We start from the raw sequence: 72,089 nt of genomic DNA, 5'->3' as shown, positions 1-72,089 counted from the left end.
CTTTTTTATTTTTTAACTTGCCATGGTTTCTCATGCCTCTCTCCCACTCCCCAAATGGGTGGTCTAGTCAGTGATGAGTAACGATTCCCTGGTTTGGGAACTGGCGAAGTCAAAACATAACTCTCTTTTAGAGTTTTGAGGGTTCGGTCCAAGTTCGGTCCTCACGTTTTCTTTGATATTTTCGGTGCAATGCTCACACCACAGGACTGGAACGCTCGCTGACTAAAGACATTTTGGGAATGATATGACTGCATGATTTCATTCTAATTTGGAGCATTGATTTAGAGTTTCAACAGCTGTTATTGGCTCTCCTTGGAAGCATTAAAGCATTTTGGGTTTCAGTGGCTCTGCATCGCTGGATGGGACTCTGCCTCTTCACTCCCAGCCTAAAGCGTAAGTGTCAGCAAGTGCAGAATGGGCTGGGTGCTGCCATCCATAGCCTGAGGGCTAAAATGCCCGTTTTCTCGTGAGATGCTTCACCAGCGATGCAAGCAACTGGAATAACCTCCCGCCACTTTTGCGTGCCTCTAAAGCACTGTGGGTTGGTGATGGAAAATAAGATTCTTTTTTCACTCCACTGTCAGAAATTAAACTTCTCATGAAACCTACTCTAGGTAAAGAATCTGGTTGCCAGGGTAGGGGATGGATGAGTGAGGAAGAAGGGACTATGGCTTCTTTGACCTTGAGAGAGACTGTGTTATATTAGGCACAAAGGAAGTCATGCCCTTCTCAGTGATCTTTCTGTATAACTAAACATACGCTCATTAGGGCTTTTTTTGGTGGTGGTTGTTCACCTTCTCACTGTCTCTCATTAAACCCAGATCTTTAATATCCCAGCTGAGCAGCGCAGGGAAGGCTGAGAAATGACAGGAAGGCATTTTTCTTTTGTTCATATATTTTGTTTTGCTTTCCATCACCAAGCAGAGGATCGGTAATGAGGAGATGGATCATCCTTTCATTTTAAACCGTATGAGGAGCATGTGCTAACAGATAATAAACAAGCACATCATGCAAACAGGAGGAACAACAAGGCAGGTTAATAAAGCTTTTGTTCCCCTCTTGATTAACCTCTTACAAACTGGTCACCAAAACTTTATCATTAAAAATGCTGCAAACACTGTATGTCTAAATATTTCATTTTTAAAAATAGAGTAAGCCATAGTATTATAATGCTAAAATACAGCAAATGGTAGAAAAAATATACTTTAAGATATGTACTTTGTCACTTGGCCGTCCTTATGAGTCAACTCTCAGTGTTTTTCATGGTTTACTTCAACTTCTGGTGGAAACTTTAAAAAGAAACGATTGTCCATCTTGGTCTATGAGGACTTAATGAAATAATATTCCCAAAGCCACCAGCTTGGCACTTGGAATTTAGGCTCTCAGTACTAGATGGTTGTTTTCATGTCTCCCCAGACTTCTGTTACACGAAAAAGCTGCATCTGTATGAAGTATATGGAGAGGGCCACAGCATGGCTGAAGGCTCCTTAATTCTCAAACCAGAGGGTGGACAGCTGATTCATAAACACAGTGCTCACATTGTGAGGGCTTCTTGGGGCTCAGCTGTGACTTCTTTGCTCTCTCTCCCATTCTAAACAGATGCTGGAGATTATCTGCTTTGCACCATGTCTGGACTTACTGACACCTTGAGAAGCACCCATTATCTGCTCCCTGCAGTTCACCAGCTTTTCCTTGAAATGCAGCTGCCAGTAAAAATGAGAATTGGCAAAACCCAATGGCGTGTATGATTGGGTTGTGAGTTCATTGTCCTGTCTGTTGTATCTAAAACATTACTAAAGAAACAGGTACAGCTCAGGCCTTACTGAAGAGTTGAAAGTATCAGATTTTTGTTGTTGTTGTTGTTTAAAGAAGTATTGATTTAGACAGGATGTGGGTGAGACTTGAGAACATCTGGGGCTATAGATTTCACCTCCAGGTCTGGCGCTGATGGGCCAGGCCATCACATCCCATTTCTAGACTTCCCTTCTCTAGTCTGTGAGATGAGAGTAACATTAATCTGTCTAACTTCCTTTATACAGTCTTTAAGAGTGTCTAAATAAGATAATAAAGGTAGAAATACTTTGGGAAAAGCTTCTAGAAAAATTCAAAGGAAAGGTATTATTACCATTCATAATTTATTTGATTTAATGTTCCACTGATTTCTCAGTTGTATCAAATTTCATAGACTATTTTAATTATTCTGCTCACTTCAAGAAAGAAGAATACAGAAATTGTGAATCTCAGCACTCGCACAGCATTGATTTTGTATATTGAAGGCCCAAAGAAGAGTCTGTAATGTGCTAATAACCAAATTGAAAACTCTCACTCTACACCTTTAAAATTAAAAAGAAAAAGAAAAAACAAAGAAAAGTCTCAAGCAAGAGTAACTGAGTATATGTAATGGATGATTATATATATATTCAAAGGAATTTTAGTTCGTGGAATTATGGTATGTCTCTTTAAGCTGATAGACTGATGTTTCTCCAAAATTCATATGTTGAGACTTAACCCTCAATGTGATGGTATTAAGAGGTGCCAGCCGGGCATAGTGGCTCAGTCTGTAATCCCTCGCTTTGGGAGGCTGAGGTGAGTGGATTGCCTGAGCCTGCGGGTTTGAGACCCACCTGGGTAACTTGGCGAGACCTCATCTCTACAATAAATAAAAAAATTAGCTTGGTGTGGTAGTGCGGGCCTGTAGTTCCAGCTACTTGGAAGGCTGAGGCTGAAGGATCGCCTGAGCCCGGCCACTGCACTCCAGTCTGGGTGACAGAGTGAGACTCCAACTCAAAAAATAAAAAATAAAAAAAAAAGAGGTGCCCTCATGAATGGAATTAGTCTCACAAAAGGAGTTGAAGCCAGGCATGGTGGTTCATGCCTGTAATCCCAGCACTTTGGGAGGCAGAGGCAAGAGGATTGCCAGAGTTCAGGGGTTCAAGACCAGCCTGGGCAACTTGGCGAGACCCTGTCTCCATAACAGATCAAAAAATTAGCTGGGTGTGGTGGCACACTCCTGTAGTTCCAACTACTTGGAAGGCTGAGGCAGAAGGAACGCTTGAGCCCAGCAGTCGAGGATGCTGTGGTCATGAGCGTGCCACTGCAACAGAGTGAGACTCTGACTCAAAAAAAAAGTGAGTTGAAGGGAGTTATCTTGCCCCTTTCACCATGTAAGGAAACAGCATTCAACCCTCCTGTCACACTTTGATCTTCCAAGCCTTCACAATGGTGAAAAAATAAATTTGTATTATTTATAGATTACCCAATCTACAGTATTTTGTTATAGTATCCCCAATGGATAAAGATACCTCTGAATATTGCTATCACATGCTACAAACTGTTGCCCACTGAGGGTAACTTTTTCAGCTCAAGGGAGCACAGTTTTATTATACATAAAAATCTAGAAAATATGTGATTTATTATCCTCTAAAAATATAATTTTGCTCAAAACTAATAAGTGAGAATTAAGGCTGCATAACTCATGTTCTTCCTAGAGTGGGCATTGAGTATAATAATAGTAACTTCATCTCTGTGTTGTGTGTGGTCTCAGGCATCAGAACAACAAGTATGAGTGTAGAAATTCTGTGCATGAAGTTAATTTAGGAGCTATTAATAATTTCTTAGATATGATCTCATATATCAACTCTGTGCAACATTCCAGAAAAAAAATGATGTGACAATTTTGTAGTGCTAAAGTTATTAAAGAACATATAAGGGGAAATGAACCGTTGGTAAATGTCATTTTTTAAAAAATCTTTAGTCCTGAGCTTTCTATTGTGATGTTATGTGGAGAATCCTAATGTAAGGCTGCTCCTACAGGTCTCTGAAATCTTCTCTCCTCTGTCACCTTCTAGAAGAAGGCTTCCCTCACCTCTTTATCCAGTTCTTTCTTCCTTTAAAAGCTGTTTTTTTGTTTTTGTTAATAAGGAGGCTGTGAGGACAGGATGGAGAGTTAGGAAGGAAAAAAGAAACAGGAGGAAAAGAGAAAATAAGAGAGATTTTTTTCCCCCCAGAAATATTGATATCTCTTAGAGTCCCTTAAATACTAAGAATGAGAAACTTGAGATGGTATGTGAAATTTGTGACCTGACACTTTGCCTAATGTGAAGCAATAATGGTGCTCAGCTTTCACAGGGCAGCCCCAAGAGTCTGACGTTGGAGCATTCCTCACATATTCTGCAAGGGCAGACCGCTGACTCATTTATTTCTGCTCTAAAATGAGACCTCAGAAAAATGGACTGGTCTAGGAATGCTTCCTCTGAAAGTTACAGTATGATTGAGACAAAGAGTGGATGTTTAATTTTATTTGACTAAAAAATTATTTAAAGATAATATGATGTCAAGACAACACCATTCAGCGACATGGCCATAATATGTTGGTTCAATAGTCAAGTTGATCATCTTATTTGTAGCCCTTTATTATTATTTTAAAGTAAAAATAGTATTTAAAACTACTGTTTTACTAAACAGTGAGATGTGTTTCATTATAAAGAAAAACTATGTAATAGAAAATTCAAGTCCACATCTCCACCCAGTACCCCCATCTCTCAACTCTTTTTTTTTTTTTAAAGACGTGGGGCACAATTCAGGAATAGGTATCTAAGTGATCATCATGCAGGTAAAGTTTGGGCCTCTTTTTGGTCCTCACTTCGCCAGTTTTGAGATCAGGTACAGTTATTGATGTTATGTGGCCTCCCGTCCACTACCCCCTGGCAGTTTCTGGCTACTGCCAATCCCTTTCTTATAGTGTTATGATAAGTTTTCAGGGTCCACTTATGAGTGAGAATATGTGGTACTCACCTCTTTGTTTCTGTGATAAATCAATGAGTATTATAGACTCTAAATCCATCCAAGTTGCTATGAAGTTCAAATTTTGTTCTTTTTTATGGCCATGTAATATTCCATCGTGTATATGTACCACATTTTTCTTATCCAGTCCAGTTTCAATGAGCAGCATGGTTGGTTCCATGTTTTTGCTATTGTAAACAGTGCTACAATAAACATGCATGTGCAGGTATCTTTTTTATAGAGTGACTAAAGTTTCTCTGGGTATATTACCCAAAGGGGGAATGCTGGGTCATATGGAAGGTCAATTTCTAGCTCTTTTAGGAATTGCCACACTGTTTTTCATAGGGGTTGAACTAGTTTGCATTCCCACCAACAGTGTAGAAGCATTTTCTTTCCTGCACACCCTCTCCAGCATCTGTTGGTTTTTGTTTTATTAATGATGGCCATTCTAACTGGAGTTAGGTGGTATCTTAATGTGGTTTTGATTTGCATTTCTCTGATGATTAGCGAGGCTGAGGGGTTTTTTGTGTGTCTATTGGTTGCTCATATGTCTTATTTTGAGAAGCATCTATTCATGTCTTTTACCCACTTTTTAATGGGGCTGTTTGTTTTTTCCTTTGGACATGATGAGTTCCTTGTGGATCCTGGATGTTAGGCCTTTGTCAGATATATAGTTGACCAGTATTTTTTCCCAGTCTGTGGGCTGTCTCCCCACTTTCTTGATAGTTTCTTTTGCTTTGCAGAAGCTTTTCAGTTTGATAAGGTCCCACTTGTCTATCTTATCTCTTATGGCATGGGTTTTGGGGCTTTGATCAGGAATTGGTTACCTATTCTGATTTCCATAAGAGTATCTCCTACATTTTCTAAGATTCTTAAAGTTTGAGGTTTCACATTTAGGTCTTTGATCTATTCGGACTTAATTCTCATGTATGGTGATAAGCAGGGGTCTTGTTTCATTCTTCTGCACATGGTCAGCCAGTTTTCCCAACACCATTTACTGCATAGGTTCTCCTCTCCCCAGTGGTTGTTATTGGAGGTTCTGTTGAAGATAAGTTGGTTGAAAAGTTGAGGTTTTGCTTCTGGAATCTGTATTCTGACCCATCTCTCAACCCTTTACCCAGATAAATTTACTGTTAAGTTTGATGTATATCCTTTTAGACATTGTATATGTAATTGGTTGAATGAGCTAGAGAAAAAATTCCTAGAAGGAGAATTTTCAGGTTAACGTTTTGTGCATATCAAATGTTGAAAATAAATGCCAATTGCACACCAAGCCTTTTCAATGGATTTGATCAACTCATGTAAACTCATGGCTGTATACAATTGAAACCCCCACCTGGCCCCATCTCTAGGACAGTATTGGGCTAGCTCAAAGATGGTAGACCAGGGGGCAATACCACCCTGTCTCCTCCAGGGGCTTTCAAAGTTTGTAGAAGAGGCATTCTGCTGTTGTCATGATTGGGATTGGGACGGAAGAATAAAGACTGGGATATTAGATATGATGCATTGCTCAAGGCAGTTCTATACAATTAAAAACCGTCCTGTGTCCCATGCAACTTACAATGTTTTGGTGGGTTCTCATGTGGGTGAAGAACCTGCTTATTATTCTGGGTCCAGAACCCAACGACATTTTACATATAAATCCAAAGTTGGTGGGAGTGAGGAGTTGGCCATGGTTTAAATATGCATTGAATTTTCCAGTAATACAACCATCACATAAATTGAGAGTTAAACATTTTGGAAAATTGCCTCACTTGGCATTTACGTCCTAAACAAGCATCTTTTTATCAGTCTATATTTATAACTAGTGCATTCACAGGATTCTAAGTATAATCTGACTATGCGACCACTATGCCTAAGCTTATACATAATAATATAGGTATTACATAAATAACTTTCCTTTGGGGTTCATTTTGTATTATTTTTAGAGCATTATGTCAAATTTTTTTTTAAAGTGTGTGGAGCAAATTATGTTATCTATGAATTTTATTTCACTTAAGTTAGGGTTACATTATAAGTTACTTGTTATTAAAAGAACATGTCTGACAAAGTTGAAACCCACTGCTCCAGAGTGTATTTGCATTTCTCTGTGCTGGCTTAATTTGGTCTCCGGTTCTCTGACTCCTCTTGGCTTACACCTGAGACTTTCTCTTCCTCCATGCCCAGAACCTTCAGGTAAAGAGTTATTCCAATCTTATACAGCAGCCTCAGGGAACTCAGCCCAGGCAGGTCTATTCTGCCTGGTGCCCTCCAAAGGAACAGGCAACTTGTTGGCAGAAAAACTTCTCTCTGCTCCCAGGAAAAAGCAAGTTGTCCAACCTAGTGACCTGAAGCACATCAAAGAAGAGCAAAGACAAAAAGATACTTGGGGTTCATTTTGTATTATTTTTAGAGCATGATGTCAAATTTTTTTAAAAGTGTGTGGAGCAAATTATGTTATCTATGAATTTTATTTCACTTAAGTTAGGATTACGTTATAAGTTACTTGTTATTAAAAGAACCATGTCTGACAAAGTTGAAACCCACTGCTCCAGAGAGTATTTGCATTTCTCTGTGCTGGTGCCTTTTGCAGTTTTAGATGTAGCTGAGAGTGCAAGTTCTAGGTGCTATACAATGTGCTAACAATAGTCCCAAACTCCCATATTTCCAGGACAAGCTTAATTGTTGTGTTGAATTACATAATTAAAATATTTAGTAGCAAGTCAGGATTTTTCTCGGTCTTCCTTTCTTTCTCCTAAGATGATTTATTACTGTTTTTTTCTTACTTTCATTGTACACGATGTGAAAATCCTTTCTCCAAACCATAGACTACCTATGATACTACCACAAGACTCTGAAACCTAAAAAAGAATAAACCTGAAATCATCACTAAGATGTCAGGTCCATCCACCAGAAAACAAGTTCTATGAGTGCAAGGCACTGTATGTTTTGTTCTTCATCATTCTAGTCCCAGCACCTAGAACGTGCCTAATCAATTCTTAATAATATTGATTAAAATAATGAATCCAGACATTCTATAATGAACCCCTTCCATTTTTTTGAGGTTGCAGAGATGTGACAGATATTCCTCTTATTTTACCACACAACTGTGCTTACGTTTCAAAGGCCGGAAACCCTTCTGTACAACCTTGTTTAACACTCATCTACTAATCTACTCCCGTGTCATGAAGATCTAGTATTGGGCAACTTGGTGATCTAGTATTGGGCAACCTGTGGGCTCAGGCATTCCACTCGCCTTGGCCTCCCAAAGTCCTGGGATTACAGGCTGAGCCACCAACCCCAGGCTAAAGGGCATTATTTATTGGGCTAAGAGATTTGAACTTAAGGCTGTATCAGATCCATCATATGGAGGATGGAGTAGACAGAAGACAGTCTGAAGATATAATGACCATTGGAATGCTTTCAGGAAAGTTTAGGAGGAGAGCTAACAAGGGCATTGGTCTTCAGTAGAAATGAAAACCTTGAAGGCTTTTAGGGCTTTGCAAGTAGATTGAATGATTAAAGGGCTGGGTATAAGATGACAGGAAGTCATGGGAACTACAGGGACAGAAAGACTAGGTACCCAAAGACACTCAAAATTCAATTTAAAACATAACAACAGTAACATCTTCATTGGTCAAATAATGCTGATCTAGGAAGCTTATTTGGTCCACAGGTGTCAATTTGGCACACTTTGGTCAATAAACAATAACATATTTATTGTCTTTCTGGTGCCCTTTTGGAAGAGAGAACCTCCTTGATCTCGGATGAACCAGACTGGTGTTTAGTCACTCTGAAAGTCAAAGACTTTGGCTCTCTAAATTTCTGCTTCTTTAGTTTAAACTCACTTCCTTTTGTTTTACCTTCAGCACAAACAGAAATCACTTTTTTCCTTCATTCTTAGATTCTTTCCTATTCTTTACCTTCTAATTCAAATAACATTTCATTTAAAATCAGTATAATACATGAGGTTATAGTAATAACCATGGCTAAGATTTGCATAGCACTTCATGGTCAAAATGCACTGTCATCCCCTTCTTTTGAGGTACCTAAGCCTGATTTTTTTCAGATAAGAAAATGAGACTTCCAATTAGATGACATTTGCAAGTCACACAGTGAGAATAAAGGAAATCGAATTTGGGTGTCCTCTCACTAAATCAGCGTGCTTTTCTTGACCCCAGCGTACCTCCCGTGGCCTATTTGCAAGTTGGATGACTCATCTGCATATTTGTTCTATCTAAGTACCTAGGAAAAAAATATTTATTCAGAACTTAGAAAACAATGACATTTTAATAAAAAGGATACTTTTGAACTTAAAAACATTGAATTAACCTTTTCTTTAAGCTCACAATTTTGTTGAGTTGATGGTGTGCTGAAATAATGAATATTTAAAAGTTTGATTTTATTTGTAATATGAAAAATTTCTTTCAGGGACTACTTTAAAACTCTTGGTCTTTTAACTCATTCATTCATTCATCCATCAAACCTTTGTTATCAGATATTTTGCTAGGAATGCCAAAAAGAAAAAAACACAATTTCAGGCAGGAACTCAGGTTCTGGGTCATTTTTGACTCCCTCCCTGCTGAATCCAAGTACTGGTATTTTCTAACACCTTTTTCCATTTATTTATTTAATCCAGACCCTAATGTTCCTCTGAAAGAAGAATTTGTGCAACTACACCAGCCTTTGATAGAACCAACTCGTTTTACTTGATTATAAGCAAATATTGGGAAGCATATAGCATCATTTGAATGATGGGTAAACAGAAAACTCATGTTGCCTACAAATGTATTTTGAAACCAAAAAAAATGTGGATGATCCAATTCAGAGGACAGTAATTTTCAGTAGACTCTTTTGAAAAATAACTGATTTATCATCTTATTAAGATTGAAGAGAGAATTACATTTGTATAACTTAAACAAATGATTATTAAAATTTGAAGTAATGAATGATTACTTAAAATTGAAAAACATGACTGCCAAATTTAAACAGAGATGGACGCAGTTTGTAGAAGGGGGCATATTGAAGAAAATCAATTAGTAAAGTACAAAAGAATTTGCAAAATTCTCCCAGAACACAGAAGAAATGGATAAAAGATGGAAGTAATGAAGGCTGAATGTGATGGCTCATCCCTATAATCCCAGTAATTTGGAAAGCCGAAGTGAGAGGATTGCTTGAGCCCAGGAGTTCGAGATCAGCCTGGGCAACATGGTGAGACCTAGAACCCATTTGTTTTAAGAAGCCCAGGTGGTCAGGACCAGTGTAATTAACATAATGAGACGTCATCTGTACTAAAACAAGTTATCTGGGTGTGGGGGCTCTGTTGTCCCAGCTACTCAGGAGGCTGAGGCAGAAGGATCGCCTGAGCCCAGGAAGCTGATGCTGCAGTGAGCCCTGATTGTACTACTGCCCTTTAGCCTGGGCAACAGAGTGAGACCCTGACTCACAAAAAAAATTAATGTGGGAGATAATACAAAATATGGGGTAAAGATCATGGAGTTTCAAGTTTTAACCAAGAACTATAGAATTCCCAAGAGAGAGAGAGAACTGAATAGATGGGCCAGAAACAGATCAAAGTGTTAATGTAAGATAACTTGGCTGATCCAAAGAAACTCAATCTAAATGTCTAAACCTTAAAAGTATGAAAATGATTCCCAGGCAAATGTTATAACAAAACAATAACAATACTCAACCATTAAGAGAATGTAAAAATCCTAGACATTTTCAGTGTCCTCCCCTCGTGCGCGTACACACACACACACACACACACACACACACACACACACACACACGCAAATAAAACCAACAACAATCCACCAAGTTTTCTACTGCAAAAGTTAGTAACCCTGTAGGAAGCAGGACCACCTCTGAAGGTTTAAGGAAGGCACTTGAATAAAGGCACTACTTTCAGAGATTAGCAATAATGGGAAGTTGTTGATGTCTTTTAAGATGAAGAAACAAGGAGAGAAAGTGGAGTTAGCAGAGCAGGGGCCCTGTGTGTTGTAAAATCACAAAGGGACACAGCTACTGCCAGAGCTTTTACAAGGAACCAGGGGACTGGGGGAAAAGATAACTCTGACCTCTCTTTCCCTTCCTGCCTTCTGATCTCCTGCTGATAACTTCCATCGCCTGACCCCAACCAGGAACCAGGCGGCAAAGGTACCAATAGAGGCAGAAAACAGCTGTGGGTCTTCTCATAGTCAGAGGAGCAGGGTAGCGAAATACGGGATGGATCTGGAGGGTGGGATGGGGACTTGGTTAAGGAAAATCAGCAGCATACCCATCAAAGAGCAAATAAGTAGTTCATTTGAAAGACATCCTATAAAAAATACTATAGTACATGGATTCTATACCCAATTTGTTGTCCATATGTGAATGAAGTAAAAAGAAAATAGTCCAGGATAAACATGGGCTTAGGGAACTTTCTAGAGGACTCAGCGAATACAAGACAAACTGTCTCTGCTCTCTCAGCTTATTGTCATATTAAAATCAATTTGTACCTAACAGTTCCATGTGCTAGTAGGAAAATCCTTTCTGTCAACTTAGGTCCTACTGGTTGGGGACCTGAGAATTAACTGACAATAAACAGATTAATAGAATAAAAATGTATTATGCATGTGTATTTTTTATGTACCTATAAAGGTTTATATGCCAGCCTAATAAGAGGGGCAGAGGTTAGCGTTTCAAAGGATGAAAGGTTCTGATGAAGGTTATTTACACGTTTTAAAAAAATTATCCTGGTGTCCAAGGTCGGTGTCTTCCTGACTGGAGACCTCCCCAAAAGGGGGTTTAGTGGTATCTGACTCTCAGAAAGATCTGTTCTAGTCAGATTAGGGGGAAGTTCAGAGATTTCTTTCTTCACCTTCTGCAGCACAGATGTTTTTACTTTGAAGCATCTCTATACCAGTTGGGTGGGCTGTTGGCCCCTTCACATGGCTATGAAAGTGGAAGTGTGGGGTGCTGTGGGCACACCTTTGAGGGGAACAGCCTGGTCCAGCATGATCAGGAAGATTTCAGAAGGAAGTGAGGTCTTAGTTGGGACTGAAGGATGAATAGATGTTAATCAGGCAAAGTACTCCAAAGAAATCCAGGACAAAGGGATCAGTAGTAGGTACTGGTACTCGATAGATACCGAGCTTCCCTGATGCAAGGGTCAATTGAAATAACCTCACAAAAAGTCTTAAGAACACTTTCATCAGGAACTGACGTCAGAGCTACATTTAAGAAGCATCTTTCTGGAGCTGGCACCGGGGACACCAAAACAAGTCAAAGTTATTCAGTTCCTCCATTCTTTTGAGTGAACCATCCCGGGGAAGTGGGTAGAGAATTAGAGAAGCCCTTGATGAGAGCTGTGTGTTCATGTTCAAAGCGCAGCAGGAGAGTGTGGATGCTGGGAGGCAGCCGTCTTCTCACTGAGCTACTGACAAGAGCTTTGATTTGTTCTACTGCACTTGACCTCTGGATCATCTTGCCCTCAGAACTTTACTCTGATGTTTGAAGGAACTCTCAGTAAAGCACTAATAAATTTCATAGTAATACCTGTTTGATTCTTATCAATAAGAATTGCAGAGGAGAAAAGCTATTTCCTTTCTCATGGATCCATTGCTAGGCTCATGACTGAGGCCCCTGCAACAAAAGACAGGTTAACAAGAGAAAAGCATAGAAGCGTATTCAGTATAAATTTTGCTTGAGATAAGACCCTTCAGAAGTGAAGACAGGACAACTTGAGTGTTGTTTTTTTTGCTAAGTTTGATAAAGTGGTTAGTTGTAGAGAAGTATGATTGGACAAAAGAGGTAGGATCTAATGGTAATAAACCAAGAGGAACTTAGCAAAGCTTAGTCATTCAGATTCTGCTCTGTGTTACTGAGTCTTCAGAGTTCACATGAGGTTCTTATGATCTATTCAGAGGATAGTCAGAAACTTCTTTTCTAGGTTTTATAGCCTGCTTCAGGAGAGAAGGGTGGGGAAGGACAGAGAGAGACATTCCTTCTTCTGTGGTTTTCTCCAGTGCCAACAGTCATATTTTGGGATAGTGTGTCTGTTAGGGTCCGAGTAACATTCGGCTGTTCTCCCTTAATAACAGTAAATCAAAAGGGCAGGGAACTGGTAGAAAGAAGTTTATTTCTTGAGTTTAAATCCAGGAAGCACAGCTGGATGTGAGGTCTTTCTAAAATGGTCCTACTCACCCTCTAGGCTTTTAGAGTTCACCTTTATAAGTCCAGAGTTGTTAATACCTATACATGAGCCACATGACCAGCAGAGCATTATATAGAGTGACATTTTTTGTTCCAGACTTCCTGGTGCCAGGTATCAGAGACATCTCATAGCTAGGGCCCAGCAGAAGTGTTAATCAAGCTTGCCATAGAGTAAAGGGAGTTTACAAGTCCTAAGACATCATGTATTGTGCAAAAGTTATACAAATCACAAGGCTTACAATTACATTGATACTATATTATTTAAACTTATGACTACTCAGAAAAAGGGGGCAAGTGGGGATTTGCATTTTTCAGTTGATTAGGCATAGTCTACAGGGAAGTCAAGGACCCCCTGAAGCTACTTATTGGGAATGCATAGGAGATAAGGGGACTCTTAGGATTGTTGTTCAGGAATACTGGAGCACTTGAACCCTTGTCATGTCCTTGTCTGGAGGATATGACAATATGGATAGACATTAGTGGGTCCCTGCATCATGCCCTGAACCCCATCAGCATCATATTCCAAAAGTATGTCAGCAACTTGGCAATACTAACTCTGCCTTCATTTTTTCATTTCTTTTTGCTGCTAAGTTTTATCACAGTAAGAGAAATAGTGTAGTTAACACTGCTCAGTTTCCCAGAAAGTTGAATAAAGTTACTGAGGGAACAGCTTGTCAAAAATATCTTTTTAAATTGCTTATTTAAATAAAGAACAAATAACTCTGTATTAAAAGTATATCTTGTATTGAATGACAAAGATTTTCTCCTTGGCCAAGTTCCCCTGAGCCCTCTGCTTGAATAGACCCACTCCGCTTCTGTCTCCATCCTCAAAGAGTCTGATTTTAGCAAGAAGTCTGTCGAGTTGGTTTAGCCAGAATCCCTCACCCTCCAAATCTGGTTTAATTATCTTTCCTCATCTTCCACAATCTCCCAGGTGATGTATCCAATCACGGCCTGTCTTCAGCAAGAATCCTGTTAAGTCAGTTTAGTGAAGAATACCCCACCTTCTTAGGAATTTCCCCTCCATTGACTTCTCAACTCTGTTCCTCAGCTATAAATTCCTGCTTTTTAAAATTAATTGATTAAGTAGTTAGTATTTGAAGTGAACCCAATCTCTCTCCTCTACTGCAAAACCCCAATGAAGTCATCCCTACACCAATCACGATAGTCCTGAATAAAATCTGCCTTACTGTTTTAACAAGTGTCAGAATAATATTTATATTTAACATGTCACACATTTCAGTAGACATTATCTTTAACAATTCTTTAAGGGACATAAAAAGAAAGTAAATAATCACAAAAATGTACTTGGTAACAAACTACAAGCAGCCTGAAATTCAGATTTTTAATTAGTTAGACTTGTTCAAAGTTACCTCACCTCTGGAAAAACAAAACTTTTATTATATTTACAGTCAAATTTGTAACTAAGTACCCGATGCATGTTATGTATAAAGGTATGCTTATACAATGTAATTTTAGCCAACTTTCTATAATTTCTCAATAAAAATAAGAAAAATGCAAGAGGGCTTTGGAGCTTAATATGTGAAATCTTAACTCTCACATATTGTCACTATTGTGGGAAAATGTAAACCGGTTGGGTAAGAGATATGCTCATTTGACTTATTTTTAAATTATGAAAATGTGATTTTGTTGGTAGTTAAGAAACTAGAGTATTCTCTAATGAGATACATGCATGAAGGCAGCCATTAAGTCATACTTTATTTGTTTTCCCCCTCTGGGCTTTTGATAAAATGTTTCCCACTGTTAAAAAAAATTGTTGTGAATTGAAGAGCTAAACTCTGTCCACCAAGGGACTAGTGATTCTCCTGTGAAAATGTGAGTGCAGGGGCCTTGAGTGCTTGAGGAAAGACTGTGGAATGGTCACCAACCTGTCATTGCCGTGGCTCCCCCTAGGAGCGATAACAGAGGTGGAGAGGGGTTGACCGAACCTCTGAGTACCAGGGACACTTTCCTGCAGTGGTGACACTGGTAAGATCGCCGCAGATTCTGGAGATGGAAAATGAGGAAGCAAGAGTAGGAAAGCATTTTACAAGGTGAATTTAGAGAGGAAAGTCCTGAGTAGGCACAGAGGCCACAGCCACAGGCTAAGTGAGTGAGGACAGGACTGAAACAATCACCATTTTTTTGGAAGCCAAAATGAATCAGTCTGGGCCTGGGTTCAATCTGGACTTTGTTCTTCCAGAAGCAGAAAAGGGCTCAAAGGCAAAGAATTGTCCTTGGACTAGGAAGCAGAAATAGAGTGAAATGGGGGAGAGGTTTATGCACCTCTGAAATTGTGTGTAAAAATGTATGTGTCTCAGTGCTTTTTCTGGGGGAGAAGATCAGACCTTCTTCAGGCATCAGACCCTCAAAGGGGTCAATGACTTTTATTCTCCTTCTCCTTCCTCCTCCCAAAGAGCCACTGAACTAAAAATGAAACTTTACATTTAGAGAGTTCTTATCATCTGAAAGTGAAATGTCAAAGGGGACCACTGGAAGGAATTCTTCGTTTTAGACTTGTGCCAAGAGAATTGGTTAACTCAAGCTTCTATTTGTATTTTTTCCCTAGACTATATGTTGTTTATTTCTAGATTCCTTTACATTGTAGCAAAATTTAAGTGCACATTTGAAGTGAATCTGTAAACTAAAGGATAAGATGAGATGAAGGTATGTCTTCTAAAAAGAAATAAGCTCCAGAATTCAAATACTAGATCAGAGACTGGGTGCTGTGGCTCATGTCTGTAATCCCAGCACTTTGGGAAGCAGAGGTGAGAAGATTGACCTGAGCCCATGGGTTTGAGCAGGTCTAGGCTGTGGTGCCATGAGTGTACCACTGCCTCCAGGCTTGGCATCAGAGTGAGATTCCAACTTAAAACAAAAAGCAAAAAAAGCCAGACTGGATCAGGGATGTCCAACCTGCAAGCTGTAGCCCACATGCAGTCAAGGACAGCTAGTAATGCAGCCCCCCAAAATATTTTCACATCATGTGTTTTTTAGTGTTTATTTTCTTCGTGACCCCATGTGTAGTTCCATTTTTGAAGTTCACAATCATGCCTTATTGATGACATCACTTTTGGCAGCACATACATTTGTGAGCAGCTGTTTTCAATTATGAAGCACACGAAGAACAAAATTCAAACAAACATTTCTGCTGAGCACCTTGAGAACTAAGAACTGCAACTACTTCCATCAAACCAGACAGTGACAGGTTAGTTTTATAAAAACAAGGTCAAATTACCCACTAGTTTTATATTGTTCACATTTTTCTAACATTTATAATAAAAGTATATAAAAAATGAAGTCTTATTATGCATATGCACTAACTATATTATATAATTTATGTGCGACCTAAGACAATTTCTTTTTACTCGATATGACCCAGGGAAACTAAAAGTTTGGAACCCCTGGACTTGACCTTGAATCTATCATTCCTGTGTGCCCCCGCCCTTCCCACCTTCAAGCCCCAGCCCAGGTGTTGAAACCACTTATATAAAATTAATACAGAGCCACAGAGTAAAATTTGTAGAAGATGGTTAGAAAGTAGCAAATCTGTTGTTTCCAAATTTGCTCTCCTCCTTCCATGATTGTTCACACAGACACTTCAATAGAGAGCAATTGATTATCTTCAAGTCCTGACCCCTGGAGATGGAGGAAGCAGTCCATAAGGTTGATAAACATATGATAAACCTGAAAAGTGTGTGAGCAGTTCTAATCTCCAGCAGTCCTCACCTAAAACTGAATACATCCTCCTAAAACTACATCTGTAATGGCTCACTGCTGAGGTCTCAGTAGCTGATGGTCAGGACTTGCTTTATAGATAGCATCTATTGGAAAACCTAAGAATAGTATTTGAGATGTTTTCCAGACTTTATGCTCTGAGGGACGCCAGGCCTCACCCAGACCAGGGTCACATACCAAGGAACTGGCTCTACTGGGTCTGCAACCTATTCCCAGTAACTGGCTCTGCACACTAAGACAGTTTCAACATCTCCCATGCCTTTACCCTCAACCAATCGGCAGTTACTGTTCCCTAGCCCCCTTCCTACCAAATTATTCTTTTAAAAACCCTCTTTGGGAGACAAGTTTGAGAAATAACTCACACCCTCCTTGCTCAGTTGCTTTGTAATAGTGAACTCTTTCTCTACTGTAATAGCTGCTGTTAGTTTGGTTTTTCTAGGCAACAAGCATGGCACCAACAAAAACCTGTATTTTCATACCAGACTGAACTACCCACATATCTTTAAACTTTGCTTGAAAGATTCAGTTTCCATGTATATATATATTTGACCCTTTCTCCCTCTGTCCACATCCTATTTAATATGGAATGACAAGAGGCCAGGATCCCACACACAAGTAAGGTGTCGTTATCAGTGTGGCATTTCCTGTCTATTTCAGATTGGGTTTGCTAGGCAGCCTGCAGTCCAGGCATCTGGCACCTACTCATTGTGTAAGGTTAGATCCATCACAGTTCTAAGCACCTTTCTCAGGAGGCAGGTAGCATCAGAGGCACATAGAAGTGGAAATGGTTGACACTGAACTTGGTGACTGGGCTCCTTTTATGTTAGTTAAGGATTTTTTCATTATCTAGCTGGAGGGGAAAGATGTGCATGTTCTCAATAGTTGTAAATTTAATGCCAAAATATAGCACACATTGCTGGCAGCCCTTTTAATGATAGGATAAAAGGCTTTCAGAGCTGGAGAGGTAATGGTGGGGAGCAAGAGAATGTGACAAAAATAGGGACATCATAACTTGCTTCTCCTCCACACTCCTGAATTAGAATGTATGGGAAATTGACTCTGGGGTAAAGCTATTTCTGCTCTTCTCTGCTCTCATCCATTTAGTGCAGTTGAAAATGTGGAAAAATTATGAACCCAGAAATCTTGACATACATGGTGTAACAGAATATTAAATAAATGAACAGGAATACCTTAAAATATTTTAGTTTATACAAATCTGATATAAATAGGAAGTTTGATAAGATTGGAAATTAATTTACTTATTATTCTAGAAGCAAAACTAGTTAGGCTAAGGATGTGATCTATAATATGGAAAAGAAGGCTTTTTCCTTATCTGGAAATACTATTTTTCAAGATAGGTATTCAAATTTTAAAGATGAAAACTGATACTAGAATTTTATCTATATATATCTTTAGTGTGATAACACTTTTAAAGCAAAAATCTTAATTAAAAACTCCCTGAATTTTATGTTTCTTATAAAGGATATTGCATTAAGTATTCAAAGAGCACTTTAAGTATATTTATTTTCTATGTCATTATGCTTAGCCAAAATCATTTTGTGGTGTATGCACCTTCTCTTTTATTTTGTTTTTTTACACGATATAATTTTGTACTTGTTTTCATCTTAAAGATGAATTTTCAATACTTTCATATTATGGAAAATTCTACACTTCACAGACTCATTTGTAAAATTTTAAATATGCCTTTCATCTGAGTAGTTGGCTTAAAAGAGGTATCTCATATGAGAAGAATAATTGTTCAAGAGGACTATTTTCTCAAGTATTATCTTCTACTATTGCAGTTTGGAGTTTAGAAGTCTTTAATAATGTCACTCCAATAGTATGTGTGAAAATAATCTGTTCTATAAAGTAAATAGCTTGAGTAAAAACAGAGGAAAAGCATTTGTCATTAAATTTATTTATATTCTTAAAACAAACATTTTATACACTAGCTGTAGCTACTAAAAAAGGTCTAGAAACAGTGACCAACCCAATAGCAATGAACACCTCTACCAACCAGATCATAGTCTTTAAATAACTATTCTCCACTAAAACAAACCAGGGCTTATTGGGAAAATGGCCAATTTTAGGTCAAGGGCAAGACAAACCTGGCATATCACATATAAGAGTCACAGAGCTAAAGTCTATTGGAGTCATGTAAAAAACAAAAACAAAAAACAATAACAACAAAAAACTTTGGAGCCAAATTGGAGAGGCGTTCACTCACCCCAAGGTGAAATCAATGGATTATTAAATATATTTGATGTTCAAGTTGACTCACATTAGGCATATTTGAACTCCTAAGTTCATAATGACACAGAAGGGAAAAAGCTCATTGGGAAAAAAGATACTCGTTGATCAACTTTGGAGGAAGCTAGGGAATCAATCCATTACTTTGAACATTAATAAATAAAGCAAAGAATCAAGCATTTATTCTGGTCTTCCAATATGAACTGTACCACAGGATAACCAAATGTTGAAGGGGGGAGTTTCTTTCAACAGAATTCCAGCCAATAGTTGTAGAAGAACTTTCCAGTCTCTAATGAACTCATGGATCTAGGCGATGATTATCATGAACCTGGAACGTCACACAAAAGAGAAAACTAGACACTGTGTGCCTCCTGAGGGAAGTAGACACCACTAGCCAGGAAATATTCCTGTCAAAAACAGAACCTGATTTCATCAGCCTCTTCAGCCAGCTACCAGATTATAGGAAATACATAGGATAGAGGAACATGTTAAACAACTACTCCACAGGAATGGAATCAGCAAAATCTAGAAACTCCACAGGACAAACAACAAACCAAAGTTGTTTGCAATAAACAAATTGCAAGAGAAACAGAAAAGGGAAGCGGCACCTATAAAATAAACAAGGTATGAGGCGTGTCAACCAATTGCAATGCACAAACTTTATTTGATGCTGATTCAAACTATTGATATTAGCAGGCTATTTAAGTAGCTGTTAATTTGTTTACTTGTGATAATAGTGTTGTGGCTAAATTTTTTTAAAGAGTGGTTTTAGAGTTATATACAGAAATGTTTTTGTACTTTATTTTAAAGATGTGGGGTACAAGCCAGTATTAGGTGCATAAATAATCTACGTGCAGGTGAAGTTTGGGTCTCCAATTGGTCCTCACTTCCCGGTTGAGGATCAGGTACCCTTTATATTGTTACATGTCCCCCCTTTCTCCCTCCCTGGCAGTGTCCCACGACTGCCAATCCCTTCCTTGTGCTATTGTGAGTAATGTTCAGGTCCCGCCTATGAGTGAGAGCGTGTGGTGTTTAGCTCTTTGTTTCTTTGATAAATAGCTAAGAATGATTGTCTCTAATTCCAAATCCAATTTGCTGAGAAGTCCGTGATTGTGTCCTTTTTTATGGCTGCATTGTATTCCATTGTGTATACATACGTACCACATTTTCTTTATCCGGTCTACTTTCAACGGGCAGTAGGATTGGGTCCATGTTTTTGCTATTGTGAATAGTGCAGCAATGAACATGCATGTGTAGGTATCTTTTTTGTAGAATGATTTATACTTCTCTGGGTATATTCCCAGGAGGGGGATTGCTGAATTGTATGGAAGGTTAATTTCTAGTCCCCTTAGGTATCGCCACACTATTTTCCAAAGAAATTGGATTAGCCTGCACTCTCACCAACAGTATAGAAGCATCCCCTTTTCTCCCCAACTAAACCAACATCTATTGTTTTGTTAAGTTATTAATGGTGACCTTCCTTACTGGGGTAAGGTGGTATCTCAGCGTGGTTTTGATTTTCATTTCTCTGATGACTAGTGAGGCTGAACATTTTTTCATGTATCTATTGGCTACTCGTAAATTTTTTTTTTTTTAGAGTTGGAGTCTCACTCAGTCGCCCAGACTGGAGTGCAGTGGCCGCTTCTGGCCACCGCAGCCTCAACCTGCTGGGCTCCGGCAATCCTTACGCCTCAGCCTTCCGAGTAGCCAGAATTACAGGCGTGCACTACCACGCCCGGCTCATTTTTTGATTTATTGTAGAGATGAGGTCTCGCCTGCCCAGGCGGGTCTTGAACCCACAGGCTCAGGCAATCCACTCACCTCAGCCTCCCAAAGGCGCGGGATTACAGGCTGAGCCACCAAGCCTGGCTCTACTCGTAAATTTTTTGAGAAATGTCTATTCATGTCTTCTGCCTATTTTTTAATAGAGTTGTCTGTATTTTTCCTTTCGGCTCATTTGAGTTGTAAATCCTGGATGCTGTCAGATATACAGTTAGGATATGTTTTTTTTCCAATTCTGTGGGTTGTCTCCCCACTCTTGATGATTTCTTTTGCTGTACAAAAGCTTTTCAGAGTGATGAGGTCCCATTGGTCTATCTTATCTTTTATGACTTATGCTGTTTTTGGAGTTATGATCAAGAATTGGTTGCCTGCGCCAATGTGCATAATGGTGTCTTATTCAGCAAATTGTGCTGGGAAAATTGACTGACCACGTGCAGAAGAACAAAACAGAATCCTCACATGTCTCTATATACAAAAATCAACTTTAAATGGATCAAAGACCTAAATGTAAAACCTCAAACTATAAGAATCCTAGAAGAAAATGCAGGATACACTCATATACTAAAATGTTTACAGATAAAATTGACTTCAAAATAATACAGGTGGTCAGCAAAGAGCGGAGATATGGATAGGGATATAGACAAAACAAATTTGGCCATGAGTTGATCATTGAAACTGAATGTTTGTTCATGAAGATTCACTATTTTGCTTTCTCAACTCTTGTATATGTTTGACATTTTAATAATTAAAAGTTTAATAAGAATGTTGAAGATTTCTCTTAAAATTGTTTTGATCCCTTTTCTTACATATTCATACTAAAGTTAAAACAAAAAAAGTTAGGAAGATCTCAAATAGAAATAACTCAGAAACTTTAGGTCTTTTAATTGGTAAACTCAAAACTAACCTCTGTTTCTGAAGTTCTATTTCTTCTTCCAAGACTTTTGGCAGTCACTTTTAACTCTAGAAGTGAGAGAAAGTATGCACTTTCTGGGATTCCCAATGGAGACAAACCTGACTGCAATAGCAAGCTCTGCGCTGTGACTTGAAACATACATACTCTTTCACTCTTGAGTTGGAACCAGGAGCTACTGAATAGCAAGGACGATGACTGAATGGTGCATGTACATTTTTTTAAATGCCCATTTATTAGCTGGGCTCGGTGGCTCAGCCTGTAATCTCCCGCTTTGGGAAGCTGAGGTGAGTGGATTGCCTGAGCCCACGGGTTCAAGGGCAACTTGGCAAGACCTCATCTCTACAATAAACCAAAAAATTAGCCAGGTGTGGTAGCGTGCACCTGTAGTTCCAGCTACTTAGAAGGCTGAGGTGGAAGGATCGCTGGAGCCCAGCAGGTTGAGGCTGCAGTGGCCGGGAGCGGCCACTGCACTCCAGTCCAACAGAGTGAGACTCCAACTCAAAAAAAAAAATGCCCATTTATTTAAAAGTCTCTTCAGAGCAACATTTTCAGGAAAATTTTATTGATTTATCTATCTAACCATAAGCGTTCTTTCCTTCTTTCTTTCTTTCTTTCTTTCTTTCTTTCTTTCTTTCTTTCTTTCTTTCTTTCTTTCTTTCTTTCTTTTTCTTTTTTGAAAGCAGGATTTATTGAGAGGACAGAAAAGCTTCTACTGTGGGAGAGGACCCGAAGGGGTTACCCACTTTATTTCAGTACCTATCATTGGTAAACAAGATAATGTCTCTATCCTCAAAGAATTCCAAAATCTTAAATTAAAAACAGTCAGTGTTCACAACTTACTTTTTTTTTTGAGTTGGAGTCTCACTCTGACACCCAGGCTTGAATTTGAATGCAGTGTCATGCTCACGGCCACCGCAGCCTCGACCTGCTGGACTCAGGCGATCCTTCTGCTTCAGCCTTCTAAGAAGCTGGAACTATAGGCACATGCCACCACATCCAACTAATTTTTTAACTTATTGTAGAGATGAGGTGTCGCCAAGTTGCCCAGGTTCCCAAAGTGCTAGGACTAAAGGCATGAGCCATCACTCCCGGCCCCACAACTTACTTTTATAAATATTGTAATGGTGTCTGTCTTTTCACTATTTTGCCTTAGCACCTAGCAATGTCCGGCATCTAAATAAATATTCACAAATAGTTGGGTGTATGAATGGTGTTAGGGAAGGATTGATGGGAAATAAAACAGGAGAGCTAGAGGAAGGTCAGAACAAGCAGAGTGAGGCCATGCTAGGAAAATAATCTTTATCTGGAAGGCTGGGAGCATTTGTTGTTGTTGTTTTAAGTAGACTTTATTTTTAGAACAGTTTTTGGCTCGCAGCAAAATTGAGCAAAAGGTACAGAGATTTTTCACTTATTTCCTACCTCCACACATGCACAGCCTTCCTGACTATCAATACCCCTCACAGATGATACATTTGTTACAATTGATGAACTCACATTGGCACATTATAGTCACCCTAAGTTCATAGTTGGCATTAGAGTTCACTTTTGGTGTTGTGCGTTATGGGTTTGGACTAATCTGTAATGACTCGTATCCACCATTATAGTATCATACAGAATAAATTCACTGCCCCCACAAATCCTCTGTGCTCTGCATATTCATCTCTCCTTCCTCATTAACCCCTGGAAACCACTGATTCATCTACTGTCTCTGTAGTTTTTGTCTTTTCCAGAATGCTAGATTGTTGGAAAATGTAGCATGTAGTCTTTTCAGATTGGCTTGTTTTGGTAAGTACTATGTATTTAAGCTTTCTTCGTACCTTTTCATGGTTGGATATTTCATTTCTTTTCAGTGCTGACTGACATTCCATTGTCTGGGTATACAACTGTTTACTTATTCATCACCTACTGAAGGGCATCTTGGTTGCGTCCAAATTTTGGCAATTATGAAAAAAACCTGCTATAAGAATTCATTTGCAAACTTCTGCATTGACATAAGTTCTCAGCTCATTTGAGTAAATACCAAGAAGCACAACTGCAGGATTATGAGGTAAGAGTATGGTGAGTTTTGTAAGAAACTGCCAAACTGTCTTCCAAAGAGACTCTCATTTTACATTCCTGTGAGCAATGAATGAGAGTTCCTGTTGCTCCACATCTTTGTCAACAATTGGTATTGTCAGTGTTCTGGCCATCTAATAAGTGTGTGGTGGTATCTCATGGTTGCTTTATTTTTATTTTTATATTTTTTATTATCTTGAGTTGGAGTCTCACTGTCACCCAGGCTGGAGTGCAGTGGCATGCTCATGGCCACCATGGCTTCCATGTGCTAGTCTCAGATGATCCTTCTACCTCAGCCTCCCAAGTAGCTGGAACCACAAGCATGCACTATCATGCCCAGCTAATTTTTTGATGTATTGTAGAGATGAGGTCTCATCAAGTTGCCCAGAATGGTCTGAAATCCCTGGGCTCAGACAATCCTCTCACCTCTGCCTCCCAAAGTGCTGGGATTACAGGTGTGAGCCACTGTGTCCAGCTTCATTGTTGCTTTAATTAGTAAGTTCCTAATGGCATATAAGGTGGAGCATCTTTTCAAATGCTTATTTAACATATGTATATCTTCTTTGTTGAGATGTCAGTTCAGTCTTTTGCCCATTTTTTAATCCAGTTGTGTGTTTTCTTATTGTTGAGTTTTAAGAGTTCTTTGTATATTTTGGATAACAGTTCTTTATCAGCTATCTCTTTTGAAAATATTTTCTCCTAGATTGTAACTTGTCTTCTCATTCTCTTGATAGTGTTTTTCACAGAGCATAAGTTTTTAATTTTAATGAAGCTCAGCTTGTCAGTGATTTCTTTTATGCATCATGCCAGTGGTTGTTATATTTAAAAAGTGATCTTCATACCCAGCATCATCTAGGTTTTCTCCTGTGTTAACATCTAGAAGTTTTATAACTTTACATTTGACAGTCATATCTGTGATCCATTTTGAGTTAATTTTTATAAAGAGTATAGGGTCTGTGTCTAGAATTATCTTTTTCATTTATTTATAGCATATGGGTATACAATTGTTCTAGCATAATTTGTTGAAAAGACAAAAAGAATTTTTAAAAATTTTAGGGATGAGATAATATATTTTAAGAAATCTAAAGAGAAACTTTTTTTTAAAACCTTGCAACAGGTCTTTATTTTTTGCTTTATATCTATTACATTGTTTGAAACCTGAAGAAATGCATTTTCTCTTCAAATTTGAATGTGTATATACATATCATTTGTCTGGACTCTGCATACTCAATGCCATGGTTTCTTGGCCTGTGTCTGCTCTGAAATCATCAAGCTTTGTCCATCTACCCAGGGGCCCTGAGAACATGGGAAATAGCCAGAGTTTGTAGTTCTTAGAAAAATAAAAGCAAATGAATTTGCAAAGGAAAACCAGTGAGAAGGATTTGATTTACCCACCTAGGGTTCACAGCTGAAACCTTAAGCTATTATTCTTGGGGGTGACTTGCTGGGTGACTGGGACTCCATCCTCCTTTCCTTCTTCAATAGGTCAATCAATGAAAACCTGGCTAGAAAAGCCAATGCCCAACTTTAGGACCTAAGGGTTCATTTATATGTGGATTCTTTAAGGACATTCTGAGTCAGAGGTCCCCGGCCAGTCTTAGGATCTCTGAGTTCTTACTTCCATCATTATCCCCAGGGCATGGTATACAGTCACAGGAGAGCAGGTCTAGCATTTAACAGTGAGGTTCAGGTATGGGCTAATGTAGACATTAGAAGTCAGGCTGGACCAGGAGGAGCCAGGGAGGCCCAAGCTCACTGAAGCCACAACAAACTTTTCTCATGGTTGTTCTTGAAAAAAGAAACTTTTAGATAGTCTTTCATTTACTTTTCCAGGGTAAAAATATACTCTCCCATAATCAAAATAAGGGACTAAATTACCAGTTGGGCATAAAGCAATTAGTGGCCTCTATTCTAGTTCTCCCAAAATACTTATTTATATATTTCACTGTTCTCCAGACAGAAAGGAATCTCATTTTCAATTGTTATACTGGGAAGGAAAATATTATTATAAATTTAAAATATCTAATTGAATTAATGAAGAAACAATCACATATGAGATTTCTAAATACATAAAACAAAAATATTTTATAAGCTAAATGAAAACTGTCAATCACAATTAATTGCCATTTATAATAACCATTTCAAATACAAAACGGGATACTTATTGTTTAATAAAAATGCAAACTGTGAAAGAGAATGCTATCAAATTAAGTTATTATTAATGGCATGAAATTGTTGATTCCACTCAAAAACTACAAATGAAAGGATAACTGCTATACTAAAGAGAAAAAGACAGATGTTACCATTATAAATACAATTCATATAGCTAGCACCTTGTACCCAAACTGCAAAATTAGAAGTTCACATTTACAATGATTCCAAATGCAATATAGATAAAGCTAGTTCATAAACATGACCAAATATTTCTGCTAAGATTTGGGAGCAAAAAGAAAAAGTAAAGATGTTTATTCATTCATTCCATATTTATTAAGTCCCTACCACAATTAAATAAATTAAGAGATGGTGTTGCAGTAGGGTGTTGCAGTAGATTCAGAGATATATCAGGCAGAGATTCATCCTCCAGGAACAAACATTCTTCTAGTGTAAATAAGAACCTATTGGAATGATTTATAGTTAAAATAGAAAAAGAACTAGAGATAAAAGAGGCACAAATTAGTTGCTAGAGATTTCAGGCAAGAAAATAATTATTTCCAGTTGGGAAAATCAGGAAATGTTTCATGGAGTAAAAACATTTGAGCTAAATCTTAAGAATGTGGGGGGGCCTCCCATCTGCCATAGCCCTTCTGTGCAGAGCCTGTTTGTTTCACAAATCCCAGGACCTGGGTGAGAGAAAGTGGGGTTGGTGTCCTCTTCTTTCATCCTATTGTTGCTCCTATACCATTTCTCCTTTTTCATCTTGTAGAAGCTCTATTTCTCTGAAGTTCATGCCCTTGGACCTCCCTCCACCTCCTCCCCTTCGTTGTTGCTGTCTTTTAAGCCTCTGATCACTCCCCTTCCATCACTGCTAACCTTGGTCCCTGGAGTATCTTCATTTTCACCTTGACCTCCTATTCTTCTTGCTGAATTCAACACACATATAGACAGAGCTGATGCTTACAGCTGTATAATTCCAGGGGGAAACTCAATCAACGTTGCCATCATTGATCTGCATAGATATTTTGAGAGACTCTGGTGGATGATGATAAAGCATCTTGAGGAAAAGTTGCCACAAATGCACAAAACACTACCATATTGGCTTGTAGTGTGGCTTCATAGAGATCATTCATTCAATACCCTGGCCCCTTTGTTCTTTGACCTCTTCCTCACCAGTTATCCTGACCACCACACCACTCCAGCCATATGATCCTAGAGTCACTCTTTGGATTTTATCACCTCCAGAGATTAAATTACTTTCTAAACAATGAGTCTGGAGACCCTACTTTTGTACCTTAACCTCCTGTGTTTCTAACTTTCTTTATTCAAGTGTTTCTTTGAAACAATTTTCCTGTCTTGTTGATACCACTAATTCATTGTCTTTCTGCTCATTAGTTCCAATTATCTTTTATTGTCTCCTGTCTAGCTTAGATTTTGTGGTCTTTCCTTAGAGTCATTCTGTCACAAACACCTTCAACATCCTGGCCCTGTCTTCCTCTTTCACATTCTCTAGGAGAAAAGCCAATTCTGGATGCACCCAACATCTGCCTTCTCTAAGCTGGCACTCATGCTGCTAAGCATTGCTGGAGAAAGCCCACAGCACCATATAGCTGCCTCCCACCCATCCCACAGCAAACTTCCTCCAGCTCATGCAATCCCAGCAACAACAATCTTTGGATAGACCCTACAACAAACTGAGCTCTAGTGCTTTTGAACACTCTGTTGCCTCTCCTTAGAATGTTTTCTCCCAAACTCTTGGTGTGGTTGGCCCCTACTTGGCCTTCAAATCTCATCATCATGAGAAGCTAATATTTACTGAGTGTATTTTTTTGCCAGCTATTTTATATAAACTAGTCCACTTGTCTTAATACCTTTAGACATAGATGGCATTAGTATCTTCATTTTGCAGATGGGACAATTAAGAATTAGAAAGGCCAAGTAGCTTATTCAAGATGACACATGTGGGGAGTGGCAATTGCAGAATTTGGTTCCACGCTAGCTGACTAGGGCCAGCATGCTAGCTGACTAGATCACCCGCTACTGTGTTCTGGGCTGTTTCCTCACACTCTCCTGTTAGTCCTCCATGGACACCCCTTACCAATGTCACCCTAAATATAATGTGTAATAATTTTCTCAGTTTGTAAGTGTACATTTGCTTCCCTGCTTATGCCTTGCAGTTTCATTGTTTCCCTCCTCTTAGGAGGCTTTTACCCCTTAGGGATCATTTGTCTATCCATACACTATATCTTCAGGGTCTAGCAACATGCCTCGCCTATGACAAACATTCATTAACCTTTGTTAGATGCATAGAAAAAAAATCTGAATATCAGGAGAAAAAAGACAGAGGGAGGCATTCCAGGCAGAACCAGGCATGAACAAAGGGCCCAGCAGGAAAACTGGGGACACACTCATAGAGTGGCCTCACACAGTTGTGACATGGAACACTTCTCACCCTCTACATCACCATTGGTGGAATAAACAGGACTAAAAAAAATTGACAAAGATGATCTCAAATTGAAAAAGTGGGAGTCGTCCTATCCACTTGGGCTGAGGGCCAGTTTTGTGAGGTCATTGTCATTGCTAGGTGTGGCCAGTTTCCCCCACAAGGGGCGATGGAGGGCTGTTCTTCCACCACCACTTGGTTCTTCTTGCGGCCCAAGACACCTTCTAAATAGGTAAACATCCTGCCATCAGGGCACAGATTGGGACAGAGTGGGATGGAGAATTTGAGATGGATAAGAGAGGTAAGGCAAGTAAACTGCAGCATAGTAGAATTTTATTACATCTGACCAAACATCATTCTGAGACACTTAATACAGCAAAGGGCAGGTACAGGTAATCTTTAAAATAACTTACAAAGATCAAGGTGGAACAAAACAAAAGTGATGCTCTGAGGGTACAGAAAGGGAGCATGGCAACATTAATTTTATAAGGGGACTTTTCAATAATCTATCACTGGGTCATTTTAACTGCAGCATCTAACACAGCCTTAACTTTAGATTTCAAAGTAGCAAGTGCAAAAAGAGAGTCACTTAAAGTTATGTGCGTGTTTATGTGCTACAGTAAGTTGCTCACATCTTTCTGATGTTGTTTAAAAGTTATTACAGTTTGACAATGTTCCCAAGAAGCCAGAGGCTTGGTACCACATACACAGGTCAGAATGAATGATACTGAGATAAGGACATTTCACAGGATAAGGAAATTTGAAGTTAAATGAAGGTTGTAGCAAAAATTGAGGCAGGAAGGAATGTGTCTCAAAATCAATTCGACTAGAGTTCTTAGATTTCCACGCACATTCTGTACTGAGCTGCAACTTCCATCATGGAATTTAATACTTGTCTTGGCTACTAAGAATACCTTCTGTGATAAGGAGGGATTCTAACTTGCCTCAGTTTTCAGGGGGATTTATGATGGGGAACAAGAAGGTCTACAGTTGGGGAAACTCAACACAAGTTAACCCACCCACCTACCCATCCACAGTGGACCACCAAAAACATGGGAAGGTGGACAGTGACTCCTGAATGGTGCCCCTGGACTGGTGTGTGTCTGGAATCTACATCTGGAGTACAGAAGACCCCACGGGTCTCTCACCACCATTCTGTGGAGTATTCCTGCAAGCACCAATACCCCTGATCTGAGAAGCACACTTGACCCATGCTGGGCAAGCTGGAAGATCTAGTAAATAGACCCTCAGGGAAGCAGCCCCTAAATAATGACATCTGGGAGTCTGTGGATACATGTATCTCTCTGGGACATTGCTGAGGGTGTTCTAGTCCTGCAGCACTGAGACCCACACCCCAGAGCCATCCCCTCTTGCTCCCCTGCGATGGCTTCCTTCCCTTCCCTGGCTCACTTGCCCACTGCCATATCCCCTCCCAAATAAACAACCTACACTCAAATCTGTTTCCACTTCTGGGGAAATATAGCTGTTATGGACTGAGTTCTTATGTCCTCCCAAATTGAAATCCTAACTCTTAATGTGATGATATTAGGATGTGGGGTCATTGGGTCATGGAAAGGTGGAGCATATATGGATGGGATTAGAGTCTTTATTTTTTTTAAAAAAAAGGCCCCAGAATGCTCTCTCTACCCTGTGAGAATACAGCAAGAAGGTGGCCATCTGGAAACCAGAAAGAAGACCCCCACAGATACCAAATCTGTCAGCTACAGGGAGAAAGAAAGGAGGGGGGAAGGGAAGAGAGAGAGAGAGAGAGAGAGAGAAGGAAATGGAAAGGTACAAGTCAGATCTTGGACTTCCCAGGCTCCAGAAATAAGTGTTTGTTGTCTAAGTCGTATATTAAGTGTATTCTGTTATAGAAGCCCAAACTGACTAAGACAACAACCTGGTATAAGAAACAAACACCCGTGTGAAGGAAAGAAATGCCAAAAGAATGAGATAAATCTGTGCTTGCAATTTTGCTAGCAATGGTGTGGTTCCAGTGATTTGCTGTAGCTCTGTGATCTGGCATGAACCTTTCTATTTCCTTTTCCCTCTCTCCCTTCCACCTTCTCTCTCTCTTCTCCTCCCCCCTTCTTTCCTTCTCCCTGTTGGTTCACTTCAGTAAAGCAACAGCAACCTGCCACCACTGAGCAAAGTTAGTGCGGTATCTGTTTTGATATTTGAGAGTCAAGGTGATATCTAGGAGTTCCTTAATGAGAGTTGCATCAGCTAAGGAACGTCTACAAGCCTGACAACTAAGTTCATGAACTTACCATCGTGCTTTTACATTGGGAGAACCGTACAAACAATTCAGTAAGGTTTCATAACTTTGATGTATCAGTGTCTCACAGCTATGTTTGTGTCAACGTGTGGCGATGTCTTACTGAATGGCATTTATTATTATTGATTATTGTTGCATGTTTTTGTGTGCTGTCACAAGAATGCTGGAACTTGAATTAGAGCAACAAGCAAACATTAAATTCTTCATTAAGCTTGGGAAGAGTGGACTTGAAATCAGGGACATATTAGTCCAAGTTTATGACAATAATGCCATGAAGAAAATGGCAGTGTACAAATGAATTAAACATTTTTCTGAAGGGAGAGAACATGTCACTGATGGAAAGATCAGGATGGCCAGTAATGAGCAGAACTGAAAAAACATTGCAAAAAAAATTAGTAAAATTGTGTGTCAAAATCATCAGTTGACTGTGAGCAGCATAAACATCGACAGAGAAACAGTTAGGAAAATCTTAACCGAAAATCTTGGCACGGGAAAGGTATGTGCAAAAATGGTCCCAAAGGAGCTCTTGCCTCATGACAATTCATCAGCCCATGCAGCACTGTCTGGAAGGGAGGTTTTAGCCAGTAAACAAATAACTGTATTGGAATACCCTCTCTACTCACCTGATCTGGTCTTCAATGACTTTTTTCTTTACCCAAAGATAAAGGAAACATTGAAAGGAAGACATTTTGATGGCATTCAAGACATCAAGGGTTATATGATGACAGCTCTGATGACCATTCCAGAAAGAGTTCCAAAATTGCTTTGACATGTGGACTAGGCTCTGGCGTTGGTGCATAGCTTCCAAAGGGGAGTATTTCTCAGGTGACCATAGTGATATTCAACAATGAAGCATGTAGCGTTTTTTCTAGGATGAATTCGCGAACTTAACTGTCGGACCTCGTAGAGTGATTATGGGCAAATAAACAGAAACTTATGAAAATTGTATTCAATTTTCTCCTCTCAGGTATTTTTACTCAATTTTGCAAATACAGAAAAGAAGTCTCAAAAAGGTAAAGTCACTTACTTCATTTTTTAAAAACAGTTCTATAGGGATCTAGTTTGCCTACCACACAATTCACCCGCTTAACATGGTACAATTCAATGGTTTTTGGTATATTCTCAGAGTTGTGCATCCATCACTGCCATCTAATGCGAAACCATTTCCATCATTCCAAATGGACTTTGCTTTTGTAGTAATAAAAAGCCAGCATTTAACCTATAAGCCAGATGATGTGCCAGCATCAGAGCCAAATGCTGGACCATGGAGAATGAGCTTGAAAGACAGGCTCCGACTCTCATGCAGATTGAATCTCGGTGGGAGAGACAGACATATACAAACAGAAATCCAGGAACAAGAGAATTATAAACTGTGAAAGGAACCATGAAGGGACTATACAGGGTGAATGAGAAAAAGAAAACTGTGGACAAGGGCAACCCTTATGTCAAGGGTGAGGAACAGCTTCTCTGAGACAGTAACACTGAAATGAGAGCTGAAAGTATTGAGGAGGCATCAGGTTGGCAGAGATGGGACAAGAGCACTCTGGGCCCAGGGAACAGTAGGAGCAGAAACCCCAAGGTGGGGTGCAGAGTGGCCTGAATTGTGGCTGCACTAATAGGAAGAAGTTAACTCCTACTGGGTTTTATACATTATGGGAAGGAGTTTGGGTTCTATTCTAAAGGCAATGAGATGCCTCTGAAATATTTTAATTTTTTTTTTAATTTTAAAGATGTGGGGTACAATTCAGGGTTAGATTAAATTATTAAATGTTCATTATGTAGGTACCCTTGTTGATGAGGTGTGCCCCCCTCCCCTGACAGTTTCTCACTACCACCAATCCCTTTCTTATAGTATTATGAGAATTGTCCAAGGTCTACTTATAAGTGAGAACATGTCGTCCTCTGAAATATTTTAATCATCAGGTGTTATGACATAATTTATGCATTTAAAATATTTGTCTAGCTGCTCTGTGGAGTATCAGAATCAGACAGGCAAGAGTGGAGAGAGGAAGACCAGAGAGGAGGCCACTGCAGGTGTCTGGGCAAGAAATGGCATTGACTGAGATCCCAGTGCAACAGAGAAAGAGAAGGGAGTAGACAGAGTCCAGTATATTTAAGAAGCCATAGGAGGTAAGAAAATCAGTGCAGTATGTAGAATTTCCTGTGAAGAGGAGTAGAGACATGGGTCAAGTAGCTGGAGTCAGGTGGAGCCCGTGAGAGAACGAGAGGTGCTGAACACATTTGTGATTGTGGTGAGAATGACACCAGAGAGAGTGAGAGGGTGCAGGCCAGCGATGCCAAGAACAAAGTTGGGGGGTGGTAATGGAGCAGGTAATGCCTGGGCGATGGCAGAGCTGAGACAGGGATCTATTCATACCCTGGCCAGTGGTGTTCGCTGAGGAATACTGATGGATTCTGGGGCCATTTCAAAGGGAGGCTGAGCAGCAGGACTCCACCCCCACTTTATCTAGAGAAGTTTCTGTTTTATTTATTTTGTACTTTGGGGTTTAGGTTTAAACTTGCACTTGAAGAAGTGATCAGGGCTCAGTGAACTTTGAGAACTACAGCATAGCTCTAGGTTACTTGCCAAGAAGTAATATGTTTGGCAATATATCTCTAATTACTGGAAGGTTTTTAAAGTCAAACCAAAAGAAAGCCGTTTCTCCAACTCTGTTTCCTGAGACTTACAGATCAGCCAAGAGCAGGGGACACTCCAGAGCATAGCAGAGAACCCTTGGAAATCCTTGACACCAGACTCTAGCCAGCGGCTATGCTGGGTGCACTTGGGTCACAAGACTGCTGGGGGCTCTGGTCAACGGCGTGGGTAGATGAGGAAACAGCTAGGGCAGTCTGCCACATGAAGCCTTGGAGTCCCCTCTGGAGATTCATAGTCCTCTCGAGACATTTCTGACTCTTTGACAACTCTTTCAGCCGGGGCAGTTACTTCCAGGGACATGGCTTCCAGATATAACTGCACTGGCGACTGCTAAAATTCCCTCTGTAGAGGTGAGTCAAACATGTGTGGGTCACTGGGAACAGCGCCATCATCCAATAGAACTCGTTGTTTGGATGCTTTTCTCAGCCTCATCAAAGAACCTGGTTCTGGCTCTGCAGGTGCTACTGGCATATTTCAGTTGTTCTTTTATTCCAGGCCACGAAGCAGTGAGGCCACTTAGAAAATTGTCTCCATACACACACATACATTCAAGCATGGCAGAAATAAGCAAAAACAAATCTCATTGCAATAGTTGAGAGACAAGTTTTATTAATTCGCATAAATTATATTATTTAGCAAAGAAATGCTAAATAATTTATTCCATGAATACTTAAGGAGCATATCATTTGCTAAACACTGTAAGGAGATAGCATAATAAAAAAGAATATTATTTCCACAGCATTCCAGAAGACACAAAGAATTATACTAGCATGTGATGCTGGCTGTAATGGAATTAATTATAAAGGGTTATGGATGCAGAAAAGCAAGAGAATAACTGTCTCATGGAAACTCAGTGATAGGAGAGGGTTGGCAGAGCAGGGCTATGAAGGATGCATAGAAGCTTGTTAGGTAGAGGAGTGGCAGAAAAGTTTCCTGATTTTTGAAACATCATGTGTCTGAGGCACAACTGCTTCAGTATGCCCTAGGTGTGCAGCAGGCACAGGGACAGGTGAGCATGGGCGTGAGAAGGGAGATTGGGTCTAGATCCCTGTGTGTTATGCTAGGGCTACCGTTGAAGATGTCTAAGCAAAGAGAGATGCATGATCAGTTTACAGTCTTAGGAATATCCCTGTAGCAGAAGAACAGAAAGGGAAGCCAAGAGGTCTCAAGGAAAATGATCACAGGGGACTGGGAAAGCCATGAAGCTGCTAGGGGTGGCAGTGGTAGGGCAGAAGGAAAGGGAAGATGGATTGAGAGAGCTGTGGGGATTAGAATGGAAAGGTCTGAAGATGGTTGGACACGGAGGGTAAAGGGAGCTTTGAAGTTCACTCTGATTTTCAGATGAGGGGACTTAGGGTAGATCACGAGGCTATTCACTAAAAGAGGTGATAAGAGAAGCAGAGTTGGTCTAAAGGCAGAGAGAAAGAAGCTTCTACCTGGGTGGGGTGACTCACGCTTGAAATCCCAGAACTTTGAGAGGCTGAGGCGGGAGGATCACTTGAGTGCAGGAGTTCAAAACCAGCCTGGGCAACAAAGTAAGACCCCCGTTCCTACAAAAAATTGGAAAATTAACCAGGCATGGTTGGCATGTGCCTGTAGTCCAAGCTACTTGGGAGGCAGAAGGTTTGCTTGAGTCCAGGAATTAGAGGCTGCGGTGAGCCATGATCATGCCACTGCACTTCAGCCAGGGTGACAGAGTGAGAATTCAACTCAAAAAAAAGGAAAAGAAACTTATAATTTACAATATGTGTGCAACATGAGAGCACTCATGCTTTATTTACTATCTCCATAGATATTATCATGACATTTGCATTTACCTTTTCTATTGATTTTGAGATCTTTTTCTAGCAATAAAGATAGATTTGAATGGACTCATCTACACTCACCTGCTTTTGCTTTTTTTATGTTCATGTCTGTGCAATATCTGGGACCAAGAGGAAAAAGTTACCCATGTGGGAAGGAACCCCAGCCTGTGGAGTCTTCAGCAGTACCTCCTAACCAGGAGTTCATTGACTATGGATAATATCACCAAAAATGCATTCCTATCACCACTAGATTTTTCCCCATCTATATACTCACTCTGCTATTTCCATAGCAAAGCTTATAAGAAATAAGCTGTAAGTGGGTTTCACACCATTTAGAAGCTTCTGACATTTTCAATGTTCCCCTGGGGTTTAGAATGAGAGTCTTTCTAGGAATACTGATCTCTAGGAAATGAGAGGAAAATTCCTTGCAAAATTTTGTCTAAATAAAATAAAAAAAGAATACTTGGTATTCAGACTCCTCAGAGGAATTGCCTTTTAAAAAATAATTAAAAGAGTAATGGTGGCTGAAGATTGCAACTTGCTTTTTGTTTTTGATTTTGTGGCAATGAGCATGCTGAGTGGGGATTTGATGAAGCAGCTTTGTGCATAATGAGTAGAAGATTGCCAATGATCGATCTCTTAAATGCATCATCTCAGTGCCCCAGTGAAGAGGAGGGTAGTGAAATTATCCTTTGAGTTCCCAACCATGCTAATCATCAACTTAGATAATTTTTCCAGTGATATGTTTTGTTTGCTTAATTATCCAAACCAGCCATCTAGTGACTTCAAATCCATTATTAACCGCATGGAACCTTGCTTTGTTCTTGCTTGAATAGACAAGTATTTAATCTCCCTTTTCAAAAATGGTGTGCCTTTGATACGCAAACTTAATACTTACCTGTCAGTGTAGATTGAGTAGGGAGACAGTTTACAATGTTTCATCAAGTTCTTGAACTAGAATAAAGGTTGAGAGATTATACAACTCCTCTTTGGTTGATGTCTTTTTTCTCAAGGAAATATCCATGAGTGTGTCTGAGCTGTACATTCAAAGTTTAGTGTAGTGCCTGGTACCCGGTAGAACCTCAGTAAACCTTTGTTGAATGGAATGAATGAATGAATGAATAAATGATGACTTGCTAGTTCTACTCGCTATGCCCCCAACTGTTCCAAATATTATCACCAGCAAGAGATGTTCATGTACTGATCTTCTTCACAGAGTGTCTGAGTAGTGTGTTTGTATAATTTATATTCCATACTTGGTCACTTTTGAGAGTAAAAGGGATGTTTCTAGCACACCAGGACAACAGGCATAAACTATCCCAGGCAAATTGGGACACATGGTCACTGCACACACAGAGGATTACAAAGATACTAGAGAACCAAAGGACATCTCTCTTGCCTATATCTCACATCATATCTGTTTAATTGACACCTTACTTGGCTCAATATAATTGATCTGACATTTTGAGCTGATTAGCACATGATTCCTAAACTCAATGTTTTTATTTTTATTTTATTTTATTTTTTTGCCTACCAATCTAAATCTTGCTTTAAAGAGGCAGGGAAAAAGTTCTAAAAAAGAGAAGAAAAGGGCTTTTGTGGGCATTATTCTAATCCCCATGCCTAGCTGTGTCTGACACAGAGTTGGTTCAGTAAATGTTTGATTAAAGAAATAATAAAAGTCTGCTTTCAAGATGGTAGAATGTAGACTAGTAAACACAGCTCCCCCATCGTATTTATATGAATGATTACAAACACAAATAAAAAATACATATGCATAACAAAAATTAAGGGAAAATTTTACCTGATAAAAATTGATGAATACTTGAAAACTGGGAAAGACATCATTTAAGACTTCACTGAAAAATCACTTCTCAGAACATGCAGAGGAGTCACACCTAAAGCCCTCCATTGCCAGAAGGAGTTAGAGGTAAGAGACAGAGAGGAGACCAGAGGCAATTAGCAAGAGTACCAGAGTGGGAGCATCCAGACAGATTGACCCCCTACACATACACATACACACCCATCTCACCTGGGATCAGAGTGTAGGAGCTTACGATAAAGTGACAAGGCAGTTGTCCGGGTGTCCTCAATGCCCCAGAGGAGTCAGCATCTACCTCACTGGGTTATACTGCCTCACTCTCACTGGAAACAGGGCAGCTGCCTCTCCCCATCAGGCTGGGCAAAGGGTTAACAGAACGTCAGAGATGTTCTGCTACCAAAAAAAATTTCATAAAAGCAATGGAAATGTTCTTAAAGGTTGAGGAGCATCAGCATCATAAAAGGATGATTTTTCTAAAAAAGTGAGAAACTGGAGAAATGAAAGAAGTGGTACAAGTGGAAACAGTATAGGACCGGAGCGTAAGCTTTTTATATCATCACGGAGATGAGGGGAAGTATCACATTCAAAAAACTAGAATGAACTTTTCTTCCCACAGCCCCCTGCCCACCACTAGCAACAGAGGAACGAGGCCTGGGGACCATCGGTCCCACGCAGGGCCAGATATTGTGTCCCCTGGCTGCAGATGCTCCACTATATGTGACTCCCATCTGTTCAGGAGTCCTGTGTCCCAGCTCCCTCCCTGGCTACATTGTCATGCCCAGCACCCAGCACCAAACTGCCAGTCAACCAGGGAGGCTCTGGGTGGTGCCCACCCCTCAGAGATACTGGTCCCATTTCTGGCTGAAGTGCCCTGTGAGGGACCCAGGGCCACCACCTGCCCTTTGGAGCTTTGGAGCTCTGGAGCTCTGGGCCCACCTGACTGAGGCACTCAGCATGTGACTTCAAGCCTGTGTAAGGGAGCAGAACACCAAGCTTGTGTAAGGTGCTGATCGGAGGCTTCCAGCTCCAGAGGAGGGAATGCCCGATCCTCTCCTCCACCCCAGCCTGCTGGTGACACTCCGGAACCAGCACCCAGCTGTGCAGCTGATCCCAGATGAGCATCCCTAAAAGTGAAAGTGGAACTACCACCTCCGCCATTCTCCAGGTGGAGATTTGCATCACCCCGCCCACCTATCAAAGCCTCCACCTTGGTTCCCACGGTGATGTCGTTAAACAGAAGACAAAGCCCCTCCCCTACGCTGAACAGACTGAGACAACTAAGAGTTACAGACCTCCCATGCAGCAGGCTAACTGCCTGCAACAAAAACAGAGGGGAGAGGCTGGAGATCAGAACTCAAGGAAAGATTACAGAACTAGTCTGATCTCTTATTTCGGTCTTTGGTTTTATCATTCTGACTGTACATTTTGCTCACTATTGTTTGTTTTCTAACTTACACTATATGTTTCATGGTCTTATTAGTCTGTCTCTGTGTAACTACCAGTATTCTTTAGGGAATTTTCCTTCTGTGTTTTTTTTCACTTCTCTCTGGCCTTGTGTCTCTTTTTCACCTGTTAGTTGGTATGTATGTCTGTTTTCCCTCTCAGTCTTCTCTCTTTCCAACATCCTGTTGACCCCCCTTCCTGCATTATTTTCCTCTTTTGTGCCTCCTTTTGCTCCAGGGAGGAGAGAAAAATCTACACAAAAAACCAAAAGAAGAAGATGGGTCTCTCCCAGACTCCTGGGAGAGCAGACACTGAGAAAACTGACTTTGGAATGCAAACAATGAAGAGCCCCCAGAATGACTGGTCTCAAACTACAAAGCTAGATACCAAGACATTAATGGAGATATTAAAAATAATTGAGGAGACTCAAGAAGAAACTAGAAAGGAGCTGATATCTGAGATAACAATAATAAATAATACTGTAGATGAAATAAATAACAAACTGTTAAGCATGGGAAGCAGAATTACCCAAGCAGAAGAAAAAAAAACTCAGAACTTGAGGAGCAAAATATAGAACTAACCCAAACCCTCAAAAACACAAAAAACAATCTCAAAAAGACAGAAAAAAACCTTCAAGAGATGAGTGATTACTTCAAGAGACCAAACCTAAGAGTAATTGGCCTTCCTGAGGCAGAAAGAGAGACAGAGAACACACTGGAACAAACCTTCCATGAGATCATTCAAGAGAACTTCCATTATCTAATCAATGATGTAAAAATTCAAACACAAGAGTTTCAGAGAGACCCTACAAGACAACAAATGAGAAGATCATCTCCTAGACACATAATAATTTGCCTAAACAAAGTAGGCATAAAAGAAAAAATCCTAAAGGCAGCAAGAGAAAAAGGCCAGACACCAACCATGGAAAACCAATTAGAATAGCAGCAAATTTATCTACAGAAACCCTGCAGGCTAGGAGAGCTTGGAGTCCTATCTTCAAAGTCCTAAAAGATAAACAATTTCAACCAAGAATAACCTACCCAGTCAGATTAAGCTTCATCAGCGAGGAAGAATTAAAATCTTTCCCAGATATCCAACCACTAAAAACTTTCGCTGCCACCAAACCACGTCTACATGAAACACTTAAGAAAGTACTAAACACAGAAGAAAAGGGGAAAAGAAGAACAACGTTCTTCACAAGAGTACAGGAAAAATAATAAAATACACAGGTACCAACCCCCAAAACAAAAGAAAGACAATAAACCAAGTGGAAGAACACCTCTATAAGAACTCTATGATAGGGACAAACTCTCACATTTCAATAATTACCCTGCATGTGATTGGACTAAATGCACCACTGAAAAGACATAGAATGGCAAAATGGATAAAATATCACCAGGCAACAATATACTGCCTTCAAGAGACCCATCTCACTACAAAGGATATGCACAGACTCAAAGTAAGAGGATGGGAAACAAATTTTCAGGCGAATGGAACACAAAAGAAAGGAGGAGTAGCGATCCTAATTTTAGACAAAATACCATTTAAGCTATCAAAAATTAAAAAAGATACAGACAACCAGTACATAATGATAAAAGTTTCACTCCATCAACAAGAAATATCTATCCTAAACATATATGCACCTAACATAGGTGCACCAACTTTTGTAAAGCAACTCCTAGGAAAACTAAAGAAGGATATTGACTCTGACACCATCATAACTGGAGACTTTAATACCCTACTCACAACCCTAGACAGATCATCAGGACAAAAAGTCAGCAATGAGATCCAGAACCTCAATGTGACTCTGGACCAGATGGACTTAATTGATACCTATAGAACACTCCATCCAAAGACCACAGAATACACATTCTACTTATCACCACATGGAACGTATTCTAAGATCGACCACATAGTGGGCCATAAATCAAGCATAAGCAAATTTAAAAGGACTGAGCATAAGCAAATTTAAAAGGACTACCATGCACTTTCTCGGACCACAGTGGAATAAAAATAAACATTAACACCAACAAGGTCCCCCCAAAACTCACAGAGACATGGACACTAAACAGCATGATGCTAAACAACTCCTGGGTCAATGATGATATCAAAACAGAGATCAAAACATACCGGGAAACAAATGAAAATGAAGAAACATCTTACCAAAATCTCTGGGACACCTTAAAGGCTGTAGTAAGAGGGGAATTTATATCCCTACAAACACATATGAAGAAAATGGAAGGAACACAAATTAACAGCCTAACAAACCACCTAAGGAAGCTAGAAAAGAAAGACTACAAAAGCCTTAATTTCAGCAGAAGAATCCAGATCACCCAAATAAAAGCCCAAATCCAGGACATGAAAGACAAAAAGGTAATACAAAAAATCAATGAAACAAAAAGCTGGTTCTTCTAAAGGATACACAAGATGGTCCCCTAGCTAGACTGACAAAGAAAAGGAGAGAAAAAATCCAAATAAACACCATCAGAAACACAAAAGATGAAGTCACATCTGACCCTGAAGAAATACAGAAGATCATCAGAGACTACTATGTACACTTGTATGGAAACAAACTTGAAAACCTCATGGTAATGGAGGACTTTCTGTCATCACAAAACCTGCCTATGTTGAAACAAGAAGAAATAGAAACCCTAAATAGATCAATAACAATCAAGGAAATTGACTATGTAATAAGAAAACTACCTACAAAAAAAAAAAAAGCCCTGAACCAGATGGCTTTATAGCAGAATTCTACAAGACATTTAAGGAGGAGCTGATTCCAATCCTACTGAAGCTATTTCAGGTGATTGAGAAAGATGGAACCCTCCCCAAATCATTTTATGAAGCTAACAGCACATTGATACTCAAGCCAGGTAAAGATCCAACAAAGAAGGATAACTACAAGCCAATATCTTTGATGAACATAGATGCTAAAATTCTCAGTAAGATCCTAGCAAACCAGATTCAACAACACATCTCAAAAATCATCCATCATGACCAAGTAAGCTTCATCTCTGGGAAGCTAGGCTGGTTCAACATTCGTAAAACCATAAATGTAATTAAATACATCAACAGATGTAAAAACAAAAACCACATGATTATATTATTAGATGCAGAAAAAGTTTTTGATAAAATCCATCACCCCTTCTTGATAAAAACACTCGAACACCTAGGCATACAGGGAACATACCTCAAAGTAGTAAAAGCCATCTGTGAGATACCCACAGCCAGCATACTCCTAAATGGACAAAAATTGGAACCATTTCCCCTGAAAACTGGAACAAGACAAGGATGCCCACTCTCACCCCTCCTGTTCAATATAGTATTGGGAGTCTTGGCTACAGCAATCAGAGAAGAGAAGGCAATCAGGGGTGTCCAAATAGGGAAAGAGGAAGTCAAATTATCTCTCTTTGCAGATGACATGATCGTATACCTTGAAAACCCAAAAGAATCTGTCAAAAACCTCCTTACACTGATAAAGGCCTCTGGCAAAGTCTCGGGATATAAAATAAATGTGCAAAAGACAATCGCATTTCTTTACACCAATAATAAACAAAGAGAAACCCTAATAAAAACCACAATTCCAAGCTGGACTTGGTGGCTCAGCCTGTAATCCCGCGCCTTTGGGAGGCTGAGGTGAGTGGATTGCCTGAGCCCATGGGTTTGAGACCCGCCTGGGCGGCGAGACCTCATCTCTACAATAAATAAAAAATCAGTTGGGGGTGGTAATGCATGCCTGTAATTCCGGCTACTTGGAAGGCTGAAGCAGAAGGATCACCGGAGCCCAGCAGGTCGAGGCTGCGGTGGCTGGGAGCAGCCACTGCACTCCAGCCTGGGCGACAGAGTGAGACTCCAACTCAAAAAAAAAAAAACAACACAATTTCATTCACAATAACCACAAAAAAAAATGAAATACCTTGGCGTCTTCCCAACCAGAGACGTGAAAGACCTTTACAATGAAAACTACAAAACACTGCTCAAAGATATCAAAGACAGCAAAACAAGTGAAAAAATATCCCATGCTCGTGGATTGGAAGAATCAACATTGTGAAGATGTCCATCTTACCGAAGGGAATCTACAGATTCAATGCAATACCTATCAAATTACCAGCAACATTCTTCTCATACCTAGAAAAAACAAACAGGAATTCATATGGAAACACAAATGACTAAGAATAGCCAGAACAATCCTCAGTAAAAAAAAAAAAAAAAAAAAAAGCAGGTGGTATCACATTACCAGACTTCAAACTTTACTATAAAGCTACAATCATCAAAACAGCCTGTTATTGGTATAGGAACAGGCATATAGATCAATGGAATAGAATTGAGATTCCAGAAGCAAGACCTCAATTTCTCAACCAACTCATCTTCAACAAAGCCTCCACCACCTACCACTGGGGAGAGGAGAACCTATTCAGCAAATGGTGCTGGGAAAACTTGCTGACCACTTGCAGAAGATTGAAACAGGACCCCTACCTATCCCCATATACAAAAATTAACTCCAAATGAATCAGAGACCTAAATTTAAACCTCAAACCATATGAACCTTAGAAAATGAAGGTCATACCCTCATGAAAATTGGAACTGGCATCCAATTCCTGAACAAAATCCGAAAGCCACAGGCTATAAGGGATAAAATAGACAAGTGGGACCTCATTAAACTGACAAGCTTTTGCAAAGCCAAAGAAACCATCAAGAGAGCAGGGAGACAGCCTACAGACTGGGAAAAAGTATTTGCCAACTCCAGGTCTGACAAAGACTTAACATCTTGGATCTACAAGGAACTCAAACGTGCTGAAAAGAAAAACACAAACAACCCCATTATAAAATGGGCAGAAGAAATGAACAGACACTTCACAAAGGAAGACATCCGAGCAGCCAACAAACACATGAAGAAATGCTCAACCTCACTAATCATCAGGGATATGCAAATCAAAACCACACTGAGATGCCACCTAACCCGAGTCAGAATGGCAATTATCAACAAGTCAAAAAATAACAGCTGCTGGAGAGGGTGTGGTGAAAAGGGAACACTTCTACACTGTTGGTGGGAGTGTAAACTAGTGCAACCTCTGTGGAAAGCAGTGTGGCGATTCCTAAAAGCTCTAAATACCAACCTCCCATATGACCCCACAATCCCTCTACTGGGAATATAACCTGAAGAACACAAATCACTCTATAAAAAAGATACCTGCACACGCATGTTTATCGCAGCATTGTTCACAATAGTAAGAACCTGGAAACAGCCATGCTGCCCGTCAAATAACTAAATTAGTGTTGTAATAAAAAAGAACCAATCAGACATTATGGAAATAAAATAAATTCAGCTTTTGAAATAAAAAGCCTTCAAAATGGGTAAATAGCAGAATAAACACAACTGAAAAGCAAATTAGTGATCTGAAAGACTGTACCAAAAAATTATCCCAGAACGTAGCACAAAGGGGAAAAAAACAACATCAACAGAAAGTTAAAACAAACAAAACAAATCCTAAAGAACGGGACTCGAAAGTCAACATTAATCCATTAGACGTTTCACATTGAGAGAATATGGAGAATGCAGAGGAAACAATGTGACAAAAATGCCAGAAAAATTCTAGACTTAAAGAAAGACTTAAGTCCTAAAATTAAGAGTTTATCAAGGAACAAGCAACAAAAAAAGTAGTAGTGGTGACAAAACCTAATTCCAGATATTTCATTGTTACGTTAAGCCTAAATGGAAAATATCAGAAGCTATAACAGAAGAAAGAAAAAACACTAGACAACTTCCAAAGGAATGATACTCATACTGAAACCATACTCAACAGCAACTTTATTGGGCCCAATGGGGTATTGTAGCAGTGCCTTCAAGGAGTTGAAGGGAAATAGCTTTAAGTCCCTAATTCTAATATGCAACTCAATTCTCATTCAAGCATGAGGGCAGAAAGAAACATCTTCAGACATAGAAGTCCTCAGAAAGCTTATTACCAATAGATCCTTTCTGCTAGAGGATATATCCCAGGAAGAAGAAAATGGATTCTGGGAGGAAGCATTTGGAGGCATTCATTGTGTAATTAAAGACTGATAATAAAAATGTCATTTATTTCTAGGGAAATAATGTTTTTTTATCGTAAACATGAAATTAGATATAATGGAAATTCTATAATTATTTGCTTCAATTGCAGGCATATCACTTGACGACAGGGATACATCCTGAGAAATGCATTGTTAGACACTTTCATCATTGTGTGAAAATCACAGAGGGCAAGTGCACAAACCTAGATAGTCCAGCCTACTAGATATCTAGGCTATATGGTATGGACTATTGTTCCTAGGCTACAAACCAGAACAGCATGTTACTCTACTGAATACTGTAGGTCATGGTACAACAAAGCTATTTGTGTATCTAAACATAGAAAAAGTACATCTGTACAGGACACTTAGCATGAATGGAGTTTGCAGGACTGGAAATCGTTATGGATAAGTCAGTGAGTGAGTGGTGAGTTAATTTGACAGCCCATGACATTAGTGACACCACTGTAGACTTTATCATCAGTGCACACTTAGGCTACACTCATTTTGAAAAATATTTTTCTTTCTCAATAGTAAATTAATCTCTGCTTATTGTCACTTTTTTTCTTTATAACTTCAACAAGATTTTAACTTCTTTTGTTATAACACTCAATTTAAAACACAAACACGTTGTACAAGTATACAAAGATATTTTCTTTATGTTTTTATTCTATGCCCTTTTTAATTTAATTTTTCTTTACTTTTTAATCTTAAAAAAACTGAGACATAAACATATACATTAGCCTAAGCCTATCACTGTTTCTACCTCCACATCTTGTTCTACTGAAAGGTCTTCACAGGTAATAACACACATGGATATTGTGTCATCTCCTATGTGTCATCTCCTATGATATCATTATTTTCTTCTGGAATACCTCCTCAGGGACCTGCCTGGGCTGTTCATTAGCTAACTTTTTTAATAAGAAGAAGTATATTCTGAAATAAAGATTAAAAGTATAGTATAGTAAATGTATAAGCCAGTAACATCATTATTATTATCGAGTATTACATACCATACATGATTGTATGGGTTATACTTTTATACATCTGGCAGTGCAGTAGGTTTGTTTATACCAACACCATCACAAACACATTAGTAATGCATTACGATAGCTATGACATCACTAAGTAGTGGAAATGTTCTCTATTATAGTCTTGTGAGATCACCATTGTATACACAATCTCTTGTTGCCCAAAGCGTTGTTATTTGGCACTGTATGAAACATGTCTCAAGTCCCTGGAAGTATGAACTGAGTTATAATCAGAGCCCTGGAATCTTCTGATTAATCAGGCACTGGCCCCTAGGGAAGGCCCCTTGTCCTAAGGCCAGAGGAGAGGGAGGTCAGAAGCCAGGACTTGAAGCAAGTTCTAACTCTCTGCAAAGAAGATCAGAGAATGTACTACAGAATCCCTGAAACAGGGCCACTTCTAGCCTTAAATATGTCTTCTTGAAGATCTTTGCTGCCAATCTCCATCAACAGCTAGTTTCTTCTCTGTGCCATTTTCAAGAACTCCTCAAAGGTTGGGATGTATATGGGGAGAAAATTTGCTAAGTCAAGTAAAATTGAGTTTTAGCAGAATATTGAGATCCCAGAAATGCTTGGACTTGTGCTATATACCTTTAATCTAATTCCTTTCTGGACAATAAGAACACCTAAAAGATGTAAGGGTTTTCCCCTGAGACACAGCCCCTCCGTAATTCAGGAGGTGGATGACCTCAAGGGGGGTTCTTTCTCTTGGCAGCTCAGCATAAAAGCAAAAGTTTGTTAAACAAGTTTGTCTGTAATGACTCCCTATGTTATTGCAGACAAATTTTAGTTCTCCCTCCCATTAAAACCGTTGGTGGATATCTGTTGATTGGACTGCCCAACAAACTGCCATCTTTCTGAAGTACTACCCTACTTTCTCACAATAGGAGCAGATGTAGTCATGGGTCCCTGACACCAGTGATTGTCCCAGGAGATGAGCTCGTGCCTTATGAGCCAAAATCATTCTCCAGAATTTTCTGTTCATCACTAGAATGAGGAGGTATCGGGGCCTTTTCTCTCAGAAAATAGTGCAGATGTGATCTTGATCATGATCACATCATATATCCCCAGTATATGGAAGAAGAAAATTTGCATAGGTAGGGAATAAATCCAGAGACACAGCTATGTGGGTCTGAGAGATGGAGTCCTCATGGAGCAGGTCCCTAGCTCCTGTGGCATTAGTTATACTGCTTTCCATCCTAGATCTTGGGCCAGTCCATTTGCCCCTTTTGCCTAGCTGGCTCAAACTGTCTTTTTATCATCTGCATCCAGAAGAATCCTGTCCACTTCAGTGCCTGCCCCAGAACAGGTGCACAATAAAGGTCACTGGTTCCAGGGTAGCAGGCCAAGCATTTAGTCAGCATAGGAAATCAAGCTCTGGAAGAGGAAAGTAAGTAGGCCAGGCCAGAGCAACCTTGTGGGGAGGAGCACGTGTGTTGGAGCAAGGTTGACCATGTGGGAGCAATTTTGCCAACAGGAGGCAAATAACCAGCCACATGGCACCAGCTCATGCCAACAGAACACAGCAGAGGTGATAGTCCCAGTAGGAAGAGATCCTTTATCCAGAAATTGAAAATAACATTTGGGGAATTCTGTTATGAACATTGAAGGATTTGGGACAGCTGTGATTTTTCTGTGGTCTCATACTTGATATGCATGGATTTTCCTTTTTTTAAAAAAATAACACTCGCTTTGTTACTTTGTGCCAGCATACTTACGTGCAAATTTGCATGCGTAATTCTAAAGGAGAAGGAGAAAATTGATGTGTCAGCATATTGGACCTTCTAATGGAGAGGTATTTTCAGAGTTCTGTTTGAGAAGTCAAACCAAGAAGATAACCAAAAGGTAATCTTATCCCTTGAGAACATAGGAATCTCTGCCCAAGGATCATCACTTACCTTTTGTGCTGCTGTCTGTGGAACTACAGTTTTCATTTGTGATCACAATTATTACTTCCTCTATGCCTGATTCAAGGATTCTTCAAAGGTTAGCAAAATTTTTCTAGGAGGTAAGTTGTTATGAATCAAATAAAATCAACTAGTAAAGGACTATTTAGATTCTAGTTGTGCCTTGATTTACCGTATATCTCTTATGCATTTTTTTGCCTCAGTTTCATCATTTGTTTAAAGGTGATTATCGACTTTGATCTGTACCTGGACCACAGTATAGAAATTATTCAACAGGTTGCTAGTGCAGGATTCTTCCAGCCTCAGCTCTGACTTCCAATAGAATAGATAGCCAGAGTGAGTATGATAAAAAAATTTAAATTAAAAAAAAAAACCTTCCACAGAAGTTACAAAGGAAATGGTGGAGAACCCCCAACAAGAGCAGAGAGGGAAACAGATAAAATGTGTTATTCAGTCATAAAGAAGAAGAAAATCATGGGTTCATAGCAACTTGGAAGTAGTTGAAGACCATCATACTCAGTGATCCATCACAGAAACAAAGAGCTGAATACCGCAATAAGTGGGCCCTGAAAACAAATCACCTTAGCACAAGGATGGGAGTATAGTCACTGGACCCTGCTTAGGGGAGGGAGAGAAGGAAGAGGGAAGAGGGTACGTGACAATACACTGGGTACCTGGTCCACTACCAGGGGGAGTGAGGGTCAGGTAGAAGCCCAAACTTCACCTGCATGCTGCCTACTTCTAGCAAATTCTCACTTGTACCCCACAACTCTAAAATTAAGCAAATAAATCAATTACATTAAAAAAATAGAGAAAGTGCATGAAAAGGAGAGAAAACTTGGTAATAACATTTTTTTGAGAGACTATTTCCACTCTATGAGCTCCCTGAGAGAGAGAGTGGGTTCTAACTCAGTCACCACAAGCTTTGGGAGGGAGGATGTTATGAGGTGACTTGGAGAACTTGGAAATGTGTTGGGAGTTGGGAGACACAAAGACTGATGCCTGAGAAAGTTAAAGTACACATGTGTCAGGAGGGCTAGATGTGGTTATATTGGGAACAGGCTGAACTTCCAAATTTTGCCAGACCAAAAAATACATGAGTGTTTTCTGTGGACCAAATATGAGTCACTTCTGGTCTCATCCATTGGGTTTTGTTGTTGCTGATATCGACTAAGATCAGGTGTGCTTATTTCCAAAATTTATTTATGTCGGTTATGCTTATTATTATCATGAAATAATTTAAACAAATGCTATATGATACAATAAAAATGAATATGAAAACAAATATAACTGTTTTTCAAAATTAAATGGAATGCTTTGGAAAAATACAATAAAGGCAAGTCATTTTTAAAAAGTCACTAGTAAATAATTCAAATTCTTGGATAGTTCTTAAAAGTTTATGACTAAGTGGCAGAATGTGCCTTCTATTATCTCACCTTTTTTTTACCCCAAATGCTATGTGAATGAACCACTTTTGTAGCCCTTTTTAATTCCAAAAGAGAACAAATGTTGGCAGAGAACATACTGTCATTTTCTCACAGAGAGGAGCACTGTCAATTGCAAAGCCATTGTCTTGGCCACCAGCTAGGAAAAGTAATAACCTCCAGAAATTCTATTACTTGTGTGCCAGTAGGGCCATATGACCATTGCAGAGCAAGTCTCTCAGTATCACGTACCACATACTTCATGTCAGTTCATTCATTCATTCAATTAATATTGATTGAGCCCCCACAGGGAGACTGGCAGAGAGACAATGCCTCCTACTGAACCAGCAAGAGAGAAAATTGTGTGACTCACCCGACTCCATCAGTACACTTCCGTGGAGGAATTCAGAGAAAGGATATAGCTTGTGGTGGACTCTTTCTTCTGATAAATCTCATTGTGCTGGAAGGGCTACTAGCCCAGGACTTGGTTCCTGGGTTTGGCATTCAATTACAATCATGTGCTGCATCAGCGCGTTTCCGTCAACAACAGACTGCGTATATAATCATAGTCCCTAAGATTAAAGCATCATATTTGTACTGTGCCATTTCTATGTCTAGATATATTTAGATACACAATTGTGTTGCAGTTGCCTGCAGTACTCAGCACAGTGACATGCTGCGCAGGTTTGCAGCCTAGGAGCAATAGGCTATACCGTGTAGACTAGGTGTGTAGTAGGCTAACCATCTAGGTTTGTGTGAGTGCGCTCTGTGATGTTGACACAGTAATGAAACGGCCTAACAATACGTTCCTCTCAGCCTATGCCATTGTTAAGTGACACGTGACTATATTTGTATCCATGATCCATCCTGTTCCTGGAGGAGGAACAGACTCCACCACAGCATATCAGAGTATTGGTCACCCATGGGTGTGTAGACTCTGAGAACTGGCCCCATGCCTGGCTGATTGCATGGTGCCAGGAAGCCCAGCTCAGGCAGAGGAGAGGTACACTGGTGCCTCTGAGTATGCAGGGAGACAAGTGGGTTCTTAGCATAAAGAAAATTTTATCATCAGTGTCTTTCCATAGCACTTCACGGTTTTATTTTTTATTTTTCATAAGTTGTGGGGTGCAACTCAGAGTTAGGTACATGGTCATTGTACCCCACAACTTATAAATTCAGAGTTAGGTGCATGGTATGTGTCACTGGACAGGTGAAGTTTGGGCCTTCCATTGGTCGTCACTTTGCCTGGTTCGGGATCAGGTATATTTATTGATCAATTTCCATTTGACTATCGAATATGTTCTGATTTTCCATGACAGTCAATGTTTGTGAAGTATTTTAAAGCGCTACTAAATATTTCTGATAGAAGCTGTAAGTTTACTGACTTTTAAGTAACCCTGTTTCTGTTTCAAAGGTTATTTAGACACTGTGTAAAATTATAGATCAAATCCTTCCCATTGCAGAAGGGTGTTTTAAAATCTGAGACTACATTCACATAGGATTTATAACTTCTTTAAGAAAGGAATTAAATAAATAAAAGATTTAATTGATATAAAAATTTGTGAATATTCTTGATGAATTCAGGAATTTGAAAATCATACCCCCTTAGTGTACCATAAGTTTTAAACTATCTTAAATGCAATGTCCTAAATAGGCATTGAAGATACATCCTATTTATCTCACATTATGTGGCTATGAGCTTTTATTTTAAGCAATCATGATTGGAATAGAAGAAATTAGAATGGATGTTTCACCAACTCTGTGTGTTGTCTCAAATTAGCTATTAGGAGAAAATTGAATTGTTCTAATGTCTTTTTACTATTAATTTAAAATTCTCTTAGAATTTTTTCTCAGTTTGGTGAGTGCTAACTTATATACACATGAACTTTACTTGTAAGACCACTGAATTCTTACCAAATATGTATTTGGTGATGGGACTGAAGAGCAAGTAAGGACATCCAGACATGAATTACCCCTGGTGATCGGTAACCCACACTGGCCCTCTCATCTGTTCATCAACTGACTCATTCTATGCAAGTTATTGCTTAAGGAAGAGAAAGATTGGAGTTGAGAAGTTACTGTACCTCATTCCTGACTCAGTACCTCCAAAACAGGAATTAACGGGAAGATCATGTGAGCTTGAGCATGGAAAATTAGGTTACCCTTTATTCTGATGGGGCTCTACACCTCTGCTTGCCCTTATTCCACGTCTTCTGTGTAGCATCAAGGTTATCCTGAAAATGCAAGAGTCCCTATCATTCTTCTCTAGCCCTTCTTCTAGATCCTTCCTTCCCCTGGGATGAACTCAGATGTGCTTGCCACAGTGTGGAGACTGTGAAGGGGCCCAATGAGGGCATGTCTGTGGATCAACTGCCCTTAAACAGAGTGGACCATTTTGGTAGGAGCGAGTGCTCTCTCTGTACATGCACAAAGATCATGGCACAGTATAACCAGGTAGAATTTGGTTATAAGCGGGTAGTTTTTAATGTAGCTGTGGCAGCCTGCAGTGTTTGCAAGTAAGAAGAAATAATGTACAAAACTACCCTTTGGGGGCATTCAATGAATCCTAGAAAAATCCCAAGTGTGTTACATCCACAATCTCATTCTGTCCATACAGCATTCCTTTGATGTTGGTATTATTTTTATGCCCATAAGGAAATTGAAGGCCATGGAGTCTATATAAGGCCATGTAATAAAGAAAAGGAGGACCTTAATGAAAGTACCAGACTATCTGAATTCACAGTCCATACCATTAACCTCTACCAGGGATAACAGCTAAATGAGAGGAACCATAAAAACAATATTCATCCTTGAAAATATTTTTTTAAATTTAAAGTCATGGCAGTATGTATTAGATTGAAACATTAAATTGACAACATTCAAGTGTTTGACCTGGATAAATGACTTTTAGGATTACATCATATTCATTTATAGCTTCTTCTAGAGATGACATTCATAGTTGGGGAACACATTCATATGGGGACCCTCCTGCATTTCCTGCGATTCACACATTCTTATAGTGTAAAATATAAAGGAAAATAACCAGAGCAATATAAATTCACTTAAAATCTATGTAATTAAGGAAGAACACTTCTATGCATTAAAAACTAAAGTTTTACCATTTGTAAGTAAGAACTGGGAACTCTTTGCAAGTGATACATCAACCCTGATAAAAGTTGACAGTTCGACATGCAATAGCCCAGACTACCAAAGCAGACAATGTCAGGCAGGACAACAAAATAAGATCATCTATACCAGCCTAGGAAAAAAATACTTCTCTGGCCACTCTTGGTTAGAGTTATTTATAATTTGCTATGCATTTGTTTAACCATTCATTAGCAGGAGTACAGTTCTTTCATCCTATACATCTGGTTAATTTCAGTTAATGTCTGTCCTTACAAAATCCCAAAGTAAAAGAGTCCCTTGGATACTATGGTTGTCATTCATGCTGTTGGCCAAGTGCGTCCAGTTTTTCTCTTTCAGACATAAGAAAATAGGAATGGCATTTTTGAGGCCCCTGTGACTGGGTGAGCCCTGTGACTAGTTCCAGACAATGAGCTGTGAGCAGAACTAGCATATGTCATTTCTGAGCTAAGCATTGAATTGCTGATGTGAGAGCTCTCTTTTTCCTATGGCATGACAGTTGACAACCTCTGATACAATGGCTGCTTTCTCAATTTAGTTGCTGGGAGGAGGAGATTTGGAGTAGAGCTCCTAACCCATTGTGATGAATATGTAGCATGAGAGAAATAAACTTTATTATAACAAGTCACTGAAAATCTGTGTTGCTTATTACAGAAGCTTAGCCTGTTTTGATGGATACAGGTGTTTTGAATGGCCCAATGACATTTCAAATCCCCACTCTAAAAATAAAGGTGGGTCTACCTGGTTTAGCTATTTCTGCTGGTTATGAATAACAGACTTGGCATATTTCACTGTGGATGTAGCTGCTCTTTCTATCCACAAATAGAATCCCTCATATCCAGTGACAAGTACCCCCAATCGAGGCAAAGCCTTCACAAAGGTCAGGAGAGTAGACATTTTCATGAGAAATAAGATTTCAGAGGAAATGAAAACTCCATCTGAGAGACAATATCACACACACATACTCACACACACATACACAAACACACACAATTTGCCACGGAGTCTAGTTACCTACATTCATTCACTTCTCTCATTTAAACTGCAATGTTGTCACCAGAAGAGTCTGATAACAAAAATGATGCCTAGAAAGATTAAAAGTCACCAGGCTCGGTGGCTCAGCCTGTAATCCCACACCTTTGGGAGGCTGAGGTGAGTGGATTGCCTGAGCCCGCGGGTTCAAGACCCGCCTGGGCAGCAAGACCTCATCTCTGCAATAAATCAAAAAATCAGCCTCGCATGGTAGTGCATGCCTGTAATTCCAGCTACTTGGAAGACTGAGGCAGAAGGATCGCCAGAGCCCAGCAGGTCGAGGCTGCGGTGGCTGGGAGCGGCCACTGCACTCCAGTCTGGGTGACAGAGTGAGACTCCAACTCAAAAAAAAAAAAAAAGAAAGATTAAAAGTCCATTATAACCCATTAATATGTTAGCAAGAGCTGTTTATTAGCTATAAATCCACAAACCATAGAGGCAATAGGATACCTTGTTGACAAACCTTAACTCAAGAAAGAGACACTAAAAGTCCAGGCAGACACTAGTGGACTGGCCAAACTCACTCCATACTGAACAATCACACAGGAGACATGGGAGAGCATGAAAACCTGATATCGCCAACCTCATGATTTCATCTTGGAGAAGAGCCAATTTTAACACTGATTTTTCTTGAGGTTTCTCTTGAAAAAATTCTCCAAAATCAGAGATGTATATCAGCAATATGTATAAGGAGGAAATAGATTTCTTTTAAGATTCCGGAGTCCCTATAAATAAATGTATACCTCAGTCTACTAGGTAAGATTTGCCTATTTATCAGCTACTGCCAAAGATGTAGCATTTGTTAATATATAGAACATTTCTCTCTCTCTCTCTCTCTCTCTCTCTCTCTTTGAGTTGGAGTCTCATTCTGTTGCCCAGGCTGGAGTGCTGTGGCATGCTCACAGCCACCACAGCCTCGACCTGCTGGGCTCCAGAGATCCTTTGGTCTCAGCCTTCCAAGTAACTGGAACTATGGGCGTGTGCTACCATGCCTGGCTTATTTTTTGATTTATTGTAGAGACGAGGTCTCACCGAGTTGCCCAGGTTGGTCTTGAACCCCTGAGCTCGGGCAATCCTCTCGCATCGGCCTCCTGAAGTGCTAGGATTACAGGCTTGAGTCACCACACCCAGCCGTATAGAACATTTCTATTGTAATATGTAACTTTAGCTAGCCTGTGAAGTTCCTCTCATTTCTGCAGAACAATGTCTTGTTGTGAGGTACTGATATCTGCAAGATTCAAAGTACTATTACAGGCCAGGTCATGTCTAGCAATCGTGATAAATTGCTGCATATCACAGAAACAAAATATGTATGAAAATAGCATTCATTGTAGGGAAAAAAATATAAGATAAAACATGACAGCATATTTTCTTGACCAGAAAAAGGGAAAAAGAGCCTCCCTTCTCCCTACACTTGCCATATTTGCCAGCCGGGATCTTTGAAAGAGCTACCATGGCCTAGGTAATTTATGCAGCTCTTGTAACAGGCAGATACTAATGCAAATTCCCTAGTTAAGAATGCTGACCTTCACAGCACCAAACCAGGACCCAGCAACCAGAAATTTCCCTTCACGCTTGCATGGAGGAGTCATATTTTAAAGCCTGCATGGGGAACTACCATTTAACTGCCATCAATATGACTTTTAGAATTTAAATGGAATGTGTATAAAATACTTCTCAGCAGTAGGTAATTGTGGTTTATAATTTGTTTCCTCCTTTGAGCATTCTGCTATAAGATTCTGAGTCTTATGCATTGCTTTTGACTCTGCGTTCTCACTTTGGAGGCCTAGGTCAAAAAATAAGATCTAGGTTAAAACTTTGGGTCCTGAAACTTTTGACTTATATCACATTGAGTTTTTACAAAGGTATTATTACACTTGTTTTTAGCTGCCTTTGTGTAGTAATTTGTTATAGTTTGTCATAACAAAAAAACTATAGACTGGGAAGCTTAAACAATAGAAATTTGTTTTCTCTCAGTTTTGGAGGCAAGAAGTCTAAGTCAAGGTATCCGTAGGTTTCTCCTCAACTTGCAGATGACCACTTTCTTGCTGTGTCCTCGCCTGGTCTTTTCTCTCCATATGAACATTTCTGGTATCTATTTGTGTGGCCAATTTTCCTCTTCTTAACAGGACAGCAGCCAGATTAGATGAGGGACCCCCCTTAAAGGCTGAATTTTACCTCTTTAAAGGCCCTGTTTCTAAATGCAGACACATTCTAAGGTACCAGGGACTGGGGCTTCAACAAATGAATTTTGAGAGGACATAGCTTAGTGCACAATATTTAGTAAAAAGAACATAACGTAGCCTTTACTTGATAACTCAGACTCTCAGTTTTAGACATGTATATCATTTTTCTGTGAAGTCAGCATGTAAAGAGTGAGGGGTTATGGAATGTGCTTTTTTAGAGAAGTCCCTAGAGTCACTTTGCCACCTGAAAGTTTCCGACCTTTGCTGTGTAATACAGTAGTCACTAGCCACATGTGGCTATTTACATTGAAATGAATTAAACCATAAAAATAAAAAATCCAGTTATTCATTTGCACTACTGAGAGTTCAGTAGCCACATGTGGCTAGTAGCCACTCTAGTGGGTATGCCAAGACCGAATATTTCTATGATTCCCAAATTCTATTAGATAGTACTGTTGGGTTGCTGTTCCTGTGGACGTGAACTTGCCCATTTCGTCCTGTGATATCCTCAAGAGGCTTGACAGGGCCATATTTCTCAAGAACCATGCTATTTCAGCTGTTGCTTCTTTCCACTTTTCTTCATCATCATCTACTCCGTTCCTCACTGTTATCATTTTTGGTCACTGTCTTTATTCTTTGTTATAATTTCTCCTAACTCCACTCTCTTGCCTTTTGCCTTCTTACTTTTTTTTCCTCCTCACATACTCGTTTCTTTGGCTACACCTTCTCCTATCCTTTTTGTTATCATTGTTGGAATGGTACAATTTGCTCTGAGAGGTTTTGCTAAACAATGAAACATCTCCTTTCTTCTAATCCATGGTACCATTAATCTTTATGTTGCTGGCTACTCTTGAAAATTTATTGGCATTCCCATCAGACATGCATCTTAGTTTCATAGTCTCATGCCCAAATAGCGGCTAAGATGGCCACATCATGTATGTGGAAACACAGCAATTGCAGGAAGTTTGTTTCCTCCTTCTGACTCGGGTGTCAGCTCTTGAGAGGCAAGTTAGCCGAATAGTGAAGGGCTGGAGTCAGCCTGCCTTGGTTCACACTGTGTTTTCACCACCTATTAGCCATTAAGCCTTAGCAAAATTTAACTTCAATTTCTTCATTGGTAATATGAAGTTTAAGACTGGTACCCAGCTTACCGAGTTGTTAGAATTAAATACATTGACCTAAGGAAATAGTGTGTAGAATACAACTTGATAGGTGGGCACGTTATTATCTCAGGAAAAATTCAGCTCTTTACAAGACTGCTACTGACCGCATCTGCTGGACAGACTGGCAGTGATTCCAGGTGAAGGAACACTTCTTTTCCATGTAGATTCTTTATTGTACACCTGCTTCATGCTCAGGTTCTGCTAGGCACGCTATCTACTTGATCAGTTTACCAACTATCCTGAGAGAGGACTTAGAGATTAATGTAAGACTGGGCGTCTTCAGATGCTAACTCATATTGAATAGACAAAATATTCTATAGGCTTTGGTAAGAGAGTGTTTTGTGTAATCTGGACTCATCAGGAAAGTCTTCAGTGGCCTGGGTGGGGGAACAGGACAGATGAATTTGGGTGAGAGTAGGCAGATTGGCTGGTGCGGGAGTCGAAATCTGTGTAAGAATAAGAAGACATATTAGTTGTCTCAATGTGTTTCTGAGTAATTTTATATGGAATTTATTTATAATATATGTTATAATGTACTCTTAATGGTCTGATTTATTAAGCTCACTTTCAAGTTAAAGTCTTTTTTAATTTTCATCTCCCCTCAGATTTCTAGAAATGATTCCATCTTAGCAATATGTACATTCTTCAGGAAAATTCACCATTTCAAATATGTCATTAAGAAAGTATTGCATTTTCAATGAAGCTCCTACTGACCAGAGAAACATGAAATAGAACAAGGTAGAACAAGATATAATTGTTCATTTTTCTTCAATGTGAGTATATGTGAAGAGAAATTAGAACAATTAGTTTGTTTCAAATCTACATTTATTTTGTACCATCTGTGTATTAAAGAAATATACTTCTTCCAAACACTTCAAAAATGATTCTACAGTAAAATATCTCACACTGCCTTCTGTTCCTCTGTATTTTAAGTATGATATGGCTATTATGTTAAGTATTTAAACATTCCGTGCAATTAATTATGTAGAACATTTCTCACCTCTATATATAGTGAAAATTATGTTAGAATGACATTTTAATCTAACATCCCAAATGGCACATCTGGGATTTTTTTTTAAAGGGAGCCAAATAATAAAATTTACACAGTCTATAGGACATTGTGCTATTTTCTATTCATATATTATTTCTATTTGTTGACCATGACTATCCTAAATAAATTATTAAAATATTACATTTTACACAACTTTGGATAGCTCTAAGTTATAGGATGGTTGGCTATGCTATACCATGGAGGTATAAAGATAAGATTCTAAGGAAATTTCCTGACCTAAACATATTCAACAAATATAAATGTTCACTAACTGAAAGGATTGTAATTTGGATGACTTCACTACAGAGAGACAAAGTCATTTCAACAAGGGAGTCCAGTCTCCCAAAATAGAGGGACTGTTTACAAAGAGACTCAGGAAATGAATGCAAGATAATGTTTTCTTCATTTGGAATTGCAAGAAGTAAATCTTTTATTATTTATAAATGGAACAGTCGACTTTTGTGCTGGCATTTTGATAACTGATAAGAATTAATGGAGAGAAAGCTTGTGAATTCCAAACAAGAACTCCTATCAATTACTGCATGGTCATTCCTTTCTGGAAGGAGTATTTTTCAGAACAACTCACATGATTGTCTGACTTTTGTAATTGGCTATGGTGTGGTTTACACATAGAATAAATGGATGTTGGCAACTTTTAGAATCAATCACTTAAGTGAAGGCAAATGTATGTAGAAATCCTTGCTAAATGATTAAATAAGCTAGCCAATGAAGAAGGAAGGAAGGAAAGAAGGAAGGAAGGAAGGAAATTAATAGAAGAAAGAATCACCTTACCTCTCATTATGAAGAACTCTTGGAGGCAAAGTGAATGAAATAAATTTTCTAATTTCTTCACTGTCACCTAATTTCATGTGCAAAATATATGCTGCAAAAGATTTTAAGTACCAATATGTGCCAAGTACTGTGCAAGGTGTTATAAAAGTTGAATGCAACCTGAAAAATATTTCAGCCCTAAAATCCATTTCTTTCATATATTGGTTGTTTTGATAGATTAGAAGACTGATCATTTCCAAAACTGGCAAAGTTTCTGCATATGATAAGCTTATCAGTGAGCATGGCCAACCATCCTATAACCTAGAGAAATCTGTCCATGAGTCAACTATGGAATTGGGCACAACAGGTGTCATGACTGTATTTGTGCACTTTCATCTATTTACAATTAGTGTCAGTGAGGTCTTGTGGCAATAATGAGAATATAAATTAAAGGGATCCAGTGTTCAAACAGCTCAGAGTGCAGAAATGTCACCCAATGATCCACAGCACAGCTTTGGAGGGGAGATATGGACAGGAAAAGTCATACAGAAAGAGCAAATGTCTTTGGCTTAGTTTGGAAATGTAGCACTCTTTCTTCCTAGCCATCGCCCTTTGACAAAGAACTTAAACTCTCAGAGTCTGAGAACTTTTACCCACAGCATGGGGTAGTTATATATACCTCAGTATATCACTGCAAAGATAACGTAAGACTATTGATGTGAAAGCACTATAAATTCTAAATCATTCTAGAACTATTCTAAGAGATAGTACATGCCTAAGAGATTAACAGAATGGCTAAGATAAAGAGAGAACAATATTACTTTGCATTTTTTACATAAGAAACTGCAGTGAAAATCTAAGGCCTCACTTTTTACCATATTCATGTAGATGGAGAGTTTAGAAACATCAGGACCAAAATTTTATCACAGATTTGTGTTAATGAATACAGTGGAGAAAAAGTAATGAAATGATGGAAGATTCTGCTTTATTCTTTCTACCTAATTATCTTAGACTGGCAAGTGAGTGTGCACAGAAACGTGTCTGTCTGTGGGTATGTGTCTGTGGTGTGTGTATGTGTATGAATGTGTGACGAGTATAGTGTATGTGTGTGGCTATGTGTATATGAATATGAGGGTGTGGTAGGTATATATATATGTGTCTGTTGTGTGTGTGATATATATGTCTGTGTAGTTGTGATGTGTGTGTGTATGGTGTGTGTCTGACTGGTACATGTGACATATGAGTATGGGGGGATCTGCATGTGAGTAGTGTGGTGTTGTGTATGTGTATATCTAACATGCTCCTGAACTGACATTTTAGTTGAACTAAAATGTTCCCTGACAAGAGAATGTTCATGGGTCTATTTATTTATATTTTTAATTTTTTATTCTGGTGTCACAACTTGAACTTTTCTTGTTTCTATGTTTGTCCTTGGGTAAAAAGTTGCCTTGGTCCAACAACAGTAAACAGACAACCTCTAAATTAAACATTATAGTCTGACCTTTCTTCTCTCATTCCATAAAAAATATATAAAGGCTAAATACTAAAGACTATGGGACTAAAAGAACCGATGCTGATTTTGTTCACACATATATTTTTTTCTGTAAAATTTTCTAAACTTTTATTACCTTCAAACTGTAGGCTACTTAAAATATTTAATTCATGTAAGACAAAAGACAGTTGAGAGAATTTAACAATTATTTAAAATATATATTTCTTAAATTTCTACCAAATAAACATTAAAATGATATACAACTCTGACGTTTCTAGTGAATCATACTTTTAAAAATCTTATTCTCTGGTTTATTTCCTGGAGTAAATCACTATTGACTGATTTCCTTATGACACGAAGTAGTAAAATGATGTACTTAACACTTCTTGTATTTGAAGAGAGAGATTAAAGTTGCTTTTGATAATCATAATTGTCCCCTTTTACTTTAAAAATTGTATTTCTAAAAATGATGTCATTTTGATCTCAAGTGGCTTTGTATTCAGTTTTCACGCAACAGTGAGCATCAAATTGAGGTAGAAAGTACATGCACATAGCTTAGTTTTTGTTAGAGATTTTAAAGGACACTATAGAAAGTGTTCAATAGAGAATATGATTTAGAATGTGCATTTATTTGAAACATTAGGCAAACTAAATAGAGCTGTTTTGCTGATTTAGCCATGAGGTAGACTGGTGGTTTTACCCTTTCTATTTTTCAGTGTCTAAGAGCAGGTATCCTTCAGGATATTGTACCAGTGGCTGATCTAATGTGTCCAAAATTCCTGAAGCCTCAAGCAAGGTCAAAACTGTCTTCAAAATAGGCCAGTGAAAATATTCCTAATTTAGGATTTCTTTTATTATATTATAATACACATTATAGTACATATACACATTAATGTGTGTTAGCTAAGAAATCAGACTTTTTCTATGTGGAGTTGCCAAGAGAAAAGGTCAATGATTATATTCCTTCATCCAAATGCATTTCTGATTGCCAGCTTATTGAGTGTACATGTGTGTGTAAGCATGCACACATTCATTTATTGTACAGTCTGGCGCTAATTCTTTACTTTGTTTCTATTACTACTGCCAAGACTATCTTTAGGTTCAAATCCATTTTTTCAAAAAAATGTCTTCTATGTTTTTCATAAACAAATGAACAAACTTTTATAAACTACACGAGTGCATTCTGTGTTCCTTTAATGTAAACAATCGGCTAAAGGATTGGAATAATGCAAAAGGGCTAGACCACCCACAGCAGGGTTACCAAAGTCGATATGCTGGCTGATAAATGACAAAGGCATTAGCAAGTCCAATCAATGGGAACAAACGTCAAAAGGCAAAAATATTCATCATTTCTTTCTAGTAGGCATAGATCAAGCATGCAGACCACAGAAAAAACTAAGTGTATGGTTTTCTCATACCAGGAAGTCTAGGAAGTACATCTCACTTTCTTTCCTCCTGTCCTCCCACTACTGGTCCTCGATTTTACCTCAGATCAAAAATCTAATGCAGTGCACATAAAACTGTTGAGAAGGTGGTAAATGAAGGTGGTTGTAAAAACCAAGGCACAGATGTAGTGATTTGTCTTGTAGTGAACTAGTGATGACACTGGTTGCTGAACACATTTTATTCAAGGCCCTGCTCTACATATACAAGCTTTATAGTTCTATGTAGTCATAATTAAGAGTTTTTTTTATATTTTGAATGTCTGGGGATCTCAGGTGTCTTTGGGAACTGTAACATAATTATTGGTTAATTGTTAAGAAAAAGCAATCCTTTCCCCACCTCCTTATAGTTTCTCCTAAATCATGTGCATGCACCTCATCCTTTCTCTAAAAGACCAACATGGCAAAGACAGACTAGCTGACACCAACTTCTCTTATCTTGGGCTCATAGGATCATAGCTTGACTGTATTTCTCAGCCCTCCTTACAGCTAAAGGATGTTATATGAGATTCTATGGCTATGAGTTCTAGCCAGTTAAAAGTGAGGAAAACCGATGCAAGGGATGCTACATAAATATGCTTGGCATGATCCCCTACTTTCTATCTACTAGCTGGGTTTTGATTCCAGGGCCATTTAGGAATCCATGACTTGAAAATGGTGGAGCGTCCATCAGTCTGGGTCCCTGAATGACTAAGTGGAACAGAAATCTTCTTCTACCACAGATCAGACTTCATGTGAGAAACAAACAGCTGTTTATCATGTTAAGCCACCCAGATTTCAGAGTTTACTCTTTTAACAGCTAGCATCACCTTAACCAAGAAAATAGACCGCATTCAAATAAAACTAGCATATGGTTTTCCTACTGCCTGTCATATGGAAGATGCTTAATAAAATATAGCTATCATTTTATAATTATTAATAATAATAAAATAATATTTTACCTATCTTTCTTGTGCACATACCTAGACAATAATGTCATACTATAGTAGTAAGAGACAGAAACATGCAGTTACATTTGGTTCTGCTTTGCTGTCATCCATGGGATTTCAGAATCCACTCTTTCTGCTGGAAAATAAGTACAAACAGACATAGCCAGAAGTAATATCAGGCACCTTTATAGTGTCCTTCACATAATACAATTGTAATTAGTGCTTGCTCACTGTACTGATGAAAATAATGAGAGCTTATTGATAGCAGAAAACTTTCAATAGTTTTTGTTGTTTTGGTTGACATTTAAATAATATCTGGATATAAGGCTCCAACATACAAAAGAGTGCATACAGTAATAATCAGAAAATGTCACAATTGATAATGGCTTAACATTCACTTGGGTATGAACTTGTCAAAAAGCTGAAATACCTTTTGCAATGTTGTTGTTAGATCTTTAACGTAAATTCATACAAAGTGAACATTCAGTGAAAAAGTTTCCATTCTTTTTAATGTACCGCATTGGAAGCCTAATATGAAACAGTCATTGTTACCTTAAAATATCATTACTGCATGTTCAAACAGTGGTATTAGACAATGACCTTTTTTTAAATTTTTAGATTCAAGAGTGTTCACATGTGCATCCATTGCAATGTACATATTATATAGTGGTGGGGATTGGGTCTTTGGTGGGACAATGGTCTTTTTGAACAGAAGTCTTAAATTCATTGATCCATTAGATGGAAAGATTATTTTAGACAAACCATAGCTTCTTCTTTAAAAATTTATTTTAGAGTTGTAGGGTACATGTGAGGATTTGCTACAATAGTAAATTGTGTGAAGATGAGGTTGGAGACATAGTACACAATGGTGCTTGTGTACCTTACCTTACCTCCCTCTCTCCTTTGGCAGTGCCAAGTGTTTGTTGTTCCCACTTTTGCACTCGCATACCCAAAGTTTAGGGCCTGCTTATGAGTCAGAACATGTGGCATTCAGTTTTTTGTTTCTGTAATAGTTTACTTAGAAGGATGATCTCCAGGGGCATCCATGTTGCTGCAAAGGACATGATTTTGATATTCTTTGTGGTTGTATAGTATTCCATAGTGTATACATACCATATTTTTGTTATCCAGTCTACTTTCTACTTTCTTTTCTTTTTTAAGTTTTAAGACAAAGTCTGTTAGAGAAAGAAGAGAGATAAGAAAGAGAGACATGCCAGAGCTGGCATGGGCAAAGAAACTACCCCAGTCCACTTTTATGGGCATCTGAGTTGGTTCCATGTTTTGTTATTGTGAACAGTGCTACAATGCGCATTCTTGTGCGGGTGTCTTTAGGTTCCTTTGGATATATTCACAAGCATTGGATTGCTGGGTCACATGGTAACTCAATTTTTAGTTCTCTGAGAAAATGATAACTGCTTTCCACAAAGGTTGAACTAGCTTATATTTGCACCAACAGTGTGGAAGCGTTCCCTTTTCTCCACAGACTTGCCAACACCTGTTGTTTTTTGCCTTTTTAATGATAGCCATTCTGACTGGTGGGAGATGCTATTTTATTATGGTTGTGATTCTCATTTCTCTGATGATTAGTGAAATTGAGCATTTTTTCATATGTTTATTGGCTGCTTGTGTGTCTTCCTTTGAGAAGTGTCTGTTCATGTCCTTTTTGCCACTTTAATTTTTTTCTTGTCAGTTCATTTGAGTTCCTCATAGATCCTGGATGTTAGATCTTACCAAATGCAGAGCTTGCAAGTCATTTTTTCCATTCTATGAGTTGTCTTTTTGTTCTTTTGATGATTCCTTTTCCTGTACGGTCCCACCTGTCAATTTTAGATTTTGTTGCATTTGCTTTTAAGGACTTAACCATCATGAATTCCTTGTCTACTCCAGTATCCAGGAGGGTGTTTCCTGTTATCCTAAAATCCTTATAATTTAAGGTTTCACATTTAGGTCCTTGATCCATTTTGAGTTAATGTTTATATACAGTGATTGGTATGGGTCCAGTTTCATTCTTCTGCATGTGGCTAACCAGTTTTCCCACCATCATTTGCTAAATGTGATTTCGTCTCCCCAATGTTTATTTATGTTGGCCTTGTCAAAGATGAGTTGGTTGAAGGTCTGTAGTTTTATTTCCAAATTCTGTATTCTGTTCCATTGGTCTATGTGTCTATGTTTGTACCAGTACCATACTGTCTTTGTTACTGCAGGCTTGTAGTAAAGTTTGGAGTCTGGAAATGTGATGCCTCCAGCATTGTTCTTTTTGCTGAGGATTACTTTAACTGTTTGAGTTCCTTTTTGCTTCCATATGAATTTCTGTATCATCTTTTCTAGGTCTGTGAAAAAAATGATGCTGATAGTTTGACAGGTATTGCATTGAATCTGTAGAATGGATATCTTGATGATACTCTTTCTTCCAATCCATGGGTATGAGATGTTCTTTCATTTGTTTGTGTCATCCTTGATTTCTTTGAGCAGTATTTTGTAATTCTCATTGTTAAGATCTTTTACTTTTTTGGTTAGATAAATGCCAAGGGGTGTGTGTGTGGGGGGGCTACTGTGAATGGGATTGTATGTTCTAATTTGGTCCTCAGCCTGCTTTTTGCTGGTGTATAGAAATGCAACCATTTTTGCACATTTATTTTATACTGAGATTTTACTGAAGTAGTTTATCAGTATGAGAAGATTTTTGACAGACTTTCTAGGGTTTTCTAGATAGAGAATCACATCATCTGCAAAGAAGAATAATTTAACTTCCTTTTTTCTTATTTGGATACCCCTGATTTATTTCTCCTAGCCAATTGCTCTGGCTGATACTTCCAGTGCTATGTTAAATAGGAAGATTTATAGTGGGCATCCTTGTCTTGTTCCAGTCCTTAGAAGGAATACTTCCAGCTTTTTCATAGATGACAGTTATTATTTTGAAAAACGGTCCTTCAATGTCTAGGTGTTTAAGATTTTATATCAAGAAGGAATGCTGAGTTATATAAAATGGTTTTTCTGCATCTAATGAGATAACCATGGGTTATTGGTTTTATACCTGTTTATATGATGGAATACACTTATTGATTTGTTTGTGTTGAATCAGCCTTGAATGCAGGCAATAAAGCCCACCTGATCATGATGGATGATACTTCAAATGTGCTGTTGGATGAGATTTGCTAGTATCTTGTTGAGAATTTTTACATCTACATTCATCAGGGAAATTGGCCTGTAGTTTTCTTTCCTTGTTGGTTCTTTGCCATTTTAGGGTATCAGGATGATACTGGCTTCACAGAATGAGCTAGGAGAATTCCTTCCTTCCTGATCGCTTGAAATAATTTCAATAGGATTAGTGTCAGCTCTTTCTTGTACATCTTGTAGAATTTATTGAGTTGTTATTGGTCTGTTTAGGGTTTCAGTTTCTTCCTGTTTTAATCTTGGAAGGCTATAAGATGTCAGGAATTCCTCCATTTCATTCATATTTTCTATTTTACTCACATACAGATGTTCATAGTAATCTGATAATCTTTTGTATTTCTTCAGGGTCAGGTGTAACATCTCCTTTTCCATTTCTAATTGTATTTATTTGAATTTTATCTCTTTATTTTTTGTTAATCTGGCTAGGGGTCTGTCAATCTTATTTATCCTTTCAAAGAGCCAGGTTTTCATCTCCTTGGTCCTCTGTATGATTGTTTTGGTCTCTATTTCATTTAATTGTGAATTTGTTTTAATGATTTCTTTTTTTCTACTAATTCAGGGATTGGATTACTCTCCTCTTTCCAGCTCCCTTAGGTGCAACATTAGACTGTTTACTTGAGATTTCTCTATTTATATTGATGTGTGTGTGCAATGTTATAAACGTTCCACTCAGCATCACTTTCATGGTATCCCAGAGGTTTCGATGTGTTGTGTCTTTGTTTTTATCTATCTCTAGAAATCTTTTTATTTCTGCCTTTATTTCTGTGTTAACTCAAAAGTCATTCAGAAACATGTGTGATTTCAATGTATTTGTGTGTTTTAGATCATTCTTATTGATGATGATATTTATTTTTATTCCACTATAGTCTGAGAAGAGGCTTGGTATGATTTTGATCTTTCAAAATTTGTTCACACTTGATTTGCACCGGGGTATGTGGTCTATCTTGGAGTATGTTCCATGTGTTGATGAAAAGAATGTATATTCTGTGGTTGTTGGTACATGTTTATTATGTGCAGTGAGTTGAATGCTGAGTTAAAGTTCCATATTTCCTTATTTGTTTTTTGCCTGGATGAGCTGTCTAAAGCTGTTAGTGGGGTACTAAGGTCTTCAACTATAATTGTATTGGTGTCTATGTCCTCCCTTAGTTTAATTACCAATTGTTTTTCTAAATCTGGGTTCTTCTATGTTGGGTGTTTATATATTCAATATGAATATTTCTTGCTGGGAGATTAAGCCTTTTATCATTATGTAGTATCCTTCGGTGTCATTTAAAAACTTTTATTGGTTTATATTCTGTTTTGTCTGATATAAGAATTGCTACTCCTGCTCTTTTTTGTTTTCCATTTTCCTAGAAGAGTTTTCTCAAGCACTTCACCTTGAGCCTGTGGGTGTAATCTGAAGTGAGGTGGAGTTCTTGAAGGCAGCAGAAAGTTGGGTCTTGCTTCCTTATCCAATGTGTCACCCTATGCCTTTTGAGTGGTGCATTCACTCTATTCACATTTAAATTAGTTGTCAATATGTGAGAGTTTGCTCCATTCATTATTATTAAGAGGCTGCTTTGCTTTTTAGATCTTGTGGTTGATTTGTATGGTCTGTAAACTCTATACTTTCCAATGTTTTTGTGATGAGTGAAAATGTTCTTTGTTTCTGTGCTTAGAACTTTCTTAAGCAATCTTTCTTAAGCAAACTTTCTTAAGCAAACTTTCTTAATCTCCTAAAGGGCTAGTCTGAAGATGGCAAATTCTCATAGGAATTGGGTGTCAGAGAAGGATTTTATTTCTCGTTTTTTATTGATGCTTATTTTGGTGGAGTAGGAAAGTCTACTGCAATTCTGATGGGTCTTCCTTGATAAATGGTCTGTCTTTTCTCTTTAGCTGCTTTTAGGATTTTTTCTTTTATACTCACCTTGGCAAGACAGGTGGTTGTATGTCCTAAAAATGGTCTTCTCATGAAATATCTTCCAAGAGTTCTTTGAGTCTGCATGGCCACATCTCTAGAGAGATAGGGGAAATTTTCTTGGATGACATCTTGGAAAGCTAGTTCCAGGGAGTTTTGCTTCCCCTTCTCTCTCAGGCATGCCAATCAATCATAGATTCGGTCTCTACATAATCCCAAACCTCTCATAGCCTTTGCTCATTCTTCCTAAATCTTTTCTCCTTGTTTTTGTCAGATTGGGTTTATTCATTAGCTCAGTTCTCAAGTTCTGAGAGTCTTTCCTCTGCTTGGTTGATTCTGCTGTTAAGGCTTGCTATTGAAATTCCAGGAGAGAATTTTTCATTTCCAGAAGTTCAATTTCATCCTTTCTTATAATGGTCAGATCAACTTTCCCTTCCTGCACTGTTTCTGTGGCCTGGGTGATTTGTGTGTCAATTCTCTCATAGATCTCATTGAGTGTCTTTGCCATCTATAGTCTGAATTCTATGCCTATTATAAGGGACAGGTTGTCCTGAATGATTCCATTGCTTGAGTTCTGACAAACCTTTTTATGAGTGTCAACTTACTAAAGCTTTGGGATAGGCAGTGGTTTTTCACTGGTTCTTTCTTATCTATGAGGGCAGATTCTTCCATTTTTATTTTGTTTTTCTTTTTATCAGATAAGGTTGCTACTATTGTAGTGGCAGTTTATGTTGCTTTCTTTGTGCCTGATCTTTCTTCTTTGGTCAGCCTTTGGTTGGTGGTGGCAGGAAGCAGCAATGGCAGTTAGTTGTGGTGAACTAGAAACCATCTAGAGCTATTTCACTGGTATAGTCTGGAGGGAACAGGGTGAGACCTTTCCTCTAGTTCAGAGGGTTTTTTCCTCCCTCTGGCACAGGCATCCAGGGCCCTGGCTGGAACCCCAGCAGCCTCCTCCTTAAGTCACATCTCCTCAGCAAGATTGGCAGGCAGTCAAGTGGAACCCTGTGGTTCTACTCTGATTCAGGTGCTCTTGGGGGTGTGGAGTGGCCTCCTCTCATCTGGGTGGGATTTCATCTTTCATTCAGGGGCACAATAAAGGAAGTGGGGAGTTATTTCTCCCTCAGTCTGAAGGTGGGGGGACAGCACTGTTACCATGATGCTGTGCAGAGGTGCTCCACCTCTTTAATCCCGCCCTGCACCATCAGAGCTATTGCAGCAGTGTTAGCCTCCTGAGGGCAGTCTGCACCTGCAGCCCTTACCTAGTGCTACAACAGCTGTGCTGCTAAAGAAACATCCCTGAAGTGTTCAGGTAACCCCTGCTGGGTGCTGGAGAGGGAGGGAGGGGAGAGTGCTCATGCAGCATGGACCACCACCCACAGGGAGTTTCCCACTGAACCTTTCTGTGAGGCACTTCTGGGATCTGGGCTCCCCGGGCTCCATGTGGCTCCTACTTATGCTTCTATATCTATTTAGGACAGCCCTCTGTGCTGGCCAGTTTGGGAGGGGTGCAAGTAAAAGAGCCTGGGCTGTCTCTCCCTTGACTGACTGCAAAAGCTTATATGAGCTGTGTAGAGAAGAATAGCTGCCATCTTCACTTACCCCTTCTGTTTCCAATGGTGCTCTTCCTATCTCATGTTGGGGTCACTTTTAGGAGTGGCTGAGATTGGAACTGCCCTTCTTCCACATCCTGAGGTGACTGTCTGATGGAACTCAGCTTGGTTTTTCAGGTCAACCCTCACAGCCCTTGGTCCACACCTCTATATAGATTCATTTGCAGAGAGTTGCTATTGTGCAATGTCTTCCATTGGCCATCTTGTTAGGTAAATAATTCTGGAGAAATGGATGTCCAAGTCAAGGTTGCCAGCCTATTGGTTCCTTGTCAGTGCTGTCTTCTTGACTTGCAGATGGTAACCTTTTCACTATGTCCTCACATGACCTTTCTTCATTAACTTTACATAGAAAGAAAGAGAACTCATAACTTCTTACTTTAAAAGGGCGAGGGAGATTAGAAAGTGGACTCTATAATTAGGTCATAACAATCCATCACTCACCATTTCTTGACATATCACTGATTCACCAAAGAAAAGTAATATATTGTCATATATACTATTGTTTGAATTTTTTACAGCAAACCTGAATCACATTTTTGAGTATAAACTTTTTATTGACATACAGCACACATATAGAAAAGTTCACAAATGATAGGTATATAACTCGATGAATTTTGCAAATCTAATCCCTCCATGTAGTCAGTACTCAGGCTGAAATACAGGACACTATCAGCATAGCAAAAGTTAGACCTCTTTCCTTCACTAACTCTCTGTCCCAACACCTAAACTTCAACACCATAGACTACTTATGCTTCATTTTGAACATTATATAAATGGTATCATATAGTGACTTTAACATATATTGATGGGTTTCCTAAGTGGCTGTACTAAGTTCTACTCCTGTCAGTAGTACATCAGAGTTTCAGTTGCTCCCATACTCACCAACACTTGAGAGTGTATATATATCACTTTTATAATAACAATAATACTAATGAGTAATAATTATAAAACAATTTTGATTCAGAGACAAATACAAGGCCTAGAACACTAACAAGAAAAAAAAGAGAAAAAAAATCATGCAAAAGACTTTAACTATATTATTTTAATTTTGGAATTTTTATTTTTAAATATGTTTACACATACAGAGAATTAGAGAAAAATGCCTAAATTTAATAATAGTTAATATTCCACCACAATCCCTCAACTTTTTTGGAGGGCTGAAGAATTAAAGTAAACTACAAGAGAAGGGCAGAGAAAAGTGGCAACATAGAACTCTCTACCAATCATCCCCCATGAAAACATCAATTTTACCATTCATGAACATACTTTCACAAGAATTAAGGAAACCAGGTGAGAGATCACAGTACCTGGTTGTAACACAATATTCACAAATTGATGCATTGCAGAGGCAGGAAAAACAGTTTTACGTTGCCCACATCACCCCTCCCCCAATCCCAGGAGGCACAGATTATTTAAAAACATACAGGCATAGAAAAAAAAAGAATTAAAAAACTTACAAAATGTATAAGGCATCAAAAGAGCAAATATTTGAGCTATTTGAGTCTATAAAGGAGAAGAGAAAGATAAAGGTGTAGAAATCTTTTTTTTATGTTAGCAGAAAACTTTCCAAACCCGGAGAAAGTTGTAAATATCCAGAAAGTTGTAAATATCCAGATATTATAATCAAGTGGTCAGAAAAGAAAGGAAAATAGAATCCTGAAAGCAGCAAGAGAAAAGAAGCAAGTGACTTATTATAAGGTAGTCCCAATACAGCTAGCAGCAGATTTCTCAGCAAAAACCTTATAGGCAAGAAGATAGTGCAATTACATATTCAAAGTGCTAAAGAAAAAAAAAACTCACAACCAAGAATACTGTTCCCAGCAAAGCTATCCTTCAGAAATAAGAGAGAAATAAAGGTTTTCCCAGAAAAATAAAAGTTGAAGGAGTTTATAACTACTAGATCTGTCTTACAAGGAATGCAAAAGATAGTTCTTCAAGCTGAAAGAGAAGCACACTAATGAGTAAGAAGAAAACATGAAAGTATAAAACTTAAACTAAGACTCCAAACTATGACACCACTAGAAGAAAGCATATGGGAAAAGTTATATGACATTGGTCTGGGGGATGATTTAAGAAAACACTCCATGGAGTGAAGAGACAATATATAGAATGTGAGAAAATATTTGCAAACTATACATTTGATAGGGGGTTAATATTCAAAATATATAAGAAATTCAAACAACTCAATAGCAAGAAAATATAACCTGATTTAAAAGTGGGCAAAGGACCTTAAAAGACATACAAATGGCCAAAAGATACATTAAAAAAAGCTCCACTCACTGATCGTTAGGAAATACAAATTAAAACCACAATGAGATATCACCTTACACCTGCTAGAATGGCTATTATCAAAAAATACAAAAGAAAACAAATGTTGGTGAGGTTGTGAAGAAAAGACACTCTTGCACACTGTTGATGCAAATGCAAATTAGTACAGCCATTATGGAAAGCGGTATGAGTATGAAAGTTACTCAAAAAAATAAATTCCAGTGAAGATGTGTGTGGGTACAAAAAAATCTTTTTAATTAAAAATAGAACTATCATATGACACAGCAATCCCACTGCTGGGCATATATTCAAAGGAAATGTCTGCACTCCCATGTTTATTGAAGCACTATCTATAACAGCCAAGATATAGAATCAGCCTAAAGGTCGATAAACAGATAAAGGAAATGTGGTATACACACACACACACACACACACACACACACACACACACACACACACACTCTGGAATATTATTCATCCATAAAAAGAAGGAAATCTCAGGTTTGAAAATGAGATGAACCTGAAGGATGTTATGTTAACTGAAATAAGCCAGGCAAAGTAAGACAAATACTGTATAATCTCACTCATGTGGAATCTAAAGTTCATCTCATAGAAGTAGAGATTGGAATGGGGGTTATCAGGGACTGGGACACTTGAGGTTGGTGAGGGGGGCGGTGGAGGGTTAAGAAGGACTGTGGGGGTGATGTTGTTGGCCAAAAGGTACAAAATTAGGTATGAGGAATAAGTTTGGGAGATCGATTGTGGAACGCATTGGCTACAGTTAGTAACAATAGACTGTATTATTATTTTTTTATAATCTATATTTTTTATTTTGATATAGTGGGATACAGTCAACGGTTAGGTATACAAATATGCTTCATTCAGGCCCCCTTGTTGATAATTGGTGTCTCCCCATCTCCAGACAGATGTTTACTACAATTAGTCCCATCTCCCCGCCAGTTTCCCAACACTGTCAGTCATTTTCTTATACTAGTGCATTGGATGATCACTACTATAATGTTTCTGTGAGAGGTCACTTAGTATTATAGACTCTAGCTCCATCCAGGTTGCTGCAAAATTCATGATTTTGTTCTTTTTTATGGCTGCATAGTATTCCATCGTGTATATGTACCACATTTTTTAAATCCAGTCCTCTTTTGATGGACAGTGTGGTTGGTTCCAGGTTCTTGCTATTGTAAACAATGCTGCAATAAACATTTGAGTGCA

Source organism: Carlito syrichta, unplaced genomic scaffold (assembly GCF_000164805.1).
Source record: "Carlito syrichta isolate Samal-C Ts95f unplaced genomic scaffold, Tarsius_syrichta-2.0.1 Scaffold287298, whole genome shotgun sequence".
NCBI lineage: Eukaryota > Metazoa > Chordata > Mammalia > Primates > Tarsiidae > Carlito > Carlito syrichta.
The sequence above is the reverse complement of the archived record's forward strand: the minus strand, read 5'-3'. Positions refer to the sequence as shown.